This window comes from Glycine soja, chromosome 9 (assembly GCF_004193775.1).
Source record: "Glycine soja cultivar W05 chromosome 9, ASM419377v2, whole genome shotgun sequence".
NCBI classification, from domain to species: domain Eukaryota; kingdom Viridiplantae; phylum Streptophyta; class Magnoliopsida; order Fabales; family Fabaceae; genus Glycine; species Glycine soja.
Window position 1 is genome coordinate 12,602,031 of NC_041010.1, and position 72,089 is coordinate 12,674,119.

Consider the following 72,089-nt stretch of genomic DNA (forward strand, 5'->3'; position numbering starts at 1 on the left):
CAACTCAAACGATATGTATGTACAAAAAAAAAGTCAATCAAAACGAAACAAACGTTAGTCCCTCAAGTCATGTAAATGATAAAGGATGAAACATAAAAGAACATGAATCTGGGGATCCCACGGTCATGTAGCTCCGCATGCCACCGGTCTCTTGGGACACGGTAACAAAAAGTGGGGTGGTCGACAAAAGCAGAGCTTTTGCTCCTACGTATCCTCAATTTGTGATGAGGAACTCAGACCTACGTAGTTCTTGACAACTGTGAGACTAAAAATAGTCTCGGTGTTTTCTTCACCAAAATGCGAACATGCTTTAGTAAAGAGACAAAACTTCCAACTGATCAGAGCAACATATGCTTTTTGGATGAAAAACAATGTGTCTATCGGGGAAGGAGAGTATGCTGATGAAATTTTCTCATAACCGTAAATGAGATTTTGGATGTTAGCATTTCATTTCTAAACGACCATTTAGAGGAAACACTGGGTCCAACAAAGATAGGATAAAATCACTCAAAGTGTATCAATCTCACACAGGTAAGTGTTTTATCCTAATTCCGAACCATAGATATGTCATGACTTGATTTTGCAAATCATTTCCTATCAAATCAAAGATTACATGCGTGATCATGGATCAATAGGACTTATTTTGGGAATGGTTTTTAGGTGGGGAATTTGGCTTTGAGTGTTTTTGCCTTTTCCTTTTCTGTTTTTGTTCAGTGCGTGGCGAGAAAGTCGCTAGTGCACAGGATTTTGTCGGCAATCAAAGGGAGAGGACCACTTTAGGTCGTGGTTTCCTTTTTCTTGGTTACTTGGTGACAATTCTGTATTGTTCAGATATTGTCTGGTCCAAAGACCTTTCTACATATTTCTTTTTCTTTCGATCCTTGATCGAGAATTTTTCTTTCTTTTTTTTGCTTTCTCCCACTCTTTTATTGGGAATTTTCTTTCTTTTTTTTTGTGTCTCCTCCCTTTCTTGGTTTGGGAATTTTCTTTTCTTTTTGTGTCTTCTCCCTTTCTTTGATTGGGAATTTTCCTTCTCTTTGCGTTTTCTTCCGAGGGCAAGGATTGACATTCTCACCCTGGGTCAAGGTTTATGGTAAGTTGGGATTTTGGCTCAAGGCTTGTAGAACGGCTGGTCATGATATCTGTCAGGGTTTGGCCAGCGGTTCGGGGATAAAGGGGATGTCCTACATTATTTCCATGATACACATGCAACAATGATGATTAGGAAATTTTATGCAAAACTGGTCACGCATGCACCCATGTGGACACTCAAGCATCAAGTTTTTATGGTCATGTGACACTAGGGCTCAGGATTCGTTTTCCCTATTTTAAGTCAACCCAGTGTTTCCAAAATATGTTCTTCTATCAATTTGTGCATTCATCTGAGTCTATCTTGGGTGTTCGAAAAACTTTTCACAGCATTTACCCTTCAAATGTGTACACATTTTTTTCAAAAACTGGTTAAGATTAGTGAAATCTTTCAAAGAAAAGTTGGAAATCATCTCTTTTCACAAGCATGTTGTTTTTTTAGCTAGACAACTTTTTATTATTTTTTTTTCTTCTTATTCTTTTCTTGCTCGCTCTCTTTTTGCTCTCTTTTTTTTTCCATGAGGTATTTTGCTACCTAAACATACATATATATGTTTTGTGAGATATTTTTGCTATATACATGCATATCCTAGGTATCTTGCTACCTAAACATACATATATATATATATTTTGTGAAGTATTTTTGCTACATACATGCATATCCAAGGTATCTTTCTACCTAAACATACATATATATATTTTTTGTGAGGTATGACTACCTTCCGAGCTTGTGCTTGTTTTATTTAAATTCCTAGGATCATGAGCAACTAGGTGTGTCCTGCTATGACTTGAGAAACAAAAAGTGATCAAATAACAAGCAGAGATTTAAAAGGTACTAGGTTGCCTCCTAGTAGCGCTTCTTTAACGTCTTGAGCTGGACGCTTGATGGCTTGTCAGTCACGGACCTAGTACTTTGCTTACCTTTGGCTCTGGACTTGGTCGCCTATTGGTCGGTCATGGGTTGTAAGCAACGCTCTAACCTTTTTGTGGATGAGCTGAGGTGAACTCTAGAGGTGATGGCGGTGCGTCTGTTGCCCGCTGCCGGCCATCCTCAGGCTGCTGTGGTGTTTCGCCCTGCGCCTGCCTGGGGACGCAGTACTTCTTGATGAAAGCTCGATTAGTAGGGGGCCTGATGCCCTTGCTGGAGGTGACAGGCACTCCGTAGAACTGACAGAGACCCGTAATTAGAGCTTGACAACTCCAAGACCCTGTTGGACTTCTCCGGGTCCACTGGGTGTCTTGCAGGCACGATCCCTGCAAACAATAGATGAAATCAGAAATCAGTTGAGCGATGTGCATACTTACCTATGATGACGTGACCTTGCCGGGGGGAACGGGCACCCTGTAGGACTACAGAGGCCCGTAACCAGAGCTGGAAACCCCAGGGCCCTGTTGGACTTCTCCGGGTCCACTAGGTGTCTTTGTGGGTGCAATTCCTGCAAACAATAGATGATATCAGAAATCAGTTGAACCATATGTATACTTACCTATGTCACGATGGCATGACCTCGCTGGGGGAACGGGTACCCTGTAGGACTGACAAGGGCCCGTAACCAGAGCTGGAAACCCCAGGGCCCTGTTGGACTTCTTCGGGTCCACTGGGCGTCTTGTGGACGTGATCCCTGCAAACAATAGATGACATCAGAAATCAATTGAGCCATGTGCATACTTACCTATGTCATGACGGCACAGACCAACCGATACATCTGTAGGCAGAGATTGGCATTGTGGTCGCTGGGAAGAATGTTGCTAAATAGTGACGTCATCCATATCCATGTAAGAGTGGTCATGTTGGTTCGCATGATCCACACTCGTCTTTTTGCAGCGACACGGGTGAAATCTTGCCCCGGTATGCATAGTAGATGCGTGATAGCCTCCCTCTCTGGATGTGTTTGCACAGTTGGTCGCCCTCTAATATCAGGGGGTGGCCCAGGAACTGATAAAAGGAAATTATTGGCCCCTTAACCGGGAGCGCAAGTCTCGGTTAAGCATCTAAGGGCAAAGGACCTTATATTCTCTTAAGGTGTGGATATGGAGCACACTGAAAACGAGGATGCGTAGTCCTCTAAAGGCGAGGGCGTGCAGCCTTCTGCAGGCGAGGACATATAGTCCTCTAAAGGTGATAGGTACTAGTACCCAAGGGTCCACCTTTATGAGAAAGCAAGAGATCGACTCATCGAGAGGGCAGGTCATCCAAAAAGATTGGACACGAGATGCAGGAAATCTATGCAGTTAACATGATTTTTAGGGATGCAGACGCATGCAACCTTTGTTGTGAAATTTGGTAATGCTGACCGCACATGAAACAATGCAATGCAATGGAAAGTTGCACAATGTTCATGACATTCTTTCCCTATTTCGTGATTTTGATTTTGATTTAATTTTTTTGGAAAACACAGATTGACTGTCCTTTTGAAAAAGGTGATAATTCATGCAACCTTATCCTATCTTTTGCAAATCTCTCCGGGAACTCCCTCAGAGTGTATATTCTGTTTGATTTAGTCACTTGACCATTTTGGAGTGACGACAATGGAGCCGTTTGACGTTTAATCAATCTATTTGAAATTCCAGGGTTTGTATCCCCTTTTTTTCTTGTTTAAAAACATCGACAGGTGAGAACTTTTGATCTGCCCCTATGTTCACTTGAGGCTCATGCACGATGCCCCTCATTGCCCCAGTGTAAGGCTTTGAGGTACAATCGTTGTCTTTCGTCATGACCTTGTAGCAAGGAACCTATTGGGTGAGAACTTCTAATCTGCCCCTAGGTTCGTTTGAGGTTTATGCATGGTGCCTTTCATTGCCCCAGTGTAGGGCTTAGAGGTACCAATTGTTGTCTTGTTTTCACAACCTCGTAGTGAGGAAGAATGAAAGAAGCAGTTGATTCTTGCAAAAAGAATTTTCCATGGACGATAAATAGTTGAAGGATCTTTCAGTTGATGGATTTAAGTCAAATGACTCCTATGTAGAAGATGTTTTGATGTCTTGATGATGCTAAAGGATCAAGTGCTTCTAAGTTTTATTCAAGACAAGAATCCAAGAAAGTCAAGATATATGATCAAGTTTGATCTCTTAGAATCTTTAGGAAGAAGTTTCCAAATTGAAAACAAACAAAAGGTTTGACCAAAGAATTCTATCATTTCAAATTGAGATTTGCTCTCTGGTAATCGATTACCAGCAGCTGAAAATGTTTATAACAGTCACTAGAAATTTGAATTCAAAATTTATAACGTGTAATCGATTACACAAGTCTTGTAATTGATTACCAGAGGGGATTTTCAGAATATAATTCCCAGGAGTCACATCTATTCAAATGGTTTATGAACGGCCATCAAAGATTTATTTATATGTGACTTGGAAACACGAATTTAAAGAGAGTTTTCATTGCCCAAAAAGTTTTATCCTCTCAAAAGATTAAGAGTTTTTCTAAACTGAAATGTCTTTATCCTCTCAAAAGATTCCTTGGTCAACCACTTGCATATTCAATAAAGAATTTTGATTGATCTTCATTGTACAATCCATCTCTTTTAAGAGAGACCTCTTCTTCTCTTCTTCTTATTTCTGAAAAGGGATTAAGAGACCGTGGGTCTCTTGTTGTAGGGGATTCTTAAACACAAGGGAAGGGTTGTCCCTGTGTGCATTGTTAATCCGAAAAGAGAGAGTGAAAGTTTAATTGGGGAATAGTCTTTGTATCTTAATTTAACCCCCCCCTTCTGAGGCCATTTGTCCAACATCCTATTCTTGATAACTCAATTCTCTCTAAAAGGACAAACTTTCCAGGATGATAAAATGAGGTCACATGAACGTCTTGAAAACACAGTCAATCAAATGCTTTTTTTCTTTTTGAACACTTTTTTTATTTTTTTATTTTGAAACTTATTTGTTTTGAACTTTACTCATTGTTTTATGGCGCCCCCAACAACGTGCAAGATGAGTAATCTCTGATTGAACGGTCTTGGAAGTCCAAACTCAGGAGCACAGGTTGCTTGAGCAAACAGACCAATGGCTTGCACCCACATTCCAGTGAAAGTTGAATAAGTAAAGATGCATTTGTGAGAGGATGAGGGACAAAGATATCAACTTCATCCATTTCATTGTAACTGTGGTTTACAATAATGGTACAAACTTGAAAATCCTGATGAGTCATTAGAGACATCTAACAACAGCTTTCAAAATTGCCCCATGTGTGGCATCTCTTGTCAATGTCAGGATTTACACGTGATTCTCCTCAAATTTCAGCCAGCCCGCATCAATTAGACCTTGCACCTTACGCTTCAGGCCCCTACAATGCTCAATGGAATGCCACGGGGCTTCTCCATGACAAGCACACGTTATGGCTACCATTGAATTATCAAGTAGATATGGGAGCAAGTCAGCATAGGACACTGGAATTGGGGTGAATTCTAAGGCTTTCTCGCTGCAAAATTCATTTCTTGGTTGGTGCTCTTGGTTTGTGCTAAAGGTGATGTTCGTCATTGGAAGTGCGGTAGACAGACTTTGTGGTTGTTTTAGGGATGGCCTTTGTGGATAACTGGGTGGTGGGTAAGGAGAAGGTTTGTTATTGGCTGAGTAATGACATTGTTGGGTTTGTGGGAAACTTGGCTGTATAGGAATGGCAGTCACAGCATGGGCTTCTCCTTCATCCTCACCCTCTTCATTTGCCCCAGTTTTCTTGGCATTTATCAAAGTATGATGATCAGATTTGCCTCTTTTTAGACTCACTTTGATCCTTTCGTCGGTGAAGACCATATCATCAAAGCTTGAAGGTGTGTAGTCCACCATCTTTTCATAGTAGAATACTGGTAATGTGTCTACTATCATTATCATTTTTTCTCTGTCATTGAGGTGCCACTTGAACTGCCAGGTCTCTCCACCTTTGGGCGTATTCTTTGAAAGATCTGTGCCCCTTTTTGCACATGTTCTGTTGTTGCATCCTATCCGGAACCATATCAAAATTGTACTGATACTGCCTAATGAAGGCAACCATTAGGTCCTTCCAAGAGTGGACTCGAGAAGGTTCCAGGTTAGTGTACCAGGTAACAGCTACCCCTGTAAGATTTTCTTGGAAGGAATGTATCAGCAGTTCCTCATCTTTTGTGCATGCCCCCATCTTTCGATAATACATCTTTAGATGGTTCTTGGGGCAAGTAGTCCCTTTGTACTTGTCAAAGTCCAGCACCTTGAACTTGGGAGGGGTGATGATATTGGGTTCTAGGAACAACTCTTTTAGGTTAGCAAAGGCATAATCTTCACCTCCTTCAATGGCCCTGAGCCTTTCCTCCAACTTTTCCATTTCTGCCATAGCACGAGGGTTTTTACTTGTTGTGGAATGCAAGAGGTGTAGCTGGGGGTGATACTGAGGGCCTTCCGAAGTGTTTTCAAGGGGTATACCACCAACAGCTTGCCCTTCAGTGGCATATCCGAGCCAAGGCTCGAAGTCGGCTAGATTGTGATGGGGAATTTCATGTGTCTCCCCCACGGTTTAAGAGACATGTGCATGATCAGTTTGGGGTTGTTGGCTCTCAATGGGTATAGGAGTGGAGTTATTGACATTCTTATTGGGAGTGTACGCCACATTGGGTGGCGTATAGTTGAGAGGCAAGCCATATGGCGGGAAGGCGTGCTCATTTTGAATTTGCACATCATGGGGGCCGCTCGTACTTCCCAAATCTTTGCCTACCATATCTGAGGTTGGATGATTCATTTGGTTGATGCCGGATGGGGACGTCGGGTTCACCTTAGCAACAACGCTGGTAGCGGCAATTGCAACCTCATTGGCTTCCATTATCTTCTTCACGCTCATCATGGCCTCCATCATTGTGGCCATTTGCTCTTTCATGGCCTCCATGTTGGGCCTTCATCTGCTCTTGCACCCCCTCCGCTTTACCCATTACTCTAGCTCTAGCACGGGTTCGGTAAAGGCACCGTAAAGCATGTTTTTTTTATAACAATGATTAAGTTTTTTTTTCAAGGAAAGAATGTAATGAGTAATGCAACCAATGAAAAGTATGGATGTACGCGAATGATGCATAGTTGAAGTATTGCGAATTTTTACGCAGGACATGGGGTTGAATCAATTTAGATTTTCAACATGGTCCATGACATCTTTGTCAAGGTAAAGCTGGAAGTAACAAGGATATCAACAATCCTAAACGTGTTTGGCAGTAGACGAAGCAATGATGTAACACGATCAATCTTTTGCCCCAATTTTTGCAAGATGGTTATTTCCATGCTTCAACTTGACTCGATGAACCCTTTCGTAAAAGCGCGAGCTTGGTTCAACCCCATAACCCAGGGAATGACAATTTTGATCGCCAATACTTCAACAACATTTCATAGGGATGAAAGACTCGAGAATACGCATGCTATGCATGGAAAATGTAATTATGAGATTGAGATGCCCGAAGAGACATCCTTTCTTAATTAACCACGCATTAGGTACCATGCTCAATCATTTTGTTTTGTTGTTTGTGTTTTTTTATTTATTTTAGAAATGGGTTTATGATCCCAACATGGTCGGCTCATGGTACCTAACATATGCAACTAAGAATGCATCATGAATTTTCATGCTTCCCTTTTTTTTTGTTTTTTTTTTTTTGGTAGAGGAAAATACAAGGATCATGTATGAGAAAACATGTAGAACAAAAAGTATGTTGAACGCATATGCATGATGATGCAATGACTCATGCAAAATGGGAATGTGATAACGGACAAATGCAGGAACGATATGTTCATTATGATGCTGAAGAGATGTTTATGTGGTGCATGATATGAATGCATTTACGGACACGAGGGCCCGGAAAATCATCTCTCCTTACTGCGCATTTAAGAAGACGATATGGATCTTTCGACTTCCCACGACAAAAGATGAGACCCACATACAACGCATGTGTGACGGCATGATGCAGATGTGCAAAAGTGCAACAGGGGGATGCACAGAGTACGACAATATCCATAAATAATTACAAGCAAAGGCGTATATGACATTTAGGACTACATGCATGGCAGTGTTTAAAACGGCATGCAGTGTGTTTGCTCCGTGCCCCTATTTTAGGGACCTACAGGATAGTATCTAGGGGTCTCTAATAACTACTCCCCAACTATTCATAACTCACACGGCTGTTTTCTAGAGGTATCATCACTCAAGATAATAATATTGTGGCGGTATGGAATACCAGCGACAACACATTATAAAGAGAGAAAGCTCTAGACGAGGTTTCACTATTATCAAGCAAGTCGGAGACCTAGCATGATGATAGATTCACCTCCACTCCTCAAATTCCCATGAACCTGGGTATAGGGCCCCTTTTTTACTCAAACCCGTGGGTGCTTAGAATGCAGTGTAAAGAATGCGAAATAGACAACAGTTATTTACATTTTACACAGTTCAACAAAATGCACACACAAAGTTTCACAATTCCACAATTCTTTAAAATAGGCCTAACTCACAAAAAGGTCCCCAGTGGAGTCGCCAACTGTCGCAACGTGCCCTTCGAAGGGCGAGCGAAGGCGAGGCTCACGGGTGCGCTTTCCAAAGGAGGAAATATGCGCGGAGTCGCCACCAACGTTTATTTGTGGAAAACGTCAGGAAAACCGAAGGAAACCGGTCAAAATGAAAATTCTAAGTTCGGGAGTTGTATTTACGCTTGAGGAAGGTATTAGCACCTCTCACGTTTGTCTCAAAGGACAACAACCTATTTTTTAGAATTGTGGAAATTGTGTTACCTTAACTTTTATTTCTTTTTATTTTTTGAGGTTGACAAAAGTGGGACTTTTGCTCCTACGTACCCTCATCAAAGAGGAAATCAGACCTACGTAGTTCTTTCTTATGCGTGAATCAAGTGATTCTTTTTACTTGAAAAGTGATCATTTTAAGGCGTTGGACCTTAAAAATGATCCGTTTTACTTGGTAAGAAACTGAAATGATAAACTTTTCAAAACCCTATTTTTGTGGACGAGCTTGACTAGGCGAATTGATTTTAGCCTTAGTTTCACTTTAGTTATTAGTCAATTCAATTAAGAATGAGAAATCCCAAAGAGAAAACGTCCGATTGATTTTTTCGCTTTATTTAACTAAAAGGTATTTTTTTTATAATTATATTATTATTTTACCTCTTTTTTTATTTCCAACATGGTTACGGCATGACCGAACGGTCGGAATTCATTTTAACCAAAATTAATGGATGATACAATTCAAACGATCGGTGAAAATTTATTTTATTTTTAGATTAGGCGAGAAATGACTTAAATAAATGACTTAAGCACGTCAAAAGGGGGTATAAAAAGAGAATAAAAACGAGAATAAAAATACATGAAACAAAATGTGGACCACCACGGGTAGATAGAATGAATTAAAAAGCTCGGTTTGAAGTACTTACCCGTTGAAGACTGAAGAAAACGAAGAACGAACGATGAATGTTGAAGAACGGTCGAGAATCTTCGCGTAATTACTCACGGAAACGTTACGGAAGCGCCTCGGCTTGGATTTTCTTCACGGAAATAATTTTCCTCAGCAATTTCGAGAGAATGAGAAGTGCCAAGAAGGTTGAACCCTTTTCTTCTTCACTCCTCCCCTTATTTATAGCAAAGTAGGGGAGGAGCTTGCCACCCAGCTCGCCCAGGCGAGCAAGGTTGCTTCCTCCAGAAGCAACAGCCTTCAGGAGGAAGGATCTGGAAGGCCCAAGTGGGCCAGATTGCTATTTGTACCCCCCTTTTTACTAAATGCACCCCCTTCTACTTTTTTGGTAATTCTTTTTCCGTAACGTTATGAAACTTCACGAATTTCGTAACGATACTTATTTTCCTTACGCAAGGTTATGAATCTTCACGGATTACTCTTTTTTATCTTTCGAAGAAGTTACGAAAACTCACGGATTGCGAAAAACACCTCCTTTCGATTTCCGCCACATTACGGAATTTCACGGATCGCGCAAGCCTGCTTCCTTTTGATTTCTGGCATGTCTCGGGACTTCATTTATTGCGCAACAAAGGACGCCAAGTATCTCAAAACAGCTAACCAAAGGTTGCATGTCATCAAGTAATAATCCCCGGACGAAATTAGGGTATGACACCTATATGGCAACTCACAAACAAGGAAACAAAGAGACAAGCAATAACCAAAGACCAAAAAATGAAATGAAAGCTAAACCAATAGAGTTTTAGCAAGAAAAATTTTCAAGGATGATTCAACAATTAAAGAAATTAAAAGCACATAAAAGCAAGCTACGACTCTAAGAGAAACCTAGAATGGCTTTAGAGTAGAGTAAAAAAACTATATAAAAAAAAAGACTCAAGAAACCTCTAGTTTTGGCACTTGTCTTCACACTACTTTTCACTTGAAATTTCAGAACTAAGATTGGTCTAAAATAGGCATTAATTATAGAACAAATTTTGAGCCAAAACAACAAGCACACTTCTCTTTCACTTCTTCTTTTTTTTACTTTTTCTGGATACTGATTTTCCTGCCAACTTGTATGATTTTTCTTATTTTTTCATTTTATCCAAATCACTTTGTTCTTTTTTAAAAAATTTTAGTCCAGATGTCTAGAAAATTCAATAAAAATGTCAGCTCAAAATTCGTATGTTCAAGCTATTAGCACAAGCGATTTCGGACTTCGAATTTTTTTAGCATGGTATATTGATTACCTTAGGCTTACTTTCAACTTTCCTATGTATGTTAAACTCACTAGGCTTGTTTACCACAGTTTTAGGAGTTCAACATTCACTTAGGATCAAAATTTCAGCCAGCAATTCAATCACCAAAACTCAATTTCACAATAGACACAATAATAAGGAAACCTAAAAGTTCAAGAAAAGGTTCATAATCAAAGACTCTCTAAGAATTTTGCATGAACATGTTAAGGACTAATTAACATGCAAGATTCGAATCAAATCAAATAATAGGCTAAAATAATTCATACACTCGCGAACAAACGAGTTAGACAAAGAAACAAGAAAAATAAAATTCAGCACAACATAAGGAATCTTATGTGACAAGTTTCATGACTTCTATGACAAAACTACAATAGGTGAACATGTCACTCTAGATTTTTGAGTTTTTCTTCTACTTTAATGTTTTTGTAAGAATTTTATGGTTTGAGTTTCAGCCACAAAAAAATAGCAAGACAAAACTCAAAGGAACCTAAACTCAACACAATTCATGGATCTAGAACAAGAACAAGAAATTTTAACCATAGGAAATCAAATCTAGCTTCTATAGCAAGTTTAATTGGTGGAAATTCTAAAGAATCATGTTAACAACATTCAACACAAGACATGTGAGAAAATACATGGAGAAAAATGAAGAAACAACAATGGAGATTAATGGAGGTTTAAGGAGCACCTACTTGAAGCTCTTGTGCTCTGATATCACTTGATGGAAGCTTGCTTGAGAAGCTTCTATGGAGGCTGGATCTTTGAGCTTCACTAAGGTCCTTTAATGGTGATTTTCAGCCATGGAGATGCAGCGAAAGATAAAGGAGAAAAGGTGAGAGGAGGCACCATCCACTAGGGAATAAGCCATGAAAGGAGAAGCTTCACCACCAAGAGTGTGCCTTGGATAAGAAGCTTAGAGAGGAAGCTTCAATGGAGGAAGAGAATGAGGGAGAGAGAGAGAGAGAGAGAGAGAGAGAAAGTAGCATGGAAAGTTGAAGGAAGAAAGGGAGAGAAGTTGAGCTTTGAAGTATGTCTCACAAGACTCTCATTCATCAAAGTTGCAACAAGTGTTATACATGCTTTTATTTATAGCCTAGGTAGCTTCCTTGAGAAGCTTCCTTAGGAAGCTAGTGCTACACCTCTCTTGGTGCTTCTCTTCCTCTTGTACTAGGGCTGAGCTGACGGCTTTGTCAACTACTGAGAGATACAAGAGCAGGGGTGCTCTCATCCTGGGTCGACTCAAAACTGGAGGTGTGGCTATGGTCTTCTTGAAAGCCAAGAAGGCATGTTATAAGTCTCATCCCATGAGAAGGGCTCAGTCTTTTTGAGCAGTTTGTAAAATGGTTTCGTTTTTTCGGCGAGCTTTGGTAGGAACTTGAATAGGGATGTTAACCTACTATTGAGCTTCTGTACTTTTTGGACATTGATTGGGCTATGCATCTCTAGTATGGCAGTGCATTTATCGGGGTTGGCTTCAATCCCCCAGTGTGTGATCATGAAGCCCAGGAACTTGTTGCATCCTACCCCGAAAGTACATTTTTTAGAGTTGAGGTGCATGTTGTATTTGCGTAGTTCCCCGAAGACTTCTTCCAGGTCCGCCACACGTTAGGGTATGCTTTAAGACTTGACAACCATGTTGTCCACATATACCTTGACGTTTCATTCGATCTATTGTTTGAAGACTCAGTCCATTAGTCATTGGTATGTCGCACCTACATTTTTAGGTCGAATGACATGACCTTATAGTAAAAGTTGGCATCTTCAGTTATGAATGTCATTTTCTCCTCGTCTGGAGGAGGCATTCTAATTTGATTGTATCTTGAGTAGGTGTCCAAAAAGCTTAGCACCTGGAATCCAGAGGCTCTGTCAACTAACTTGTCGATGTTGGGGAGAGGGTACGCGTCTTAGGGACATGCCTTGTTCAGATCAGTGTAGTCGGTGCACATTCGCCATTTTATGTTGGCCTTTATTTACCATGATGACGTTGGCAAGCCAGGTGGAAAACTTGACCTCTTTGTTGAAGTTGGCATGGAGGAGCTTGTCAACTTCTTCTTTGACGGCTTTACGCCGCTTTTCTCTCATCTTCCTTTTCTTCTGTGATATAGATTTGGCCTGGAGGCAGATAGCTAGTTTGTGGCAAATTATGCCAAGATGGATCCCCAGTATGTCAAATGGCTGCTAGGAAAATAAATATGCATTTTTGCATAGCATGTTGGCGATGCGCTGGTGCTCATAACTAGTGAGGTCCCTACTGAGCCGTGTGCACTACCCCGGTCTAGGTCTGAGTTACAGCTGTACAAGCTCTTTGATGGGTTTTAGGCCTCTGTCAGAGGTGTTGTCTTGCGGATCTATGTCAAATTCACCACCCAGGCTGGCTTGGTAGACGGTTAGAGCTCGGATTAGAGACCCTTCATCCACTGTCATGACTTAAGTGCTTCCAGCCACTATGGGATGAGGCATGGTCGGCTCCCGGATGGGAGGATATGATGCTATCTTCAGGCTCTCTGCATAGCACTAGCATGCTTGCTTTTGGTTAGACTTGATGGTTATAATCTCCCTTATCAGTGTAGGGAATTTCATTGTCAGATGGGAAGTGGAGACAATGGCTCTAAGCTTGTTGAGTGTCTTTCTGCCGATTAAGGCAAAGTATGATGTGGCAGCGTCAACCAGTAGATATATGATGGTGAAACTCTTGGGGAGCTTGCCCTGACCGAAAATAGTTTTTAAGTCCATGTAGCCTCTGGTCTCGACTATCTCGCCTGCAAAGCCGAGGAGTCAACTAGCATGAGGGTGGACAGTGTCAGATGAAACCTTAAGTCTCTGGAAGGTTTTTCAGTACAAGATATTAGTGAAACTTCCCTAGTCGATGAGGACCCTAGACATTATGAAGTTCACTATGATGATGGAGACAACCACAGGGTCGTCTTGGTTGACGGGATTGATGCCTTTGAAGTCCCTTTTCAGTAAAAGTGATAGGAGGGAGACTTCACTCCAAGGGAGGGTCAACAAAGTTAATGCCGATGTCCCGAATAGCGTATAGGTGCCATTTTTGGGACTAGCTAGATTGTCCTCCATAGGAAAAGCCGTCAATGATGGTGTTGATTACACCTCTAATGTGCTGGGCGGGTTCCTGTTTTGGTGGGGGTGGTCAATCGCGCCATTGTGGCTATTGTCTTTGTCTGCCTTGATCTTCTACTCTTCTCCTGTCTGCTTCCTAACTCCTATGTTGTTCTTCTTGGTGTTCTCTAGGTCTTGCTCCTGCTTGGTGGTTGCCTAGTCTCTTGACAAATTGGGCTAGGTACTCAGCTTATATGAGTTCTTTGATCTTGTCCTTTAGGGCCCAGCAGTGTTCGGTGTTGTTACCAATACCGCGGTGATATCGACAGTATCTGATTGCGTCTGACCCTCGCATGGGAGGTTTCATCTGGGGTAGCCGGATGGGTACCTCCAGGTTGAATGCTTCCTCGAGGATCATGGTACGATTGACCGTTAGGGTGTGTAACGCTCATACCTGGGCCTTTTGGAGAGAGGCTAGCTCTTGTCTAGCTTGTGCCTCTTGTCCAACTTGTGCAAGTTGGCCTTGAAGTATTTTTTGCACTTGTCACACTTTTATCTGACTTGGCGGACTTCATTCCAGAATCTAGACATTTCTTTCATCTAGATGTAGCCCTTAGCTCGTTCATGCTACCAGGTGGTTTTTTGCACAGATTGTGTGCGAACTTGCTGGGGCGTAAGGCGAGGAGCATGGAATGAAACACTACCTCAGGATTGAGATTTTTGATCTGGACGGCCATGCACCCAAATCTGTCCATGAACTTTCTGAGGAACTTGTCGTCTGCTTGTCGTAGATTGGCCAAGGCGGCCAAGGTCATGCGGTGAGACCAGCTATTGGCCTACTACACACTGAATCATTTGACGAGGGTGTCGAAGGTGTCTATGGACCTAGGTGGGAGTTCATTGTACCAGGTCAATGCTGCTCCCTTGAGAGATGTAGGGAAGACAAGACATAGAATCGCGTCGTCGTTGGTATAGAGGTTCGAATGTGTTAGGAAGGCATCCAGGTGCTCATCTGGATTTGTTGTCCCATTATACCGCTCGAGGTTGAGTGGTTTCCACCCTAAGAGTATGTCTGCCTCCATAATGCGGTCGATAAAAAGATGTTGACAGATAGTCCGTGCTACTGGACAGTGCATGTAGGAGGGACTTAGGTTGTTTGCACTGTTGTTGATGCGTCGGGGGTGTGATTCGCCTTGGGTTCGTTCAGGCAAGGTGTGGGTGGATTGCTCATCGCTCTGGGAACGTCTGACACAAGCCTCTAGTTGGTCATGGTCAGCCTTTAGCCTTGTCAACTCTTCCTTTTGGCGTCGCTCCATCTCCGCAATATGGTTTTGGAGTTGTTGTAGATTGTTTGGGTCTGTCATAACTATCGGATGAGGAGGGGAGTCTGCGAAGGGAGTCTCATGCCTAAGGCCAAACCGAGTGCTAACCATGGAAGGATGTGAGAGGACTAATTGTTGACCAAGTGGCCTCAATAACTTAAGAGGGGGTGAATTAAGTTTCAAAATTTTCCTACTAACAAACTTAAACCCCTTTTTAAATGATAGACTTAGAATGTAGAAGAAGAAGAAGAAGAAGCAATCAATTTAACAATGTTCTTTTAAATGCCCAAGATAAAGTAAACTGCAATAAAATAAATGAGATAAGGGAAGAGAGAAATGTAAACTTGATTTATACTAGTTCGGCCATTTCCCGTGCCTACGTCTAGTCCTCAAGCAACCCACTTGAGATTTTCACTAACTTTGTAAAAAACCTTTTTACAACTTCTGAGCACCCAAGGAATCTCTTTCCCTTGTGTTCAGGAAACTCATAATTCAAGAGACAACCAATCTCTTGATTACAACCAACTTTCTAAGATGAATAGAAAGATTTCTCTCCTTTAGAGTGGATAATACAAATTGAAGTTTCTAAAGGAATTTCTCTCTTTTAGAGATAATAATACAATTTGAAGTTCTTGGATGAACTCTTAATAGATTTGCATGTATTTGCCCAAGAGTTGTTGAGAGAGCATTTGGCAATGAAGTTTTCTTAGAATATCTCTCTCTTGCTTTTTGAAGTCAGACACACATATATATAGGCTCTTCGTGCCTTTTCAAAATGGTTTGTGGAGATGTGTCTTTTCAAAAAGCTTTTTATGAAATTTTTCACTGGTAATCGATTACACAATTATATTTTGAAGGGTCATGACTTTTCAAATTGAATTTCAAAGAGTTTCGTTGTTGGTAATCGATTACAACTTTTAAATTCAAATTTCAAAACCCTTTTAAAAGCTTATTTTTCAAAATTGTCTTCTGGTAATTGATTACACTGCCTGGTAATCGATTACCAGAGCCTTGATCTCTTGGGAACACTTTGTTTTGAGACAAAAGCTTGATCTTGAATTAATCTTGAAGCAATGCTTTTCTGTTGAAGCAACCTTGTATTATTCTTGAAGCAATGCTTTTCTGTTGAAGCAACCTTGTATTATTCTTGAAGCAATGCTTAACCTTTGAATGTTTGTTGAAGTAATCTTGAAAGCAACCTTGTTTGATTATTTTTTGGCATCATCAAAATCATGTATTCATACATTCACATTCTCTCCCTTTTTTATGATGGCAATCATTATCAAGCAAAATCTTTTCGGCATCATCAAAACCTGCATGATTCACATTGATGAGAGGCCACTGGGTATGTTTTACCGTGGTCCCACAGTGGGTGCCAAATGTTTTTGCCAAAATTCAGAACTGTGACACATCAAGATGGATGTGGTTGAGTAGGGTCCCGAACTTCACACGTCAGCTTGGAGAGGTGCAAGATAGTCATACCTTGTAGATAATGTGGCGTTATAGATAATTTAATACCTCTCAATAGATAAGAGATTCAACTACATTTGAATATTAGTTAGGTTAGAGATAACCTGTTTGTTGGGGAGCCCGGCTGCTAAGGGCCAGGCATCCACGCTCTTGTAGCAAGGCTGATGTGGAGGATGGACACGTGTCTCTAAGTGCCACATAGGATTTGTGGGTCCTGGATAGTACACCATTAATTCATGGGCTTCCATGTAAGCTTAAGCTTGTAGGGGAGTTAGTCCTTAGCATGGTATTGAAACTTAAGCAATTTGGTGGTGGAGCTACAGTGGAGCAACGAGGATTAGACTTGTGACCACTTGGTGACAAAGGCTCTCAAGGATAAGACTTGATGTTGAGATCGATTGAGGTTAGTATGACACCACTTTTGGCATTGTAGGGTGTGAAGGTAACTGGGTGCCTTTGAGACTTCAAGCTTCTCTTGCACCACAAAGAACGGGCATGTGTTGTTGCCACTGCTTGAAATTGTTAGGCCTCCACCTTTGCCTTTGAACACTGACAGAATGTAGTACTTGACACCTATTCTCAGCTTGTGACTTGAGGTGTCAAGCGCTACTTCTGGTGCTGCTTCAGCAATGCCAATAAAGGGTTCTATGGTGAAGGCCAAAAAGAGAATGGAAAATGCTAAGGCTGAAACCTTCTTCATGTTTATATAACTTAAAAGAGAACATGAACTTTTTTTTATTATTAAAAATTGAAGATATTAGAAAATTTATAATAATTTGCATATTTTATTTAATTAATTAAATTAGATTTGGATAAATAAAAGGAAATATGATTTTTTTTGTCTTGGATTAATTATTCAATTTGTATAAAGATAATATTTTTTTGTGAGAGAATGATGACATAGGGAAGTGGGTTGTGGGTCACACTTAAAATCTTTGTATTAATACAAATTCTCTCTTTGATTGTAGTGAGGACACGGGTTCATGGAAGACATATATGATATATCAGTATATGCAATGTATTCTCCCACATCCTTATCTCTTAGTAATGTGCTAACTTTTTTACATATGTTCATCATGAAGGAACTATATAACCATTGTCCAAAACCAAAAGTCATTTTCAAATCACGCCAGACGGAAATAATTGTCGACAGTTTTTTTTTTCCTTCATACATTGTATACTTAATTTCATGCATCTATATATACTACTGTTTTAATTGGAGCTATATTTTCAAAGTATAGAACTGTAATCAGCGTCCAAAAGTCATTTTTGAAATCGTGTCAAACAGAGTCATAATTTTGTAGCTAATAAAAGAAATTTTAAATCATTATAGATGTGATTAATAGTGTTATAGGATTATTAAATTGTCTAAAATCTACCTCATAAATTTAGTTAATAGGGTCACGAGATTATGGAAATATTTAGAAATTAGCAAGTTGCTGCATACTCGATCTAAGTGCCATATTCGATTTCAGATTTGGTCCCTTGGTTCTAAAAGAGATCTAGGCAACTAGGACCATCTTAAACTTGTTATGCGGAACTAATTTGATGTAGATGCATAACAGATATATAGTTATATATTTTATTAAAGTTTTAAATTATTATCTTAATATGTATTATTAAAGTACTAATTTTAGGATTATACTGTTTAGTGTGAACTACATTTCGTGAAGACAGTACGAAGGCGTGTTTCTTTTTTCCCCATAAAAACGAACTTTATACTTTTTTTAACTTTTAATTTTTTATTGTTTTAAAAAAGGATAACAGTAGTCCGCTTATACATGTCACTTGAAGAGGATATTCATTGAAGTCAATTCTTCATTGTGTGTATTCTGTTTTAAACATGTCACTTACTTTTCTTTGATGTGCAATTCTAAATTGAAAATAGTTGGCAGTAAAATTTCATTATCACAACTGCAAAAATGTCATTTAATGATGGTTAAAAACGTCATTCAATAATGGTTCAAAATCGTTTTTGAAGTCAATGTCATTGAAAGTTAAGATTTTCAACGACGATTTCATTAAAAATCATCTTAGAAAAAGAAATCCTTCTAAAATGATTTTTAGTTAAGAACCGTCTTAAAATATATATATATATATATATATATATATATATTAAGATATTTTTTCAAACAATTGTCTTAGGATATCTTATTTTAAAAAAATGTATATAATAAAATAAAATTATAATAAAATAGTAGATAAGGTAATAACAAAATTTCTATATCAATTCTAACAACTACATGAAATAGATTTTTTTTTTTGTGTTAAGAAAATAAATAAATGATGCGCGTAATTTGAATATAACTAACTGTCACTACATGTAATTGAGTTCATTTATGCAAGAACTTAAATTATGACCTCGATTACAACTTACCTTGTAACTTTAATACTATAAAAAATTATAAACAAATAGGGTCAATACAATCACATTACACTTTCAAAGCAATCCTATAATAATTCTAAAAAATGTGATTGAATCACAATTGAAGTTGTAGTCAGATTTTTAAAAACCTTGGCTAAATATATGAATAATTATGGAAGCAATTAATTAAAAACATAACGTACTATGAAGCTGCCTCTACTATGTTAAGCACATGAAGCTGCCTCTACTATGTTTCCTTCGTTTCCTTCAAAGTGGATGATACATTATTACAACTCTGACAAGTGTTTATTTCCACAACCAGTTAGGAGAAATAGAAAAATACAATTTTTTCATGATAAATATCTATTTAGAAGAATTAATATTATGTACTTCATAATATAATATATGCACACAACATACAGTTATGTATATTATTGTTGGACAAGTGGTCTCAATAACTTAAGAGGGGAGGTGAATTAAGTCAAAAAATTTCTCGTTTAATTGACTTCTAAATCCCTTTTTAAATCTATATGTTAAGAATATTGAAAATGAAGATGAAAGTTATATCAACAGAATACTTCAAGTGTGCAAGATAAATAAAATATGCAAGATAAAGTAATCAAGATAGGGAAGAGAGGAATGAAAACTCAGTTTATCCTGGTTCGACCACTTCCTATGCCTACGTCCAGTCCTCAAACAACCCACTTGAGATTTCCACTAACTTTGTAAAAATCCTTTTTACAACTTCTGAACACTCGAGAGATCCTTTTCCCTTGTGTTCAGGAAACTCACAATTCAAGAGACAAACAACTTCTTGATCTCAATAAGTCTTTAAAGAAAATACAAATGTTTTTCTTTCTTTTAGAGAAGAAGATACAAGATGAAGTTCTTAGAATAATCCTTAATTGATTTGCAAGTGTTTGACCAATGATTTATTTTAGAGAGGATAAGACAATAAAGTTCTGAAAACTCTAAAAGATTCCGTAGATAAGTCACATATTTATAGGCCCTTGGTGGCTTTTCAAAAACTTATGAAGGGATGTGACTTTTCAGAGTAACTTTAAAAATTTCCTCACTCGTAATCGATTATGATGCAATCCTCCCTAGGAAGGGACCAATCACTAGAACCATGAGCGAAAGGCTCCAAGAGGATCGGGCTAGAGCTGCTGAAGAATGTCCTAGGGTTCTCATGAACCTCAGGATAGATTTCAGAGCCCATGGGCCAAGTTTGGGTCCAATTATCTTTGTACATATTAGACTAGGATGTCATTATATTTGGTCCTTGTATTTAGGGCTCCATAATGTAGGTAGGGTACCCTAGAAATATAGGATTTTTCAACCCTTGTATTTTAGGGCACCTAGACTAGTTTTTGTATTAGGGGTAGTTTTATAATTTCACATGCACTAAGTGAATATTTGATGTGTGTGTTGGGAAATTAACTTAATTGAATTGGTAGAATCCCAATCCAATTAAATTTTAGAGGGGGAGGTGAGCATTTGCTTATTACACCCCATTGTCACATCATATAGTCACACTTTGTGCATGTCCTTCATGCTTTACATGCCTCATGACACCTAAGCACACTTAGTGGAGAATCTTGGAATTGATCTTGGAGTAGTGGGCTGAACCATAACTAAAATTCACTAATCATAATTAGTGAAATTTTGGCTTCGCAAATTCAATGTTAAATTCAAGTGAAATTTGAATTGAAATTTAAATTTCCCTCTAATTTTGTGTGACACTTAGGCTATAAATAGAGGTCATGTGTGTGCATTTTTTGGAACTTTGATCATTTGAAAATTAAACTTCAGATTTCAGAGCTCTTTTAGAGCACAAAATTTCATGCTCTTCTCTTCCTCTCCATTCATTCATCTCCTTCTTCCTCCAAGCTCTTATCCATGGCCTCCTATGGTGGTGAGTTTCTTCTAGACTCATCTTCTCCTTGAAGTGGCGTTTCCTCACTCTCTTCCTTCTCCATTCTGCTGCCATTCATCTTCCAAGAAGCAAAGGAATCCATTGATGAAGAAGATCCTAGGCCTACCAGCTCCAATGGAGCTACATCATGTGGTATCAAGAGCATCTTCATCTAGGTGATGTTCTTTTGCTTCCTCTATCTTTTTGTTCGATGAATTCTCTTTAATTCCTTGTTCTTCATCTTATTCTCCATGTATATCCTCCATTGTCTTGTGGTTTGGTGATGTTTAGAGTAGACTCAAAAAAATAAACCGATTAAATCTTAGATCTACACTTGTTCTTGCATTTCTATGGTTCAAATTTTATAGATCTACTCTTGAATCATGTTTTTGTGTTGATTTTAGGTTCTATCATTTTTCAGTCATAATTTTCTTGTGTTGAACCTTTAGATCTAAATTTTCTTCCAAATATTGATTAGGAAAAAAAAACACAAAAATCTAAGTGTAAATCACTTAATCCATGTTGTCTTAGAGTCATGTTTAGCCATAATAATTATTACATTATGTTCTAAGTTTGTGTTGAATTTTGATTTTGTTGATTGAATTTTAGATACATTTGTTCATGTGTTCTTCTCATTCTTAGCCTATCTTTTGAATTTTGAGTCTAATTCATGCATGTTATTTAGTTCATAACATGTTCTAAATCAATTCCTAGAAGTAGTCTTGTAGTTGAACTCTTTTTTTTTCTTCTAAGTTTCCTTCATGATACCTATGATGAAGTTGAGTCGTGGTGCTGAGTTGTGGCTGGATTTATGAATCAAAATAAGTCTTAAGCTCTCTTGAATTGTGTTATTCAAGATAATTGAGCATAAGCAAACACAAATTGTAGCTATCCAAGCCTTAAGCAACATAAACACTACTCTTGATTTCTAGGTTGAAATTGCTGGTGCTGGCAGCTTGAACATACAAACTTGTATAAATTACTGGGAATTGGTCACTACGTTTTTTGAGCTGAAATTTTTATTGAATTTTCTAGACATTTGTATCAAAATTATGAAAAAGAACCAATAAATTTGGATTAAAGGAAAACATAAGAAAAATCACACAAGTTGGCAGAAAAATTAGTGTCCAGGAAAAAAAAAGTGAAAGGAAAGTGTGCTTGTTGTTTTGGCTCAAAATTTGTTCTATAATTGGTGCCTATTTTATACCAATCCTAGTTCTGAAATTTCAATTGAAAATTAGTATGAAAAAAAAATTGCCAAAACTAGAGGTTTCTTGAGTCTTTTTTTTTTAGTCTTTCTACTCTACTCTAGAGCCATTCTAGGTTTCTCTTTGAGTCCTAGCTTGCTTTTGTGTGCTTTTCATTGCTTTAATTGTTGAATAATCCTTGAAAATTTGTCTTGTTAAAACTCTATTGGTTTAGCTTTCATTTCATTTTTTTTAGTCTTTGGTTGTTGCTTGTCTCTTTGTTTCCTTGTTGGTGAGTTGCCATATAGGGAATTGGAAAGGAGGATTGGTGCCATCCCTTGAAGAATTTGAGTCAAGAAACAAGGGGAAAACCACCTTAAGAGCTATTGGACTAAGAAGCACTCCAAATTGAGTGAATCACCAAAGAGAGAACAACCACCAAAATTGAGGACCTTGTTGTAATTTTGTAATTGACAATTTACTTACTTTCATTGCTTTCAAATTTTGTAACAAAAAGGTCTTTTATTGGAAGTAAGTTGGGAGCCTCCAATAGGTCACCCTACTTCCATTTGTGTGTAATAATTTTAGGCAATTTTCCATTAGGATCGTGAGTGTTTTGTTGGGAACCTTAAATGTGGTCCTCCAAACACTCTTAGGATTCGCCTAGTTTACATTTCTTGCTTACTTTCATAGCTTGTTTCCTTTACCTTCCATTGTCAAACCACCTAGATAGCTTGCCTTTTACCAATTAGTTTTTACCTTATCTTTCACACCTCTTTTAGTGTTTATTTTTGCTAGTTGCAACCATAGTTTCTTTTACCTTTTGTTTTCAAACCCCTAACAAGAAAGAACCATAACTTAGCAACCAACATGAGTCTTCATTCTTCATCTAGTGTTAATGGTGAGGGTTCTACTCCTAAGGACCCCTTGTATAAGATATTAGATGAGTTGAGATCCCTTTAGTTGTGGAAAAAAAAACAAGAGAGAAAAGAAAAAGGTAAAAAAAGAGTGGAAGAAATAAGTCAAGATGAAAGAGAGAAGATAAGAGAGGAAGAAAGAAGAAAAATAATGAAAGAAATGAAAAGAGAAAAATATGTCTCCTATAGTAGTCATGACTCTTGCAAGAGTTTAAGTGAAGAACTTAGCGACTATTATAGAGGGTGCCATAGTTCACATAGTAAACATCACTCCCAAAGATGAGAAAAGGATAGAAGGCCTCAAGAGGTTAACATTAGCCTCCCATATTTCCATGGAAAAGATAATGTTGAGGCCTACTTAGACTGGGAAATGAAGGTTGAACAACTCTTTACTTGCCATCATATTAGCGAAGAGAGAAAAGTTCCATTGGCTACCCTTAGCTTTCAAGGGTATGCTCTCTATTGGTGGACTTCCCTTGTTAGGGAATGAAGGATTCATGGGGATCCTCCAGTAGAGTATTGGAATGATCTTAAGAGTGCCCTTAGGAAGAGGCACATTCCCTCCTACTATGAAAGAGAGCTTATGGACAAGCTCCAAAGGCTTAGACAAGGGAGTATGAGTGTTGGAGAATATAGACAACAAATGGAACTACTCTTTTTAAGAGCTGGACTTAGGGAGGAGGAAAGAACAAGAATAGCTAGGTTCCTTAGTGGGCTTAATATGGAAGTGAGGGACAAGGTTGAACTCCTTCCATATATGGACCTAGATGAGCTAGTCCAACTTTGTATAAGAGTAGAGCAATAATGTAAAAGAAAGCCTTCTTCAAAATCTTATGGCTCTCACTCTTATCCAAGGAAGGACCAAGCCCATGGAATTTTGGGGGCTGCACCTTCAAAACCCAAGGAAGATAAGGATAAGACCATACAGAAATACACCCCTAAGACTAGTTCCCAAGAAAGGACTAGCAACATTAAATGCTTCAAATGTCTTGGGAGAGGTCATATTTCCTCTCAATGCCCCACAAAGAAAACCATGATCATGAGGGGTCAAGACATTTATAGTAGTCAAGAGGAGATTACTTCTTGCCCTTCCTCTAGTGGAAGTGAAGATGAAGTATAGGGTGAAGAGTCTAGTGAGAAAGTCTACCCCTATGAAGAAGGTGACCTCTTAATGGTTAGAAGGCTCATTGGAGGTCAATCTTGTGATCTATCTCAATCCCAAAGAGAGAACATCTTTCATACAAGATGCAAAATTTTAGATAAAACTTGTTCTCTGATTGTGGATAGTGGATCTTGTTGCAAATGTTGTAGCACAATATTAGTTTCCAAGTTGAACCTCACTATCATTCCCCACCCAAAACCTTATAAACTTCAATGGCTCAATGAGCAAGGGGAAATGATAGTTAACCAGCAAGTGAAGGTACCTTTCTCCATTGGGACATATAAGGATGAAGTTAATTGTGATATAGTTCCCATGGAGGCAGGACATATTCTTTTAGGAAGGCTGTGACAATTTGATGGGAAGATCATTTACAATGGCCTAACTAATGAGATTACCCTCACCCATCTTGGCACTAAATTTGTGTTGCATCCTCAAACACCTTCATAGGTGGCCAAAGATCAACTAACTATGAAAGATAAGAGGGATGAGGAAGAAAAACTAGAAAAACAAAAGAAAAAGAAGGATATTAAGGCCTTGTCTTCAAAGGCCAAGGGGAAGGAAAAAGAGGAAAAGGATTCCTCCAAGATGATTGTTAAGAAGGAAAATCATTTTGCAACAAAAGGTGATATTAAAATAGCACTCCTTCTCAAACAATCTTTCTACCTTCTTCTATCAAGGGAAACATCCCTTAGCACTGCCACAATTCCTACATTTGAGACCTTACCCCCAAAGGTCCAAGAACTCTTACATGAATTTGGTGATATATTTCCCAAAGAGATACCCCCTGGGCTACCTCCTTTAAGGGGAATAGAACACCAAATAGATTTAGTCCCAGGAGCAAGCCTTCCTAATAGGCCAGCCTATAGGACTAACCCTCAGGAGACTAAGGAGATAGAGTCTCAGGTTAAAGAATTGTTGGAGAAGGGCTGGGTCTAAGAGAGCCTAAGCCCATGTGTTGTGCCAGTGGTGTTGGTGCCCAAAAAGGATGGTATGTGGAGAATGTGTACAGATTGCAGGGCCATCAACAACATCACTGTAAAGTATAGACACCCCATTCCTAGACTTGATGATTTGCATGATGAGTTGCATGGTGCCAATATCTTTTCAAAAATTGATCTTAAAAGTGGTTATCACCAAATCAGGATGAAAAAGGGTGATGAGTGGAAAACCGCATTCAAGACCAAGTTTGGTTTGTATGAATGGCTAGTGATGTCTTTTGGGCTCACTAATGCACCAAGCACATTTATGAGGCTTATGCATCATGTCTTAAGGGATTTCATAGGTAGATTTGTAGTTGCTTATTTTGATGATATTTTAGTGTACAGTAGGAGCCTAGATGATCACTTAGGACATCTCAGGCAAGTTCTTTCAGTCCTTAAGAAAAACACCCTCTATGCAAATATAGAGAAGTGTACTTTTTGTGTAGATAATATAGTTTTCTTAGGGTTTGTAGTTTGTAGAAATGGGGTCCAAGTGGACCCTGAGAAAATCAAGGTCATCCAAGAATGGCCCACCCCAAAAAGTGTGGGAGATATTAGGAGCTTACATGGGTTAGCAAGCTTTTATAGAAGGTTCATTCCTAATTTCTCTACAATTGCATCACCTCTCAATGAGCTGGTGAAGAAGAATTTGGAATTTACCTGGGGTGAAAAACAAGAGCAAGCCTTTGCTTTGCTCAAAGAAAAGCTTGCTAAGGCACCTGTTCTAGCTCTTCCTAACTTTTCTAAAACTTTTGAGCTAGAATGTGATGCCTCTATAGTGGGAGTTGGAGCTGTATTGTTACAAGGTGGGCACCCTATTGCTTATTTTAGTGAAAAACTTCATAGTGCCACCCTCAACTACCCCACCTATGATAAAGAGATTTATTCCTTAATAAGAGCCCTCCAAACTTGGGAACATTACCTTATTTCCAAGGAATTTGTCATTCATAGTGATCATCAATCACTTAAGTACATTAGAGGGCAAAACAAGTTAAACAAAAGGCATTCAAAATGGGTAGAGTACCTAGAGCAATTTCCATATGTTATCAAATAAAAAAAGGGAAAAACAAATGTGGTAGCTAATGCCCTCTCTAGTAGACACACATTGTTTTGCTCCCTAGGAGCTCAAATTTTAAGATTTGATAATATTAGGGACTTGTATGCTTTAGATGAACATTTCCCTCCCATTTATGAGAGTTGTGGGAAAAAGGCCCAAGATAGATTCTATATGGCTGAGGGGTATTTGTTCAAAGAGGGAAAGTTTTGCATACCCCAAGGATCCATTAGGAAATTACTTGTGAAAGAGAGCCATGAGGGTGGGCTCATGGGCCACTTTGGGATAGACATAACCCTTGTCTTACTCAAAGAAAAGTTTTATTGGCCCCATATGAAGAAAGATGTCCATAAGCATTGCACTAGGTGTGTGGATTGTTTACAAGCCAAGTCTAGGGTGATGCCTCATGGGCTATACACACCATTACCCATCCCCTATGCACCTTGGGTAGACATTAGTATGGACTTTGTCCTTAGGCTTCCTAGAACCCAAAGAGGTGTAGACTCTTTGTGGTGGTGGATAGGTTTAGCAAGATGGCACACTTTATACCATGCCTCAAGGTGGATGATGCTTCCTACATCTCAAAACTCTTTTTCAGGGAAGTTGTGAGACTCCATGGTTTGCCTAGGACCATTGTGTCAGATTGAGATGCTAAGTTCCATAGCCACTTCTAGAAAACCTTATGGGCTAAGCTAGGAACTAAACTTCTTTTCTCTACTACTTGCCATCCATAAACTGATGGGCAAACGAAGGTAGTGAACAGGTCTTTATCCACCCTTTTAAGGGCTATTCTGAAAGGCAACCATAAGTCTTGGGATGAGTATCTTCCTCATGTAGAATTTGCCTACAATAGGGGGGTTCATAGAACCACCAAGCAGTCCCCTTTTGAGGTTGTCTATGGGTTTAATCCCCTAACACTGTTAGACCTCATTCCCCTCCCACTAGACACTTCTTTTATACATAAAGAAGGGGAATCTAGGTCAGAGTTTGTAAAGAAGTTGCATGAGAGGGTTAAGAACCAAACAAAGGTGTATTCAACTAAAGGCAATAGAGGAAGAAAAAAGCTAGTTCTTAATAAGGGTGATTGGGTTTGGCTCCATCTTAGGAAGGATAGATTCCCTACTAAAAGGAAATCCAAGTTAGCCCTTGAGGGGAAGGACCTTTTTAGGTTTTGGAGAGGATCAATAACAATGCCTATAGGTTGGACCTCTCAGAAGAGTATGGAGTCAACACCACTTTTAACATTTATGATTTAATTCCTTTTGCAGGTGGAGCTGATATTGAGGAGGAGGAACTAACAGATTTGAGGTCAAATCCTCTTCAAGGGGGAGGGGATGATGCAATCCTCCCTAGGAAGGGACCAGCCACTAGAACCATGAGTAAAAAGCTCCAAGAGGATTGGGCTAGAGCTGCTGAAGAAGGCACTAGGGTTCTCATGAACCTCAGGGTAGATTTCTAAGCCCATGGGCCAAGGTTAGGTCCAATTATCTTTGTACATATTAGACTAGGATGTCATTATATTTGGTCCTTGTATTTAGGGCTCCATAATGTAGGTAGGGTACCCTAGAAATATAGGATTTTTCAACCCTTGTATTTTAGGGCACCTAACTAGTTTTTGTATTAGGGGTAGTTTTGTAATTTCACATGCACTAAGTGAATATTTGATGTGTGTGTTGGGAAATAAATTTAATTGAATTGGTAGAATCCCAATCCAATTAAATTTTAGAGGGGGTGGTGAGCATTTGCTTACTACACCCCATTGCCACATCATATAGTCACACTTTGTGCATGTCCTTCATGCTTTACATGTCTCATGACACCTAAGCACACTTAGTGAAGAATCTTGGAATTGATCTTGGATTAGTGGGGTGAACCATAACTAAAATTCACTAATCATAATTAGTGAAATTTTGTGTTGGACCTTGTGGCCTCAATAATCTTAAGAAGGATAAGCTTAGAATGCAGAAGAAGCAGCAGCAATCAATTTAATAATGTTCTTTAAACATGCAAGGCAAAATTGATTGCAATAACATAAATGAGATAAGGGAAGAGAGAATGCAAACACAGTTTTATACTGGTTCGGCAAATTTCGTGCCTACGTCCAGTACTCAAGCAACCCACTTGAGATTTCCACTTGTAGATGCAATTGCCTTTGATGTTTTGATGATGATCATGATGATGTGTTGCAATTGATGCAAATGGGCTTTTCAAGATTAAATTCAAGACAATACTTCAAGATTACAAGTCACAACATCAAGATGATCACTAGAATATTAGGAAGGGAATTCCTAATTGAATTAGCAAAGGTTTGGCCAAGTGATTTAAATTAAAAAAGTGTTTCTCAAAGGTTTTACTCTCTGGTAATCGATTACCAGAGGATGTAATCGATTACCAGTGGCCAAATACGTTTTATAACAGCTACAAAAATTTGAATTCGAAATTTTAGACTGGGTAATCGATTACACAATTTTGGTAATTGATTACCAGCAGTTAGTAAGCGTTTTAATTCAAATTTTAAAAGTTGTAATCGATTACACAATTACTGTAATCGATTACCAGACAGGATTTTCAGAAAAATAATTTCAAGAGTCACAACTTTTCAAAGGCTTTATTCATGACCACCAATGGTCTATATATATGTGACTTAAACACGAAATTGCTCAGAGATTTTCAGAACAACATGTGTTTATCCTCTCAAAGAGAAAATTCATTTTATCCTCTTAAGAATTCCTTGGCCAATTCAATTGCAATTCATTAAGGAATTATTTGAGTGCTCAATCTGTAAAATCCATCTCTTTCTAGAGAGATTTATTCTTCTTCTTCTTCTTATTCTCTAAGGGATTAAGAGACCGTGAGTCTCTTGTTGTAAAGGAATTCTAAACATAAAGGAAGGATTGTCCTTGTGTGTTTAGAACTTGTAAAAGGAATTTACAAGATAGTGGAACTCTCAAGCGGGTTGCTTGGGGACTGGACGTAGGCACAAGGGTGTGGCCGAACCAGTATAAAACTGAGTTTGCATTCTCTCTTCCCTTAATCTCCTTTATTTATTATTGCTTTATATTCATATTCAAATTGTTTTTATTTGAATTAATATTTAAGAAGATTGTCATTAAGGGAATTCATAACTTAAATAAAAAGTGGAATAGATTTCTAATTAGGGCAAGTAGTTTGGAATATCTTAATTCAACCCCCCCCCCCCCCCCTTCTTAAGATATCTGAGGCCACTTGTCTAACACCACTATCTTTGTAAAATCCTTTACAACTTCTGAACCATACAGGGACAACCCATCCCTTGTGCTCATGAATCCTTACAACTCAAGAGACCCTCAGTCCCTTAATCAATTTCAATGAGTAAGAAGAATGGAAGAAGAATTCTCTCTTCAAGAGAAGAATATTACAATGAAGATCCATGGATGAACTCTTAATGGATTTGCAAGTGTTTGCCCAAGAGTTATTGAGAGAGCATTTGACAATGAAGTTCTCTTAGAATCTCTCTCATTTTCTTTTAAGAGGATAAGACATTCTGGACCAACAAAACTCTCTCATAAAATTCGTGCCCAAGTCACCTATTTATAGGCCTTTGATGGCCATTCACAAATCCAATGAAAAGATATGACTGTTGGCAGATTTTCTGAAAACTCTCCACTGGTAATCGATTATAATGTTTGTGTAATCGATTACACAGTTATAATTTGAAGGGTTATGATTTTTGAATTTGAATTTCCAAAGTTCCGTTGCTGGTAATCGATTACAAACATATGGTAATCGATTACATGTTCAAAATTTAAATTCAAAATTCTTTTCAACAGCTCTTTTTCATTCTTCCCTTCTGGTAATCGATTACACTTCTTGGTAATCGATTACCAGAGCCTTGCATGACTTTGAAACCCTTTGTTTTGAGGCAAGGCTTGATCTTTAGTGAATCTTGAAACAAGACTTTGTTTGTTGAAGCATTCTTGAATTAATCTTGAAGCAAATGCTTATCCTTTGAAGCGGCCTTGTTTGATTCTTCTTTGGCATCTTCAAAATTCATGTATTCATACATTCACATTTTGGCTCCACAAATTCAATTTCAAATTCAAGTGAAATTTGAATTGGAATTCAAATTTCCCTCCAATTTTGTGTGACACTTAGGCTATAAATAGAGGTCATGTGTGTGCATTTTTTGGAACTTTGATCATTTGAAAATTAAAATTCAGATTTCAGAGATCTTTTAGAGCACAAAATTTCGTGTTCTTCTCTTCCTCTCCCTTCGTTCATCTCCTTCTTCCTCCAAGCTCTTATCCATGACCTCCTATGGTGGTGAGCTTCTTCTAGACTCATCTTCTCCTTGAAGTGGCGTCTCCTCTCTCTCTTCCTTCTCCATTCTACTGCTATTCATCTTCCAAGAAGCAAAGGAATCCATTGATGAAAAAGATCCTAGGCCTACAAGCTCCAATAGAGCTACATCAAATTACAACTCTTTGGTAATCGATTACACAGTTATGTAATGAGAAGCCATGACTTTTCAATTTGAATTTTTGTAGTTCCGTTACTGGTAATTGATTATAGACAAGTGGTAATCAAGTACAACTTTCAAATTTTAAATTTCAATTTTCAATTTTCAATTTTCAAATTTCAAATTTCAAATTTCAAACTTTCTAAAAAAGCTTTTTAAAATAATTTTGCTTCTGGTAATCGATTGCCAGTGGAAAAATTCCTTTTTCAGAAAATGTTAAAATATTTTAAAACTTTTTTATAATCAATTTAAAAACTATGTTGTGAGGCCAAACCTTTGCAATCACTAAGAGACTCTTTTAACAAAGATAGACTAAGACTTAGCTTTATTCTTGATCTTTGTTTTCTTGGTCTTGATTTGGACTTGAAATAAAACTTGTGTTGCTTTTGTCTTGGCATCATCAAAACCTTCATACGCATATACTCACATTCTCCCTCTTTTTGATGATGACAACCAACTGAAATCATTTACTGAAAAATACTTCTTTTGTGAGACGATCACTCCCCCTTAATTTTGCAATCATTGCTTAGTAGAAAATAGTTTACAAAAACATATACCTTGTACCTTACATGATTCTCTCCCCCTTTGGCAACATCAAAAAGACAAAAGCACTGAAATAGAAACAATCATTCACATAATAACCAATCATTCACAGAGGAATCAACCAAGTGCTAAACATACCAAACACAACAAGTCCAAAACAGTATTTATAAATGACCAAAGCATTCATAGAAAAACAACCAAAGAAGAAATAAACAGCAAGTCCAAAACAGAAATATAAAGAACCAAATCCGAAATAAACTCAATGTAGAAAGTTTGAAATATCAAGGAAATTAAAGACAGATAATGCTAGAAATCAGGACAAATATGTGATTATAAGCAATCAATATACAATTAATCAATCAAAAACATTTATGAGTATGAACAATCACAAAAAACAACCATCAAATGCAATTATTATAAACATTCAAAGTAATCAATCATCATAAACAAGCAAAACAACCATTAAAAATAGTCATTATAAACAATCAAAACATTATAATGAAACAAAGTGGCTAGGAATCTAAGTTAATTGGGTCTATGAGTCCTAATTCTCTTCTAATAGCAAAGAAACTTTCTTTGGAATGTGGTTTTCTAAAGATATCAACTAACTGATTCTCTGTGTCAACAAATTCTAACACACAATCCCCTTTTTGAACATGATCCCTCAAAAAATGATGCCTTATTTTAATATGCTTTGTTCTAGAGTGCAAAATAGGATTTTTAGATAGATTGATTACACTCATGTTATCACACTGAATGGGAATATGATTAAGCATTAAGCCATAATCAGAAAGTTGGTGTTTCATTCAGAGTATTTGTGCACAACAACTTCCAGCAGAAATATATTCCACCTCTATAATGGATAAGGCAACACTATTTTGCTTTTTACTATGCCATGATACTAGAGCAGAACCAATGAAATGACTAATGCCACTGGTACTTTTTCTATCAGTTTTGCATCCAGCAAAATCAGAGTCAGAGTATCCTACTAAGTTATAAGAGGAATTATTAAGATACCATAACCCTAGATTTATAGTGCCAAACAAACATCTCATTATTCTTTTAACGGCACTAAGGTGAGATTCTTTGGGATTTGCTTGATATCTTGTACACATACAAACACTAAACATTATATCGGGTCTACTTGCTGATAAATAAAAAAGACATCCGATCATACCTTTATATTTCTTTGTCTATTGACTGACAGGTTTCATCTTTATCCTGATAGCAAGCAGTGCTCATTGGAGTGGCCATGTGTTTTGCATTTTCCATCCCAAACTTGTTAATTAATTCTTTGCAATATTTTGACTGACTAATAAATATTCCATTCTTTGTTTGCTTTATTTGTAGTCCAAGGAAGAAATTTAACTCACCCATCATGGACATTGCGAATTCATTTTGCATATCTTGAGAGAATTCTTTGCATAGAGAATCATTAGTTGACCCAAAGATTATATCGTCAACATATATTTGTACTAAGAGAATATCATGCAATTTTCTTTTGATAAAGAGTGTGGTATCAACCTTTCCTCTTATAAAGCCATTTTCTAAAAGAAATTTGCTCCATCGTTCATACTAAGCCCTAGGGGCTTGTTTCAAACCATATAGAGCCTTTTTCAATTTAAAGACATGATTGGGCTTTTCTGAGTTTTCAAAACCAGGAGGTTGATCAACATAAACTTCTTCTTGGATGAAACCATTTAAAAAAGCACTTTTAACATCCATTTGATAAATCTTAAAATCCATTATGGATGCAAAGGCTAATAACATTCTAATGGCTTCTAATTTGGCTACTGGAGCATATGTTTCTTCATAATCTATTCTTTCTTCTTGATTATACCCTTTAGCCACTAATCTAGCCTTGTTTCTAATAACTTTTCCATGTTCATCCAATTTGTTTCTAAATACCCATTTAGTTCCTATAATTGGATGATCATTAGGTTTATCAACTAATTCCCAGACTTGATTTCTTTCAAATTGATTTAACTCTTCTTGCATAGCAATGATCCAATGTTCATCAATTATGGCTTCTTTTAAGTTTTTAGGTTCAATTAAAGAAACAAAAACCATATTATTGCATGCATCTTTGAGAGAGTGTCTAATTGTTACCCCTTTTGATATGTCACCGATGATATTATCAAGAGGATGATATCTTGAAGTTCTCCACTCTTTTGGAAGATTTGTATTTGTACTTTTTTTAGTTTCATCAATTTGAGAGTCTTCATTATTTCTATTTCCTTTGCCTTTGTGCCCTTCCTTATGAATGTGCATATCTTCTAAAGAATTTGTAATATCATCAAGTGTTTCCTTTCTTGACCTTACAGGGTTAGTCTCACAAAAACAATATGAATAGATTCTTCAATAACCATAGTTCTTTTGTTATAAATTTTAAAAGCTTTACTATTTGATGAATAGCCAAGGAATATGCCTTCATCTGATTTTGCATCAAACTTACCTAAGTTGTCTTTCCCATTGTTTAAGACAAAACACTTGCATCCAAAAACATGACGATTAGAAATGTTTGGTTTTCTTCCTTTGTACAATTCATATGGTGTTTTCTTTAAGATAGGTTTGATTAAAGCTCTATTCATTGTATAGCATGCAGTATTAACAACTCCAACCTATAAATACTTAGGAAGATTTGTATCATTTAGCAAAGTTCTAGCCATTTCTTCTAAAGACCTATTTTTCCTCTCAACAACTCCATTTTGTTGAGGGGTTCTAGGTGCAGATAAATTATGTTCAATACCATTTTCATCACAAAATAATTCAAAATCTTTATTTTCAAATTCTCCTCCATGATCACTCCTAATGGATACAATGTTAAGATTTTTCTTGTTTTGAATGAGTTTACCAAGTTTCTTAAAAGCATGAAAAGCATCACTTTTGTGAATAAGAAATAATGTCCATGTGAATCTTGAATAATCATCAACTATAACAAAGACATAGTAATTTCTACCAAAACTCATGGTTCTAAAAGGACCAAAGAGATCTATATGCAAAAGTTGCAAGGGTTGAGTGGTAGAAACAATAAAGAGACCTTTAATTTTTTTCCTTTTTGACATGCATCTCATAATCTATCCTTTTCAAATATGAGTTTTGGTAACCCGATTACTAAATCTTTAGAAATTAATTTATTTAAATGATCCATATTTATATGAGCAATTCTCTTGTGCCATAACCATGAATCATTATCTTTGCTTAAAAAGCATTGAACATGATTTGATGTTTTATCTAAATTTATCATATTATTACTTCTATATCCTATATGTTTTATATTCTTGTCATGTTTATTTTCAATAAAAAACATTGTGAGAATCAAATGATACTAGAAAGCCTTTATCAAGGGAAGAAGCAGAAAAAGCCCAATTTGAAGGGTATTCAAAGCCCAATCTACAAAGGATTTTATTCAAGGGAAGAAGAAAAAAAAACCCTTGAATTAAATACCACTGACATTAATAAAATCAAGAAGGCCCTTGAGCCAGAAACCACAACCATAGTCATAAATGCTGACCAAACCAAAACCTCCCCCAAAACCTACAAAGAATCAGTCAGCCCAAATGTCCCCGGACCAACAAACAGCTTGAACCTAGACAATTTTAAGAAAATACAAAAATTATTGTTTAGGGTACATAGCAACCAAACCCAGGTTCCTGGCCTATATATAGGTGTGCATGCCTATTTTAACCAGAAATTTGTATGCACCAACAAAACTCCATTCTATGAAGATAAAATAAATTGTCCATGCAAAATAAAATTTCTTTTTAGAAAAGCTAGACTAGACCTAGACCAATTCAAGTCCTTCGAATATGAAGACTTGACAATCTCCACAAAAAGTCTTCTGGACTATGGATGTCTAGAATCAATCCTGATCCCTCCCTTGGACAGATTTGAAGCATTTAACCCCTCCATAAATGAAGCTATAAACTTAATACAGGCAGAAATGATGGATTATATTTCCATCAAAATTATAACCTGCCTGAGCAACTTTTCTGCCTAAAATTATCCTTGTCATGTTATGAAACTCCTACCAAAGGATCACAGGGACTTTCCCTATCTGTTCAATGACGAATACGAGACTTGGGATGTACAGGGCAACATACAGTACCAATACAGCCTCATGAGGGCACAAATATAAGGGTACCAATGGTTTTTCTCAGACTCAGACAAACGAGACTTTGACCTGATAAGGGAAACCCATGATGCAAAGCTTTTTCAGGCAGCTTGCAATGGGAAGTTTTTTATACCCTTCCCGGTTGAACACAACAATAAATTGGTTCAATTCTTCCAAAAGGAGAAAAAGGATAAAGAGATTTATGAGGCCAGTGGTTGTCATGGACAACAAACTCCTCCATTTCCATCCATTGATCTTTCCATGGAAGACTCATCAGACATTTTCTACTCAGAAAACGTCTAGGATGAAGAAGAAAATGTTACTGTTACAAAGTCATCAAAGAGTTAATCAGAAGGAAAACACATCCTGTCAAAATACAGCTGTGAACTGAAGCAGGAATCTTTACTTTTGCCGAGACTCTGACATTAAGTCTTGTCATAAATAGTTATTGTAAAAGTGGGCCCTGTGACAAAGTAAAGGAATAGTAATTTTTACTATTCTTGACTGAAGGGACCTTTTGTCTTTTTCCTTCATCTTTCTCTATAAAAGGAGCCTCAGGGCTCAGTTGTAACACACACATACACTAGAAAGAGAGTGAGAGAAAGAGAAGAAAAATGTTTGTAATAGTTTGTTGTGAGTAATAATATCCAGTGTTCTTTGGATCTCCCCCCTCTTTCTCCTTTGTTCTTTCTTCTGTTTGTAAGTATGATATCTACCATGGTCGGCTAAGTTTTTCGAAGGCACCCTCAAGGGGCCTTAGTTATCTTCATTTAGAAAATGCAAATATGATTTAGAACCCAAACATTTACTTTATTACTTTCTTTCTTCAAGAAAACATGGGATTTGTAAGCCTGCAAAGGTGTGCCCTTGATATCTGTTTTCAAAAACAATGGAAGTCCTTTATGGTTAGGCTAGTGCTTGGAGGAAAATAAGATCTTCATAAGACCCAAAGAGTGTGGGCTATTAGTGATATTTAGTAATCGGCTTAATATCCAGAAAACCTAAAAGGTTCTTCTATTATTTAAAAAAAAAGTCTGGGATCATCATATTCTATATTTTTCTCAAATGAAATAACTGACTGTGTCCACTTGAGGAGTGCCCTCTATCCATCTAAATTGATATTTCCTTCTGTTTACCGCTTACTCTAATAATTGTGTATTTCTTTAATTGTCTTTTATTTCTAATATAATATAATATAATCTAACTAGGAGGCTCTGCCACCTTTCCTTATCTATATTATATTATTTACTTGTTTATTTCTAGCTTGTTTTATTATTTTCTTGTTATTTTTTACTCGACTGGGTATCTCTCTCAAACACAATTAGAAGATATTAGATTTTATTGTTGTTTTATCTTCTTCCTAATCTCATCTAAAAGTGTGAGAAATTTTTAGTCATCGAAAATTGTTTAATTCAATTTTAGGATTTTAGGTAACACAAATTATTTAATTTATTTATAATAAAATTACATACATATATCTGTCAGTCACATCAGATTATTGTCTAACAGAGTTAACAACAAGGATCAACAAAAAATGTTTTATTTTTACAAAGATCAAATTAATACGAAAAATTTTATGGAGACAAAATTAATACTTCTTAAATTTTACACTAATTTAAATTTTGAAAGAATGAAATTTTTTATTTAAATTTTGAATGGGTAAGAAGTACATTATGTCTTGCTGTTAAGTTCTCATAAGATTATTTTGTCATTGAAGTATAATGTTTAATTATCAAATTAACATTAAGTTTTAAATTTTAGAGACTAATATTATTTTATGATAATCTATTAATTTTTTTATCAAGTTTAATATTACTTAAAAATTTAATTATTGACCAAAATAATTCAAAAATTAAAATTTATATTTGATTGAACAATTAACTAAAAAGAATGACTTAATTTGATAAAAACTTATACAACACATATTATAAAATAAAAAACATGCAATTGTATAAATTTTAAGAATAGAATGTTGGATTAGTTAAATTTTTATTCTATCAACTTTTTCAAATTCTAATTTTTAGTTCCTAAAAATTTTACTACAACTTGTAATCTTTAATTAATTTCTTTTCAGCAACTTTAGTCTCTCTAAATTTTTTTGCCCATTTTTAATCTCTTGTTTATTTATATTGCTCAAAATTAATACTTGTTTGGCCCATTTTCAACCCTTTGGAACAAATTTTGAGCAATGAAAATAAATAAGGGACTAAAAAGAGCAAAAATATTTAGAGGGACAAAAATGATTATAAAAAATTAATAAAGGTCTAAAAGAATCGACAAGGTTCAGCACAATTAATAGATAAATGAGTTTCTTAAACATGATTTCCAATTATGGATTACCTTCCTTCCAAAAAAATAAAGGATTAAAAATGAAAATTTAAAAAAGATGAAAGACTTAAAACTTAATTAATCCTAAAAAAGATGAAATAAGAGCGTTGATTGTCGAAGCTTATTTCACAAAAAAGATAGATCAACATTAAGATAATGAAAATATATTACAATACCAAAAGTGTTTAAGATAATAATAAACTATTTTCTTAAAAAAAAACTTAGATATTTGGTGTTCTACCTAACTCTTATTTCATTAATTTATTTGTCATGGATCTTTTATCTCTTTATTTTTGTTTCAATTCCTCTATTTATTATTTCCAATAGAAAAAATATCACAATTGACAAACAAAAAAAATCATAACTTTTAACGGCCAAAACCTATCTTAAGTGATAGATAAGACCAAATTAAAAAATAAACACAAAATTAAAAGATCGAGCCGAAATTAAAATTAAAAAGCTAAAGTATTAATTTTACCTATATTTTACACTGTGTCCTATAATAATCGTTGTGTAAGAACAAATTTGTCTAAAAATAATTGTCATTTCAGTTTTTCAATATAATATTAATTAATTTTTTCACTTATATCCCTTATAATATTAATGACATGAGTAACAAAAATTAAAGATAAATCAATGATGGAAGGATTAATTTTGTAAAATTGATATTTTCTTTCATCCATTTATTGATCCATATAAAATAATGAAGAACGACAATTATAATGGAACAGAGGGAGTAATATTTTCATCTTTGATCATAAAAGAAAATTTAGAAGATTGGATCAAGAAAATTTTAATATGTCACACACACGCACACGCACACACACACACGCGTGCACGCACGCACACACACACACACACACACACTAACTATTGACAATTTTTTTTAAGATTGACTTTAAACTGTGAATATGATATTTTGCATTGTTTGGTGTTTCAAATTAGTAGTGTAGATTTATATTTATTTAATGACTTATTTTTGTAAATGTTGGGTGTTTATATTTGTAATATTGTTTATGTATGACTTAATTTGAATGAATCAATGTTATGTTTGCTTGCTTTTAATACTATCTTTTTGTTTTATATATAAGAAATAAAATGCAATATTCTTTTGGTCCTACACGATGCAATCAACTTTGGTGCCAAAGGGTGTGTATGAAGAATTAGAGAGGCTACAATGTCATTTTGTTTGGAATGATAACCAATATGGGAAAGGTTGGCATATAATCTCTTCAGAGAAGTTCTACAGGGCGAAAGTGGATGGGGTTAGGATTCAAAAATCTTCATCTCTTCAATAAAGCTTTCTTGATGAAAATGGGTTGGGAGCTTATCTCAAAACCCTCTAAGTCCTGGGTTCATGTTCTTCAACATAAATATCATTGTGGGGATGGCGTTATCCTGCGAGTTATTTGCTCTAATAATGATTCCCAAACTTGGAAAGGAAGAACGCTGGTTTGGAAGGACGTTCTAAAGGCTATTAAGTGGGTACTAGGAAACAAAAATTCATTGCATTTTTGGATGGTGTGTGGTTGCCTTTGGGGACCAGATTGGGTTCTCTGGTGCCCTTTTTACCACTTCTGTAAGAGATAAAAAAATGGTCAACTGTGTTAACCAACAAGGAAGGTGGGATATGGACAAGATCTCTTGTTTTTTTTTCCTCCATCCACTTTATATGAAATCCTTGCTTATCTTGTGCCTCATATGCTGAGGTAAAGATAGGCCTATTTGGAGTTTGACTCCTGATGGTCTTTCTCGTTCAAGTTGTCTTATAATGTTTTATCCAATTCTTCTCAAATTAATGGGTTTAGCCATAAGTTTGTATGGGATTGAAAAGAGCCTTATCGGGTAAGGTGCTTTATTTGCATGGTGTTATGGGATGGGTTGAAGATGAATGTTAAAAGAGAAGAGTGTGGGTTGGTAGACCATCTAGGTGTGAATAATATTTTTTTCATTAAAAAATAGGGGAAAATAGACTATTTTCTGCATTGTCTGGGTCTTAACCAATGACATGCAATTTATTGAATGCACATGAGCCATTGGAACATTTAAGATTCTTTGATATTTATTCATTTTCTAGTATGTTATATGTGTTTGGAATTTTCTATTCCAATAATTAATGTGGGCTAATATTATAAGATTATTTTATGTGATCAAATTAAGTGAGCCCATTAGACAACTAAATCAGATGATATGGACTTAAATGAAAAGATGTCAGCGTTGGCCCATTAGGGGATAATGGGAACCTTATTAGGTTAACAAGCTATAAGAAGGTTATGGTCCCCAATATACCGAGCTATCATGCATAGTTTCTCTTCTCCCCATCTGAAAAGTCATGAAGGTCCTAATAAAAAGGTTCCGGTTCAGGAAGAACCATGAAACCACCGGTTACACTGTTAGTAAGATATTTTTTGTCTCTACAACATCCTGTAACAGTTCCTAAGAAGAGTACATAGATCATAAATCACCTACGGATTCAGATTCCACTATGTTTGTTTAATCAATCATTATAGATCCAGGTATTCCTAAAACTCTTCTTGATAATTGTTGCAACCTACCCTTCGGCGGGAGGACGAGGCGAGATAAAAATGCGCCTTCCAAAAAGGAAACACATGGAAGTCGCCACCAACGTTTATTTGAGGAAAACGTTAGAAAAACCAAAAAGAGGTCTGCAAATTTTGAAAATAAGGGTTTGGGAGTTGTTTACGTGCGGGGAAGGTATTAGCACCCCACGCATCTGTCACAAGGGACGACAGCCTTTAACCGAGTGTGCAAATTCATGACTTCAATATTTATTTATTTTCCCTTTTTATGTTTTTACTTTTTGGGGTTGACAAGAGCGTTGCCCTTGCTCCTACGTATCGTCAAGTGCTATGGGGAACTCAAACCTACATAGTTCTTTAAGTCTTAAAGTTTGTGTGTTACATTGATTTTATGTTTTTTGAAAGATTGATTTTAATTATGAACAAAAGTCGTTTAAGGCTTTGGACCTTGAAACGATGTTTTAAACTTTGAAAAACAGGGATAGTCGTTAAGGCGTTGGACCTTGAAATGACCTCAAGTGATGTTTGATGAAAAGTGAAGATAATCATTAAGGCGTTGGACCTTGAACGATCTCAAGCAATATTTGATGAAATGAAGAAGTTTATGAGTTGGTTTTATTTTGGTTTTGCTTATTAACCTTCCATCCTTTTTTAAAGATAACTTGTGACACTAATGATCGGTTAAAACTTACTTTACAAGAAGAAAATGGGATTACTAATGATAGAAGAAGGAGATGAAGATGCATAAAACAAAAGAGGACCCCTAAGGGTGCATAGATAGCATTCAAATCCTTAAAACAAAAACTAAACGGATGACAAACGAAGAACGATGTAGAAGTCGATTATGGTCGCAATTCGGTAGCGCCTCGACCTCATTTTTCTCTTCTTTCTTCTTCTTCTCTCTGATTTCTCTCAATTTCTCTCAATGCTGGACCTTGGAACCCTTTACTCACACCTATTTATGGCAAAAGATGGCATTAGGGGTCATGGCAGCTCACCCAGGCGAGTTGTTGCTTCAATCTGAAGTAACGTTGCTCGCCCAGGCGAGCTGGTTACTTCACCTATAAGCTATTTAGGGGCCCGGGTGAGCTAGAGGCTAGCCTGGGTGAGCCAGGGTTCAGAAAAAAGCTTAGAATGACCCTTTTGCCCTCCCACCATCTGTTTTGCACTATAACTGGCGTTCAACACCGTAAGTTGACTAGCAAGGATCAAAAGATCAACAAACAATAGTCCCCGGATGAAATTAGGGTATGACAATAATCTAACGTAATGTGTTTCTAGTGGTTATATTGGTATTTTATAAGGATCTTCTAAAATTTCAACAAGTGGTATCAGAGCCACCATTGGTGTTAGATTATTAGGATTTAAAGTTATTTGATTCTAAGTATACCTAGATTGCTTTGGTTACATGAACCCAATTTTTTTTGGAAGATATTTCCATATTAGATATTTGATTTAAATTTGAGTGTATTTTGTTTTTTGGCATCATTATTTGGTTTTGTGAACAACTTCTTTTCATGGCTATTGTTCATATCGCTTCTAATGTATATAATTGAGGAAGTCTTTTGTGCATGCAGTTTTTGTTTCTTTTATTTGTTTTTTTGGTTAAAAAAGGGGGGAAGTTATATAAGTGAGTACATAATGAAAATGTCTAACTTGACATCAAAATTGAAAGCACTTAAGCTAGAGCTTGGTGAAGACGTGCTTGTGCATTTAGTTTTGATCTCACTTCTTGCACACTTTGGGCAATTCAAAGTGAACTATAACACTCAGAAGGACAAATGGTCCATTAATGAGCTTATATCTCATTGTGTGCAAGAGGAACAGAGGTTGCAAAAGGATAGATCTGAAAGTGCTCATTTAATCTTGACCTCTTAGAATAAAGAAAAGAAAGCTAAGGGTGCTCTTAGCAAAAGAAACAAAAGAAAGATGAAGAATTTACTTGATACTTCTACAAGAAGTCTGGACACATGAAGAAAGAGTGCCCAAGGTACGCTGCATGGCATGTAAAGAAAGGTAAATCTCTTGTTCTTATTTGTTTTGAAGTTAATTTAGCAATCACAGATCATTCCCATTTATTTGCATGTCTAGTAATTTTTTCAATTAAATTGATTGACACAATATATTGTCAAAGTGATCCCTTTTGTGAAAATTGATTAGATTAAAATTACATAGATTTTGTATGAAATTATTTATGCGAATTGTGTTCTTCCCAAAGGAAGATGCAATTTGGCCAAATAATATTGTACCTATGATCATAAATGTGTGACAATTATAAGGTGTTTTCATGTGAATAATAGTCAGTCCAAAGAAAGACTATTATTTGACAGAATTTATTGTCAATTTTTGATCCTTGTGTTGAGAGTATCAATTACAAATTAATTTCTTTATCCAATGAATAGGAATTAATGTTGTGTTAGGTATCTTGTGATGGGTTTGTTATGCAAAATATTTGCACGTTCTGTTACATATATTTTTATATAACTTAATTATATGTGAAAGTTGTGTAATTTTAAGACCTCTCATTTATTGTCTTGTATTTTTTGGTTAAATTGATTGAAACAACATGTTGCCAAAGTAATCTATATGGTGTAAGTTGATTTGATTGAATTTAGATAGATGTCACATGGAATTATTCATGCAAATTGTGTTCGGCCCAAAGGAAGACACAATTTGGCAAAATAATTACATGCTTGCAATGGTAAACATGTGGCGATTATAAATAGTGTGATTTTCCATGTGAATAATGAAATATTTAAAGACAATCATTATTTGACCGAAGTAATCATCATATAAGTTTTCCATGTGAGCAATGGAGTGTCCAAAGATAGCCTTTGTTTGACAGGACTTGTCACCAATGTTTGATCAATGCGTTGAGAGTATCACTTGTAGTTAGTCTTTTTCAATCCAAAGATTGAGGATTAATGGTGTTCTAGGTATCTTGTTTGGGTCTTGAAATTTACCATAAAGATTATTTTTGCACCGTATGTTTATTTTCTCTTCTTTAATTGTTGTTGTTGCTACCACTATGATTTAAAATACTCATATTATTTGAATCCCAAATCTGCATATATAAAATTTAGAGTTTGAAAGGAGTCCGTTGAGAGTTGAGGATATTGCATAATTTTTTTCTAGAGAAGAAACAAGAGAACAAGATAAGGAATTTCCTTGTTGCTTTTGTAGGATGAGGCATATAAAAAATAGGAAGTCCCACTTACACTATTTAGTGTGTGAAGAATGGTAAACTTCTCATTTTTGTTTGTTTTAAAGTTAATTTAGTTTTGTACAGAAAGACGTTAGTGGGTAGATTTTGGTTCTACTAATTACATAAGCATGTCTATACGATGCTACCTATGGAGTCATCCGCCAAGTGATAATGAAAGATTCATCTATGTGGGCAATGGCATAAAGTTGCAGTTGAAGCTATGGGAACTTTTATGTTGCTTTAAAAGACTTAATTTCATATGAATTTGGTTGAGACAAATATCGAGTTGTTTATTAAACCAAATTTTATTTCTAATTTGGACAAATTCAGTTATTCTTGTTCAATTAGAAATGATAAAGTTAGTCTCTCTTGTGATTCAAATGTTACAAGTTATGAGTTCTTTTATGGATATTTGAGTGTTCATATTGAAAACAATTTTGGGTGGTACAAAACGTAAAATTAAATAAGAATGTTGTCACTTTATGATATAAGCGCTTAAGTCATATCTCTTAATAGAGAATTTGGATGCTTCTGTTATAGGAAATTTTGGATCCTTTATATTGGTTGGACCTTATAGTCTACATTGAGTATATAAAGGGGAAAAACAAACAAAAAGGAATTCAAGTGCTAAAAGAACTAAGGATGTTTTAGAATTAATACATATATATTTGTGTTCTATTCCTTATGGATTCATGGAATGAACCAATGTATTTTCTTATGTTCATAGATGATTCCTCTTTATTTAAATTATGATAAGTTTTGGCCTCTAGACATTTAGTCTTTCAAAGCTAAAGTTAAACTTCAACTAAGAAAAAGAGAAAAATAAGGTTGTCAAATGTGATCGTGGCGAATACTATGGTAGATATGACATAAGGTACAATGTTTGGAGTCCCCCATGTGTTTTTCTTCAATAATTGTGAAATTGTTTTACAACATGAAATGTTAGGCAAACCTAGTATGAACAAAGTTGTAGAATGATGAAACTAGAATTGTACAGATATGATAAGAAGTTTAATTCTTCTCTACCAAAGTCGCTTTGGGGAAAGAAATTAAACGGTGTAATTTATATTTTTTTAAGGTACTAATTAAAGTAGTCACTAAGAACCCCTACTAGGTGTGAGCTAGGGAAATCCCAACATTAGGCATTTGCACATTTGAGGATGTCCAACTGAAGCAATGCCTTATAGGGTTGCATGAAGGTAAGTTGGACTTAAAGATAATTAGTTACAATTATTTTTTGTTACATTTAAAGCTCTCGCATGTATAAGTTTTACAATCCCACCTTAAGATCATGTTTGAGACGGGAATGCAAGACTCCTTGAGGAAATTGAGTTTGGAGGGGAAGAAAACATAAAGAGTGCTGTCTCTAAAGAATAACTTGTTATTAACAATAAATAAGCCTTTGTACTTACCATTGTTCAAGAAACAAATATGGTAATTAAATAATGATATTACTCCTAACATTATTAAAAGACAAGACAACACTAAGATTCCCTCTCAAGCACCACCTAAAGTTCAAACTCAATAACCTCAAGAAGTGTCATTAAGAAGATCCACTAGAGAAAGGAAAAATGTAATTTGATATGATTATGCCATATTTCTTTAAGAACATGAATATGACATTAGGTTGGCTGAGAATGTCTAATTGACTTTATTCAAGTCATGTTTTGCTCTAACTCTCAAGTGGATTAATGTCATAAATGATGTAATAAAACCAATGGTTGAACATGACATTTGGGATATCGTTAAATTGCTTGAAAGTGTGAAGCCTATAAGTTGTAGATAAATATCTATAGTCGAAAGGGATTCAAAGAGTAAAATTGAGATATATAAAGTTTTTCTTGTTGTCAAAATTTTTATAAGAAGGAAGACATTGATCACAAAGAGACTTTCTCTCTAATTTCTTAGAAAGACTTTCTTAGGACTATAATGACACTGTAGATCATTTTGATAATTTTTTTTTTTTTGCATAGATGAATGTAAAGATTACGTTTCTAAATGGAAACATTGATGAAACAATTTATACAGTGGAACTAGAAAGCCTTGTTTAAGATGATCGAAAGTCTATGGTATGCAAACTAAAGAAATCTATTTATGCTTTTAAATAAGTCTCTCATCTATGGTATTACAAAATTCATCAAGATTACTTATGGTGTTGAGGAAAATTTGGTTGATGATTGCAGATACTAAAAGTTCAGTGGGAGTAAATTTATAATTTTGGTATTGTATGTTGATGACATCCTACTAGCATCATATGGTTTATTGTTGCAAAATGATTATATTGCAATTTATCATGTATTCTTAATTTTATTTTTTATTGTCCTGAAATAATTTTTAGTGGGAGTTCTAAGGTGATATATGAGTAATCTTGGTATGTAACACTAGAAAGTAGTAAAACATATTATGCGTTAATTGAAGAAAACAAGAAACTACTTGTTTTCATATCGAACGTCTTGAAGTTTAGATATCATTGGGTATTCTTACTTCGATTTTTACAGAATGTCTTAATAGCAATCACTCCACACAAGGATCCACATTGAACCATGTTGGTGAAGTTAATATTTTGCTATGAGACATCATACTAGAATTTATGATTGCCAAATTATGGTAACTGGTTTGCCTGTTGTTGCCAACATTAAGTAGCCATCAGGTGTTTATTGGGACAATATCTTAGCAGTCTTATTAAGAATTCAACCAATTAAAAGTTTTTTGACATAAAATATTTGGTTGTTAAATAAAAAATTCAAAAAATATAGATTTGTATAAAACATATAGAGACTCATTCTATGTTAGTTGATCCACTTACTAAAGGTCTGACACTTAAAGTTTTCTCATGAGCACACTGCTCATATGGATGTAATTCCTGATAGTATCTTAGTTTAGTGGGAGTCTTGCTTATGTTCTATATCTTATGGTTTACAAACATTTTGTTGTTTGGATTTTCTGCAGAAATAAAGTTGAAGTTTATCATTTCATTATAAGCTTATTTTGTTTGCAATATTTATAGTGTGTTTGGATTGATCTTTATAATGAATAAAGTTTGGACCAATTGGAAATAGGCATGACTGATATCACATTGCATGTAATTTCCATGCTGCTTATCCATATTGACCTATGTCATTGAGTGTATTGATGTGGTGGTCATTGAGGTCTTGTTACATTTGTTGTAGTGACAAAAGCCGCAATGATTCCATTATTGATAGATGAGATGGACCAGGTTGTTAAGGTGGAAATCTAAAGGTAAATAGCGTACGAATGCACGCTTAAGAATTTTTTATATAATCGTTACAATATGTAACTCAAGTGGGAGATTGTTGGAATTTTCTATTCCAATAATTAATGTGGGCTAATATTATAAGACAATTATATTAGCTATTTATCATTAGTGGGTTTTATTTTATGTGATCAAATTAAGTGAGCCCGTTAGACAACTAAATCAGATGATATGGACTTAAATAAACAGATGTCGGTGTTGGCCCATTAGGGGATAATGGGAACCTTATTAGGTTAACACGCTATAAGAAGGCTATGGTCCCCAATATACCGAGTCATCACACATAGTTTCTCTTCTCCCCATTTGAAGAGCTACGAAGGTCCTATTAAGGAATAAAGAGGTTCTAGTTCAGGAAGAACCATGAACCCACCAGTTACGCTGTTAGTCAGTTATCCGTTCTCTCTACAGCATTCCGTAACAGATCCTAAGAAAAGTACATAGATTAGAAATCACCTACGGATTCAGATTCCGCTACGTTTGTTTGATCAATCATTATGGATCCAGGTATTCCTAAAACTCTTCTTGATAATCTAACCTAACGTGTTCCTGGTGGTTATATTGGTATTTTATAAGTATCCCCTAAAATTCCAACAATATGCTTATACGTTTCTGTTTACTTTTGAAATTTATGCAGTTTTGATTTATTTTATGCATGAATATATTCTAGAAAAGTTTATTCTATGCATATATATGTGTGAAATCAAATGCCTAATATTTTGTTCCAATTATGCAATTGTATATGAGAATTTTATTCATCATTGTATTATATCTTGATCTTGAAATGCATAATATGATTTATTCTCATATGATTAAGTTTTATGTCTAAGTGATCTTTATAATTTTCATTAATTGTGGATTAGTCACAACTTCTATAATTTGATTAAAATTATTTATATTAAATTTTTTAAAGATCATCTAAGGAATTAGGCATAATATTGTGATTAATTGTACTTTATATAATGAATTTTATCTCATAGGAATTTTTATTATATTTGAATAATTAATTAGGATAAAATGTCATTATTTTTCATGGTTTACCTACACGGATCATGAGGTGATGTATAATTTGATAGTTTTATCATAAAGTAAATATTTGTGATAGAAAATAAAATTATTTTCATGTCGAACCCGTAAAGCATGAATTTGAGTATGTGATTTGATTATCCTATAATAAAGTCTAATTGTATCTTAGTGAATTAAAAATTTAGCCCATAGACAATTTTTATGTCACAAGATTCAATTTTCTAGTATGCTTACATTGGTAAAACATACAATTAAGATTAATATGTCTCAAATTTTGACATAAGCCTTGGATTTTTACAGCTTCTCAAACTATTAGTTTTTCTGATATTCAATGTGATGTTCCCGAACACAAAGGAGATAACTATAAGATATGGAAGGAGAGAATTCTTCTGCAACTGGGGTGGATGGACATAGACTATGCTATAAGGAAAGATGAATCACATGCAATCACTGATAAAAGTAGCCCAGATGTTGTTGCACTATATGAGCAGTGGGAGCGATCCAACCAACTCAACGTGATGTTCATTAAGATCGAAATCTCGGTTGGGATATGTGGTTCTATCAACTAGCATGAAAAGGTCCAAGACTTGCTTAAGGCTATTGATGCTCCTGATGCAATCCTACCCTCCAAGGGCATTCGATGGAAGACTCCAAGAAGATTGGGCTAGAGATTCAAGAGAAGACCCTAGGGTTCTCATGAGCCTTAGGGTAGATTTCGGGCCCATGGGCTAAGTATGAGCCCATTTATCTTTGTACATATTAGATTAAAGTTTTATTATTTTTGTGTCTTGTATTTAGGACTCTATAATGTAGGTAGGGTATCCTAGAAATGTAGGATTTTTCAGCCCTTGTATTTTAGGACACATAGACTAGTTATTGTATTAGGGGTAGTTTTGTAATTTCACATGCATTAAGTGAATATTTGATGTGTGTGTTGGGAAATAAATTTAATTGAATTGGGAGAAGCCCAATCCAATTAAATTTTAGAGGGGGATTGGGCTTCTCCCAATTTAATTGGATTGGACTTCTCCCAATTCAGTTAAATTTATTTCCCAACACACACATCAAATATTCACTTAATGCATGTGAAATTACAAAACTACCCCTAATACAAAAACTAGTCTAGGTGCCCTAAAATACAAGGGCTGAAAAATCCTACATTTCTAGGGTACCCTACCTACATTATGGAGCCCTAAATACAAGGACCAAAAATAATGAAATCTTAATCTAATATGTACAAAGTTAAGTGGACCCAACCTTGACCCATGGGCTCAAAAATCTACCCTGAGGTTCATGAGAACCCTAGGGCCTTCTTCAGCAGCTCTAGCCTAATCCTCTTGGAGCCTCTTGCTCATGGCTCTAGTAACTGGTCCCTTTCAAGGGAGGATTGCATCATCCCCTCCCCCTTGAAGAGGATTTGACCTCAAATTTGTTGGTTCCTCCTCCTCAATATCAGCTCCACCTGCAAAAGGAATTAAATCAGAAATATTAAAAGTGGTGCTGACTCCATACTCTTCTGGGAGGTCCAACCTATAGGCATTGTTATTGATCCTCTCCAAGACCTGAAAAGGTCCATCCTCTCTAGGGCTAAGCTTGGATTTCCTTTTAGTAGGGAATCTATCCTTCTTAAGATGGAGCCAAACCCAGTCCCCCTCATTAAGAACTAGCTCCTTTCTTTCTCTATTGCCTTTAGTTGAATACACCTTTGTTTGGTTCTCTATTTGGTTCTTAACCCTCTCATGCAACTTCTGTACAAACTCTGACCTAGATTCCCCTTCTTTATGTATAAAAGAAGTATCAAGTGGGAGAGGAATGAGGTCTAAGGGTGTTACGGGATTGGACCCATAGACAACCTCAAAAGGGGATTGCTTGGTGGTTTTATGAACCCCCTGTTGTAGGCAAATTCTACATGAGGAAGATACTCATCCCAACACTTATGGTTGCCTTTCATAAGAGCCCTTAAAAGGGTGGATAAAGACCTATTCACTACCTATGTTTGCCCATCAGTTTGTTAATGGCAAGTGGTAGAGAAAAGAAGCTTAGTTCCTATCTTAGCCCATAAGGTTTTCCAGAAGTGGCTAAGGAACTTAGCATCTCTATTTGACACAATGGTCCTAGGCAAACCATGGAGTCTCACAACTTCCCTGAAAATGAGTTTTGAGATGTGGGAAGCATCATCCACCTTGTGGCATGGTATAAAGTGTGCCATATTGCTAAACCTATCTACCACCACAAAGATAGAGTCTACACCTCTTTGGGTTCTAGGAAGCCCAAGGACAAAGTCCATACTAATGTCTACCCAAGGTGCAGATGGGATGGGTAAGGGTGTGTATAGCTCATGAGGCATCACCCTAGACTTGGCTTGTAAACAAGCCACACACCTAGTGCAATGCTTATGGACATCTTTCTTCATATGGGGCCAATAAAACTTTTCTTTGAGTACGACAAGGGTCTTGTCTATCCCAAAGTGGCCCATGAGCCCACCCTCATGGCTCTCTTTCACAAGTAATTTCCTGATGGATCCTTGGGGTATGCAAAGCTTTCCCTCTTCGAACAAATACCCCTCAGCCAAATAGAATCCATCTTGGGCTTTTTTCCCACAACTCTCGTAAATGGGAGAGAAATGTTCATCTAAAGCATACAAGTCCCTAATGTTATCAAATCCTAAAATTTGAGCTCCTTGGGAGCAAAACAATGTGTGTCTCCTAGAGAGGGCATCAGCTACCGCATTTGTTTTTCCCTTTTTATATTTGATAACATATGGAAATTGCTCCAGGTACTCTACCCATTTTGCATGCCTTTTGTTTAACTTGCTTTGCCCTCTAATGTACTTAAGTGATTGATGATCACTATGAATGACAAATTCCTTGGAAACAAGGTAATGTTCCCAAGTTTGCAGGGCTCTTATTAAGGCATAAAGCTCTTTATCATGGGTGGGGTAGTTAAGGGTGGCACCATGAAGTTTTTCACTAAAATAAGCAATAGGGTGTCCACCTTGTAACAATACAGCTCCAACTCCCACTCTAGAGGCATCACATTCTAGCTCAAAAGTTTTAGAAAAGTCATGAAGAGCTAGAATAGGTGCCTTAGTAAGCTTTTCTTTGAGCAAAGCAAAGGCTTGCTCTTGTTTTTCACCCCAGGTAAATGCTACATTCTTCTTCACCAGCTCATTGAGAGGTGATGCAATTGTAGAGAAATTAGGAACGAACCTTCTATATAAGCTTGCTAACCCATGGAAGCTCCTAATATTTCCCACACTTTTTGGGGTGGGCCATTCTTGGATGGCCTTGATTTTCTCAGGATCCACTTGGACCCCATTTCTACCAACTACAAACCCTAAGAAAACTATATTATCTACACAAAAGGTACACTTCTCTATATTTGCATAGAGAGTGTTTTTCCTAAGGACTGAAAGAACTTGCCTGAGATGTCCTAAGTGATCATCTAGGCTCCTACTGTACACTAAAATATCATCAAAATAAACAACTACAAATCTACCTATGAAATCCCTTAAGACATGATGCATAAGCCTCATAGAGGTGCTTGGTGCATTAGTGAGCCCAAAAGGCATCAATAGCCATTCATGCAAACCAAACTTGGTCTTAAAAGCGGTTTTCCACTCACCACCCTCTTTCATCCTGATTTGGTAATAACCACTTTTAAGATCAATTTTTGAAAAGATGTTGACACCATGCAACTCATCAAGCAAATCATCAAATCTAGGAATGAGGTGCATATACTTTACAGTAATGTTCTTGATGGCCCTGCAATTTGTACACATTCTCCATGTACCATCCTTTTTGGGCACCAACAACACTGGCATAGCACAAGGGCTTAGGCTCTCTTAGACCCAACCCTTCTCCAACAATTATTTAACCCAAGACTCTATCTCCTTAGTCTCTTGAGGGTTAGTCCTGTAGGCTGGCCTATTAGGAAGGCTTGCTCCTGGGACTAAATCTATTTGGTGTTCTATTCCCCTTAAAGGAGGTAGTCTAGGGGGTATCTCTTTGGGAAATATATCACCAAATTCATGTAAGATTTCTTGGACATTTGGGGTTAAGGTCTCAAATGTAGGAATTGTGGCAGTGCTAAAGGATGTTTCCCTTGATAGGAGAAGGTAGAAAGATTGTTTAAGAATGAGTGCTATTTTAATATCACCTTTTGTTGCAAAATTATTTTCCTTCTTAACAACCTTCTTGGAGGAATCCTTTTCCTCTATTTCCTACCCCTTGGCCTTTGAAAACAAGGCCTTACTATCCTTCTTTTTCTTTTGTTTTTCTTGTTTTTCTTCCTCATCCCTCTTATCTTTCATAATTAGTTGATCTTTGGCCACCTGCGAAGGTGTTTGAGGATGCAACACAAATTTATTGCCAAGATGGGTGAGGGTAATCTCATTAGTTAGGCCATTGTAAATGATCTTCCTATCAAATTGCCATGGCCTTCCTAAAAGAATATGTCCTGCCTCCATGGGAACTATATAACAATTAACTTCATCCTTATATGTCCCAATGGAGAAAGGTACCTTCACTTGTTTTTTAACTATCATTTCCCCTTGCTCATTGAGCCATTGAAGTTTATAAGGTTTTGGGTGGGGAATGATAGTGAGGTTCAACTTGGAAACTAATCTTGTGCTACAACAATTGCAACAAGATTCACTATCCACAATGAGAGAACAAGTTTTATCTAAAACTTTACATCTTGTATGAAAGATGTTCTCTCTTTGGGATTGAGATAGATCGTAAGATTGACCTCCAAGAAGCCTTATAACCATTAAAAGGTCACCTTCTTCATGGGGGTAGACTTCCTCACTAGACTCTTCACCCCTTACTTCGTCTTCACTTTCACTAGAGGAAGGGCAAGAAGTAGTCTCCGCTTGACTACTATAAATGTCTTGACCCTTCATAATCATGGTTTTCTTTGTGGGGCATTGAGAGGCAATGTGACCTCTCCCAAGACATTTGAAGCATTTAATGTTCCTAGTCCTTTCTTGGGAACTAGTCTTTGGGGTGGATTTCTCTATGGTCTTACCCTTATCTTCCTTGGTTTTTAAAGGTGCAACCCCCAAAATTCCTTGGGCTTGGTCCTTCCTTGGATAAGAGTGAAAGCCATAAGATTTAGAAGAAGGCTTTCTTTTAAGTTGTTGCTCCACTCTTATACAAAGTTGGACTAGCTCATCTAGGTCCCTATATGGAAGGAGTTCAACCTTGTCCCTCACTTCCATATTAAGCCCACTAAGGAACCTAGCTATGCTTGTTCTTTCCTCCTCCCTAAGTCCAGCTCTTAAAAAGAGTAGTTCCATTTGTTGTCTATATTCTTCAACACTCATACTCCCTTGTCTAAGCCTTTGGAGTTAGTCCATAAGCTCCCTTTCATAGTAAGAGGGAATGTGCCTCTTCCTAAGGGCACTCTTAAGATCATTCCAATACTCTACTGGAGGATCCCCATGAATCCTTCGTTCCCTAACAAGGAAAGTCCACCAATAGAGGGCATACCCTTGAAAGCTAAGGGTAGCCAATTGAATTTTTCTCTCTTCGCTAATATGATGGCAAGCAAAGAGTTGTTCAACCTTCATTTCCCAACCTAAGTAGGCCTCAACATTATCTTTTCCATGGAAATATGGAAGGCTAATGTTAACCTCTTGAGGCCTTCTATCCTTTTCTCTTCTTTGGGAGTGATGTTTAGTATGTGAACTATGGTGCCCTCTATAATAGTCTCTAAGTTCTTCACTTAAACTCTTGCAAGAGTCATGACTACTATAGGAAGCATGTTTTTCTCTTTTCATTTCTTTCATTATTTTTCTTCTTTCTTCCTCTTTTATTTTCTCTCTTTCATCTTGACTTATTTCTTCCACTCTTTTTTTTCCTTTTTTCTTTTCTGTCTTGTTTTTCTTTCCACAACTTAAGGGATCTCAACTTATCTAACATCTTATACAAGGGGTCCTTAGGAGTAGAACCCTCACCATTAACACTTGATGAAGAATAAAGACTCATGTTGGTTCCTAAGTTATGGTTCTTTCTTGTTGGGGGTTTGAAAACAAAAGGTAAAAGAAACTATGGTTGAAACTAGCCAAAATAAACACTAAAAGAGGCGTGAAAGATACGATAAAAACTAATTGGTAAAAGGCAAGCTATCTAGGCAGTTTGACAATGGAAGGTAAAGGAAATAAGCTATGAAAGTAAGCAAGAAATGTAAACTAGGCGAATCCTAAGAGTGTTTGGATAACCACATTTAAGGTTCCCAACAAAACACTCACAATCCTAAGGGAAAATTGCCTAAAATTATTACACACAAATGGAAGTAGGGTGACCTATTGGAGGCTCCCAACTTACTTCCAATGAAAGGCCTTTTTGTTACAAAATTTGAAAACAATGAAAGTAAGTAAATTGTCAATTACAAAATTACAAAAAGGTCCTTAATTTTGGTGGTTGTTCTCTCTTTGGTGATTCACTCAATTTGGAGTGCTTCTTAGTCCAATAGCTCATAAGGTGGTTTTCCCCTTGCTTCTTGACTCAAATTCTTCAAGGGATGGCACCAATCCTCCTTTCCAATTCCCTACATGGCAACTCACAAACAAGGAAACAAAGAGACAAGCAATAACCAAAGACCAAAAAAAATAAAATGAAAGCTAAACTAATAGAGTTTTAACAAGACAAATTTTCAAGGATTATTCAACAATTAAAGTAATGAAAAGCACATAAAAGCAAGCTAGAACTCAAAGAGAAACTTAGAATGGCTCTAGAGTAGAGTAAAAAAAACAAAAAAAACTCAAGAAACCTCTAGTTTTGGAACTTGTTTTCACACTAATTTTCAATTGAAATTTTAGAACTAAGATTGGTATAAAATAGGCACCAATTATAGAACAAATTTCGAGCCAAAACAACAAGCACACTTCCCTTTCACTTTTTTCTCCTGGATACTGATTTTTCTGCCAACTTGTGTGATTTTTCTTATTTTTTCCTTTTATCCAAATCACTTGGTTCTTTTTTATAATTTTTTCCAGATGTCTATAAAGTTCATTTCAGTAAACATTTTAGCTCAAAATTCGTAGTGACCAATTCTCAGTAATTTATACAAGTTTGTATGTTCAAGTTGCCAGCACCAGCGATTTCAACCTAGAAATCAAGAATAGTGTTTATGTTGCTTAAGGCTTGGATAGTTACAATTTGTGTTTGCTTATGCTCAATTATCTTGAATAACACAATTCAAGAGAGCTTAAGACTTATTTTGATTCACAAATCCTGCCACAACTAAGCACCACAACTCAACTTCATCATAGGCATCATGTAGGAAACATAGAAAACAAAAAAAAAAGTTCAACAACAAGATTACTTTTAGGAATTGATTTAGAACATGTTATGAACTAAATAACATGCATGAATTAGACTCAAAATTCAAAAGATAGGCTAAGAATGACAAGAATACATGAACAAATGTATCTAAATTCAATCAACAAAATAAAAATTCAACACAAACTTAGAACATAATGTGACAATTACTATGACTAAACATTACTCTAAGACAACATGGATTAAGTGATTTACACTTAGATTTTTGTGTTTTTTTTTCTAATCAATATTTTGGAAGAAAATTTATATCTAATGGTTCAGCACAAGAATATTATGACTGAAAAATTATAGAACCTAAAATCAACACAAAAACTTGATTCAAGAGTAGATCTATAAAATTTGAACTATAGAAATGCAAGAACAAGTGTAGATCTAAGATTTAATCGGTTTAATTTTTTTGAATCTACTATAAACAGAACCAAACCACAAGACAATGGAGGATATACATGGAGAATAAGATGAATAACAAGGAATTAAAGTGAATTGACCGAACAAAAAGATAGAGGAAGCAAAAGAACATCACCTAGATAAAGATGCTCTGATACCACATGATGTAGCTCCATTAGAGCTTGTAGGCCTTGGATCTTCTTCATCAATGGAGTCCTTTTCTTCTTGAATTTTAATGGCAGCGAAATGGAGAAGAAGAAGAGTTGAGAGGAGACGCCACTTCTGTAGAAGCAAGCTTCATGATGATGAATCAAGTTGATTCAAGTAGTTTTGATGATGACAAAGATGATGACAAAAATCCCAAGAGAATGATTTCAAGATTGAGTCAACAAGTTCAAGATCAAGTTTAATTTCAAGTTTCATGAGAAGAAATCAAGAAGATTCAAGAATCAAGAGAAGTTTGATTTCAAGATTCAAGAGAAGATGAATTCAAGATTCAAGAGAAGAAATCAAGAAGACTTCACAAGGGAAGTATTGAAGAGATTTTTCAAAAAACAAACATAGCACAATTTTGTTTTTCAAAAGAGTTTTTCTCAAAATTTTCTAAGTTACCAGAGTTTTTACTCTTTGGTAATCAATTACCAGTTTCCTGTAATTGATTACCAGTGGCAAAGTTTGATTTCAAAAGCTTTTAACTGAATTTGCGACGTTCCAATTTTTTTTAAATGGTGTAATCGATTACAATATATTGGTAATCGATTACCAGTGTATCTGAACATTGAAATCCAAATTCAATTGTGAAGAGTCACATCTTTTCATAAAATATTTTGTGTAATCGGTTACATGGTTTTGGTAATCGATTACCAGTGACAAGTTTTGAATAAAAAGTTAAGAGATATAACTCTTCCAATGGTTTTCAGGTTTTTCTCAAGGTTATAACTCTTCCAATGGTTTTCTTGACCAGACATCAAGAGTCTATAAAAGCAAGACCTTGACTTGCATTTCAACAACGACTTACAACTTTTTCATATATTCTTTTGCAACCTTTGAATCTCTTTGAACATCTTCTTGAACTTCTTCTTCTTCTTCCTTTGCCAAAAGCTTTCTGAGTTTTCTGGTTTCCAAACTTTGTTCTTTCACAGAAAACAAAAAGCGTGTTATTCATCTTTTTCACTCTCTTCTCCCTTTGCCAAAAAGAATTCACCAAGGACTAACCGCCTGAATTCTTTTTGTGTCTCTCTTCTTCTTTTTCCAAAAGAACGAAAGACTAACCACCTGAATTCTTTTGTGTCTCCCTTCTCCCTTTTCAAAGAATTCAAAATGACACAGTCTGAGAATTCTTTTGATTCTTCCCTTTCCCTTAAACAAAAGATTTCAAAGTACTAACCGCCTGAGGTATCTTTTGTTTCCCCTTCACAAAGTTTCAAAGGACTAACCGCGTGAGAACTTTGTCTTAACACATTGGAGGGTACATCCTTTGTGGTACAAGTAGAGGGTACATCTACTTGGGTTGTTGTAATTGAGAATAAGAGAAGGTACATCTCTTGTGGATCAGTTCAAGTGAAGGGTACATCCACTTGGTTGTTCAAAGAGAACAAGGGAGGGTACATCCCTTGTGGATCTTTGCTTGTAGAGGATTTTACAAGGTTGAAAGAAATCTCAAGGACCGCAGGTCGCTTAGGGACTGGATGTAGGCACAGGTTGTTGCCGAACCAATATAAATTCTTGTGTTTGTCTTCTTCTTCCCTACACTCTTTAATTTCCGTTGTGCACTTTAATTATCGCTTTTACTTTTGGTTAAGTTTCTATTTCTGTTCTTTACTTTCTTAACATTATAGTAAAAGCTTAATTGAATCTAGTAACATTAAGAAGGATAGATTTTTAATTAGTAAAGGTTCATTGATAATTAATTCAACCCCCCTTCTTAATTATTCCGAGGCCACTTGATCCAACAACTTCAAGGAGAAGATGAGTAAAGAAGAAGCTCACCACCATAGGAAGCCATGGATAAGAGCTTGGAGGTAGGAGAAGAAAATTGGAGGGAGGAGAGAGGGAGCACAAAATTTGTGCCTCAAAAGAGGTCTTAACTTTGAAGTGTAATTCCCAAATGATCAAAGTTGAAAAAATGCACACACATAGCCTAAGTGTCACACAAAATTGGAGGGAAATTTGAATTTCTATTCAAATTTCACTTGAATTTGAAATTGAATTTGTGGAGCCAAATTTTGGAGCCAAAAATTCACTAATTATGATTAGTGAATTTCAGTTATGGTTCAGCCCACTAATCCTAGATCAAGTCCAAGATTTTCCACTAAGTGTGCTTAGGTGTCATGAGGCATGTAAAGCATGAAGGACATGCACAAAGTGTGATTATATGATGTGGCAATGGGGTGTAGTAAGCAAATGCTCACCTCCCCCTCTAAAATTTAATTCGATTAGGCTTATCCCAATTCAATTAAATTTATTTCCCAACACACACATCAAATATTCACTTAATGCATGTGAAATTACAAAACTACCCCTAATACAAAAACTAGTCTAGGTGCCCTAAAATACAAGGGCTGAAAAATTCTACATTTCTAGGGTACCCTACCTACATTATGGAGCCCTAAATACAAGGACCAAAAATAATGAAAGCCTAATCTAATATGTACAAAGATAAGTGAACCTAACCTTGGCCCATGGACTCAAAAATCTATCCTGAGGTTCATGAGAACCCTAAGGCCTTCTTCAGCAGCTCTAGCCTGATCCTCTTGGAGTCTCTTGCTCATGGCTCTGGTAACTAGTCCCTTCCTAGGGAGGATTGCACCAGGTCCAACCACCTTAAGAGCTATTGAAATAAGAAGCACTCCAAATTGAGTGAATCACTAAAGAGAGAACAACCACCAAAATAGAGGACCATTTTGTAATTTTGTAAATTTCAATTTACTTAACTTCATTGCTTTCAAGTTTTGTAACAAAAAGGCATTTCATTGGAAATGTGTTGGCAGCCTCCCATAGGTTACCAAACTTCCATTTGTGTGTAATAATTTTAGGAAATTTTCCCTTAGGATAGTGAGTGTTTTGTTGGAAACCTTAAATGTGGTCATTCATGCATTCTTAGGATCCGCCTAGTTTACATTTCTTGAACTTTAATTTCTTGCTTACTTTCATAGCTTTTTTTCTTTACTAGTCACACCTAGTTTATCTTGTAGTTACATAATACTTTCTTCTTGCTTATCATGCTTATCTTGAGTTCTTTTGAACCCTAGTTTTTACCTTTTACAAACCCGCAACAAGAAAGAACCACAACTTAGGAACCAACATGAGTCATCATTCATCTAGTGTTAACGGTGAGGATACTAGTCATAAGGATCCTCTATCTAGAATCTTAGTTGAGTTGAGTTCCCTCATGTTATGGAAAGAAAAACTAGAAAGAAAAGAAAAAGGAAAAGAGAGGGTAGAAATAAATCAAGATGAGAGAGAACAAATAAGAGTGGAAGAAAGAAGAAAAATAATGAAAGAAATGAAAAGAGAAAAACATGTCTCCTATAGTAGTCATGACTCTTGTAAGAGTTTAAGTGAAGAACTTAGCGACTATTATAAAGGACGCCATAGTTCACATACTAAACATCATTCCCAAAGAAGAGAAAAGGATAGAAGGCCTCAAGAGGTTAACATTAGCGTCTCATATTTCCATGGAAACGATAATGTTCAGGCTTACTTAGATTGGGAAATGAAGGTTGAACAACTCTTTGCTTGCCATCATATTAGCGAAGAGAGAAAAGTTCCATTGGCTACCCTTAGCTTTCAAGGGTATGCCCTCTATTGGTGGACTGCCCTTGTTAGGGAATGAAGGATTCGTGGGGACCCTCCAATAGAGTATTGGAATGATCTTAAGAGTGCCCTTAGGAAAAGACACATTCCCTCCTACTATGAAAGGGAGCTTATGGACAAGCTCCAAAGGCTTAGACAAGGGAGTATAGGTGTTAAATGTGACACCCTCTACCCTTACAATTATAACTAACTAATTAAATAAATCATACAAAATTTAATTAAAAGATTATAAACACATAATAATAAAAGAAGGAAAAAAACATGCAAAATTAATTAATAATTTTTCTTTTTAAACACATTTAATTTAAATCAATTCAAAAGGATAAAGGTTCACATCCACTTAGTGAAAACATAATAGAATTTATTTTTTTAATAAAAGGTAAGAATATCCCGGCTCAAAACAAGGCCGTTCACTCTAAATAAATAATAGAAAGAAACTAAAGTAGAAAAGTATAACACAATTATATCATTCAGTCAATCATAACATGTGAAAATCATAATATGCGAAGTAAAATCCTATGCCCCAATGTCACACTTATCAGAGCATATCCCTATCACAGACTAAGTCTCTCCATCTCTAGCATGTGACTCATCATATGAAGCCTCACCTGAAACAAAGTGGCAATCAGCTCAAACACAAACACACACCGGGAGTGAGTTATCACATTCGTATATAATAAAACATTAGAGCATGTGAAACATTTAATACTTAAAGCTGAATGTATATAAATAACATTACTACACAAAATCGCACACATTATTCACACCCATTCAAGTTTATACCCTCCATAAAATAACATCAACCACAATTGTTAACTCAATGAAATTCAAACACAAGCGTTATGCAACAATTATACTAAGACTCAAGCCTATATGCAATGTGGTACCATGTCAGTGAAAAACAACACTGGGGCGCTTAGGAGTACATGACAAAGCACACCACACAATGGGTATACTCGGTCACTCTCACTAAGTAACATCATAAGGTGACCAGTCAGGGTTACTCTGTTTTGCGAGAATGCCCCAACCACATGGGATCAACATGGGCTTAAAGGAGCACTCAAACCGAGTATCTTTACCCCCAAGGCCTAGATTCCAAAGAATCCGTTTGGGCCTCACCTTCCTGATTCAGGTCCAACCCCTAAAATATTTTCTTTTTTGCACGCAGACATTGTTTATGAGTTATATAATACACACGACCTCACACTTATATTTCAAACATATTTAACACATTACGCTATAGTTTAACCCTTCAGGATCCTAACTAGGAATCCTACAATTTCCTTTAACACTGCGCATAAAAGTTCTCTCAAGGTAAACACTGGTCGGGTTACTATATAACTCATAACTCACATGACAAGTAATATCACTACAAATATCAATCACACACTCATTCACAACCATATTTCATGTCTAGAGTTTAACATTTCACACTTTAACTAATTCCAAAATATACTCAACAATTAAATAACAATATATCATAACAATAATAACATACAATATTTAACTTCAAGGCTTATAAACAAATAACTATAAAATACACGTAAAATATATATATATTAACGTAAACGTAAACGTACATATTATATATATATATATATATATATATATATATATATATATATAAAGTATAAAGTATTAAATATATATTAATATAAAATAATCACAATAATATCAAATATATCATTAAGTAAATACAAATTATATATAACAATAAAATATATATTCTTATTGATTTCTATGAACAACATGTATACCTATATTCTAAATATATTTCAACTAAGTTATCAACATCAAGAAAATGCCTAATTACAATGTGAATACAACTTTAGTTAATTTCTTTAAATGATTTTAGCCAGTTCAATTATCCAACAATCCCTACGCATATGAATTTCATGACAATCCCTACACATATGAATTTCATGACAAGAAATCACCCACATGAAATAAAATATAAAGTTTGTAAAACAAAATAGTATCAATATATATGTACACGCATACTCTGCGGTGTAAAAAAATTATTATCTGGACACAATATACATTAGTACAGGAACAAGATTGAAAGGCCAACATATCTGGTATAAACAAATCACCACCACACAATTTTTATGCTAATTATAAAGAATTCTAATTCCTAAGGTACACACCTAACACAGGAACACATCAATCCTACAACAAACTCGCAACAGAACACATCAATTCTACAACAAACTCGCAACAGAACACCAATTGGTTCATCAAACACACTCAATCCGCGATTAAACATGAAAACATAATTAAATTCATAAACACCCCAAAATAACCCAAAAATTGATCCTCTAGGGATCCCTACACATGTTCATTCTAATCCCCAAGCGTGAGTAACTCATCCCTTACCTCGAGGTAGTCGCTTAAATGTTCTCTGTTAGCAATGGTGGCGTCTCTGGTGCTCTCTAGAGCTCCTCCTCTGGTTGCTCTGTTAGGATTCTTGTGCGTCAGAAAAGAAAAAGGGGCAGAAGTGTTTTGTAAAAGCTGCTCTAGGTTAACATTTGGTTTATGTAGTGGAGATTTATGACCTAATTATATTTTTATTTATTTATTTATTAACTTATTACTATATTATTTATTTATTAACAATTACGGCTGTTACATTAAACAATATAGACAACAAATGAAACTACTCCTTTTAAGAGCTGGACTTAGGGAGGAGGAAAGAACAAGCATGGTTGGGTTCCTTAGTGGGCTTAATATGGAAGTGAGGGACAAGGTTGAACTCCTTCCATATAGGGACCTAGATGAGCTAGTCCAACTTTGTATAAGAGTGGAGCAACAACTTAAAAGAAAGTCTTCTTTAAAATCTTATGGCTTTCACTCTTATCCAAGGAAGGACCAAGCCCAAGGAATTTTGGGGGCTACACCTTAAAAACCCAAGGAAGATAAGGGTAAGACCATAGAGAAATCCACCCCTAAGACTAGTTCCCAAGAAAGGACTAGCAACATTAAATGCTTCAAATGTCTTGGGAGAGGTCACATTGCCTCTCAATGCCCCACAAAGAAAACCATGATTATGAAGGTCAAGACATTTATAGTAGTCAAGAGGAGACTACTTCTTCCTCTTCCTCTAGTGGAAGTGAAGATGAAGTAAGGGGTGAAAAGTCTAGTGAGGAAGTCTACCCACATCAAGAAGGTGACCTCCCAATGGTTATAAGGCTCCTTGGAGGTCAATCTTGTGATCTATCTCAATCCCAAAGAGAGAACATCTTTCATACAAGATGCAAAATTTTAGATTAAAGTTGTTCTCTCATTATGGATAGTGAATCTTGTTGCAATTGTTGTAGCACAAGATTTGTTTCCAAGTTGAACCTCACTATCATTCCCCACCCAAAACCTTATAAACTTCAATGGCTCAATGAGTAAGTGGATATGATAGTTAGCCAACAAGTGAAGGTACCTTTCTCCATTGAGACATATAAGGATGAAGTTAATTGTGATATAGTTCCCATGGAGGCAGGGCATATTCTTTTAGGAAGGCCATGGCAATTTGATAGGAAGATCATTTACAATGGCCTAACTAATGAGATTACCCTCACCCATCTTGGCACTAAATTTGTTTTGCATCCTCAAATACCTTCACAGGTGGTCAAAGATCAACTAACTATGAAAGATAAGAGGGATGAGGAAGAAAAACTAGAAAAACAAAATAAAAGAGAAGGATAGTAAGGCCTTGTCTTCAAAGGCCAAAGGGAAGGAAAAAGAGGAAAAGGATTCCTCCAAGAAGATTGTTAAGAAGGAAAATCATTTTGCAACAAAAGGTGATATCAAAAGAGCATTCCTTCTTAAACAATATCTCTACCTTCTCCTATCAAGGGAAACATCCCTTAGCACCGCCATACCTCTTGAGCTTGAGGTTATTCTGCAAGTAAAGAAGTTGTTGGATGAGGGTTTGGTTCATAAGAGCTTAACTCCTTGTGCTTTGTTGGTGCCCAAAATAGGTATTATGAGGCACCGAATCCCTATGATAGGTGGTATGATGAATGTGTTGAATGGTGCAACCCTCTTTTGTAAAATCACCCATGCATCCAACATCTTCATGATTCACATACATAGGGACTCATTAGGTAGGTTTATTCTTATTTTTAGTTTCAATACAAACTTAGGTGCTCATATGAGACACCTTAGGTTTGTCATACTTTTTGGTAGGAATAATCAACATGAAAATACAGAAAAAGGTATGTTTTATTGCATTACTTTCCTTAATTTTTTAAATAGTGATCAAGGGCTTCCCACGGACCCTAAGAGAATAAAGGTCAATCCCGAGTGGCCCACTCCACCAAATATAAGGAAAATTTAGGGCTTCCATGACTTAACAAACTTTTACAAAAGGTTTGTCACATATTTTTCTATACTTGTAGCACCACTCATTGAGTTGGTGAAGAACCATGTTCCCTCATGGGAAGATGCCCTGGAAATGGGTTTTCAGACCTTACTGTACTCCAATGTACCAAACACCACTGTCACAACCTACCCTTTGGCAGGGGTGCAAAAAGGCCAAAATGGATAGGCCAAAGCATTTGTCTCCAAGGGACGACAAGGGTGTTGCCCTTGCTCCTACGTATCCTCAGGTGTGATGAGGAATTTAGACCTACGTAGTTCTTTAAAAGCAAGAAAGTTACGCATAGGGTTGATTTTAAACTTTTGAAAGGTTCATTTTAACCGATAAAAGCAAAAAAGGTCGTTAAGGCGTTGGACCTTTGAACGGATTCAAGCGATTTTTATGGGTAAAAGCTTGGTTATATGTTGATTTTAGCTTTGATTTCGCTTATTTACTTTCAAACTCATTAAAAGATGACTCGAGAAGTAAATGATCGTTCAAACTTACTTTACAAAAGAAAAGTGATTATCAATGATAGGAGAAGGAGATGAAGATGCACAAAACAATAAAGAGGACCCCTAAGAGTCCATAAATCATGTTCAAATCCTTAAAGACAAACACTAACCAGATGAAGAATGAAGAGCGATGTAGAAATCAATTACAGTCGTGATTCAGTGGTGATTTAACTTCTTTTTCTCTTCTTCCTTCTTCTTTTCTCTTCTTTTTCTCCAATCTTTCACCTCTGGACCTCAGAACCTCTCTCTCATCCCTTCTTCACACTTATTTATAGCAAAACAGGGCATTTGGAGTAATGACAACTTGCCCAGGCGAGCTGTTACTTCATTTTGAAGCAACCTTGCTCGCCCATGTGAGCTGGTTACTTCCCCATGAATTTATTTGGTGGCCCAGACGAGCCAGAGGCTAGCCTGGCCAAGCCAGGGCTTAGAAAAAGCCTTAAAATGACCCTTTTGCCCTCCCCTTTGGGTATTTTCTCATCCTTGATCAAAACATTGAATGATCGTCTGTTTCACACTGTAGCTGGCATTTAACACCGCAAGTCAACTAGCAAGGATCAAAAGATCAACAAACGATAGTCTCCGGACGAAATTAGGGTATGACAGTTGTCCTTCTTTACTTATCTTTTATTGGAAATAAAAGAGAAGTAAAGATAAGGACAATAATTTCGTTCGAGCAATCCTACTATTCGACGAGGCAATTGGCCAACCAAGGAAGTGAAACCGAGAAAACATGAGAACATTGAAGTTTTGTAGAGCGAAAGATATTTGAAGTTCTTCTTTTTCTTTTTCTTCTCTTTTTTTTATATACATATTTTTTTCAAAGCATAGAAACAGAGGACGTCAAGTCCTACAAAGCACAAAGACAAGGACATTGAGTCTTATAAAAGACAAAAGACGTTGAAGTCTTTGAAATGTAAATGAAGACATTGTTGTCTTGCCAAAAGACATTGAAGTCTTTAGAAATGTAAATGAAGACATTATTGTCTTTTGAAAGTGTAAATGACTGAAGACATTGAAGTCTTTTGAAAAGTAAATGAAGACATTGTCATCTTTTGAAAGCATAAATGACTAAAGACATTGAAGCCTTTTGAAATGTAAATGAAAACATTGTCATCTTGACAAAAGACATTGAAGTCTTTAGAATGTGAAGAAGACTGTGATAGTCTTGACAAAAGGCATTGGAGTCTTTGAAAAGTAAAGGTGTAGATGACCTTGATTGTCTCTACAAGACAAAAAAACTATGATAGTCTTTGAAAAAGTAAAGGAGCAGATGGCCTTGATTGTCTCTGCAAGACAAAAGACTATGATAGTATTTGAAAAGTAAAGGCGGATGACATTGATAGTCTCCGCAAGACAAAAGACTCTGATAGTCTTTGAAAATTAAAGGAGCAGATGACCTTGATTGTCTCTGTAAGACAAAAGACTATGATAGTCTTTGAAAAGTAAAGGCGGATGACATTGATAGTCTCCGCAAGACAAAAGACTCTAATAGTCTTCGAAAAGTAAAGGAGCAGATGGCCTTGATTGTCTCTACAAGACAAAAGACTCTGATAGTCTTTGAAAACTAAAGAAGCAGATGACCTTGATTGTCTCTGCAAGACACCAGACTATGATAGTCTTTGTAAGGTAAAGGAGTAGATGACCTTGATTGTCTCTGCAAGACAACAGACTATGATAGTCTTTGAAAAGTAAAGGCGGATGACATTGATAGTCTCTGCAAGACAAAAGACTCTGATAGTCTTTGAAATATAAAGAATACTTTAATAGTCTTGAAGGCATAAAGATGGAGAACTTTGAGCCCTATGAAAGATAAAGATAGAGGACTTTGAGTCCTATGAAAAGTAAAGGCAAGGACTTTGAGTCCTATGAAAGATAAATGTGAGGACTTTGAGTCCTACGAAACAAGCCAATAGGTACTGGTACCAAAGGGCTTAACCTTATGAGAAAGCAAGAGGTTGACTCTTTGAGAGGGCCTCTCATCCTAAACTTGAAAGATTAGATTTGGGAAAGTGGTATATAAAGATAAATCTATGCACTTATAGCCTAATATGAACATGATTTGGGATGTAGATGCATGTAACCTTCATCTTGAAATGCTAGTAATGCAAAAGGTCTTGAATCATGAAAATTGTGTGAAATTCTGATACCAGGGGACAGATGTCGTACAGGATGTCACGACATCACGCTTCAGAACATGCAGTTTATGTGTGTCCGTATGAACAGATTAAACAAGTAAATAACACAAGAGAATTGTTTACCCAGTTCGGTGCAACCTCACCTACATCTGGGGGCTACCAAGCCAGGGAGGAAATCCACTCTCAATAGTGTTAGTTCAAGGTCTAACAACCCCTGTTTACAACCTTCTCACCTAACCACTACCCGTGCGATCTCTACCTAAGACCCAATCTTAGATATGAGAACCTCTGCTCACTCCCTCTCACTCACACTCTCGTGTTTACAATTAATTCAAAGACACATCAGAGATCAACTCTGTACAAAAGAGATCAACTCTACACACTAGAGATCAACTCTAGACACAAGAGATCAACTCTACACACATAGGTCCAACACTTGATGCTAGGGTACCATCAAGGTGGCTCACAAAAGACTCAAGTCCCAAAAACTCACAAACTAACTCTTCAATCCCGGACTTGGTACAGAACTCGTGCAGCCTCCATGATTATATAGCCGTGTACGATTCTGGGCTGCAAGTTCTTGATGCTGGAGGAGATCTATCTTCTTCTGAAAAATCTGCAGTTAAAGAACTAAAAGATAACTTTTGATCTTTTAGTTTGAATCTTTAATCTTTAATCTTTAATCCCTGAACGAACTCTTCTACTTTGAAATTCGAACTTTAATGATCTTTTAATTCGTTCCTAAAGATAGATCTTCTAATCTCTTGCTAACTGCACAATAATCTGTTAAAGATATAACAGATTTATATGTCCAGTATTATCGGGCCAGATGTCAGGACATCGTATCCGACATCTTGGATCCTGCAGCTTCAATGCTTCACTTGACTTTTATCTTGCATTGTACAGCACTTCCAGTATTCTCGAGCAGGATGTCAGGACATTGTATCCGACATCGTGGATCCTTCAACTTCAATTCATCACTTGACACTTTATCTTGCCTTGTGCATTATGCAGCCCGATCTTATTCCTTGACATAACGTTGGACATCATGTGCAGCAACTCCAGCTTTCCTTCATTGTCTAAGTGCTTATGTTTTAACAAAATCTTAGCCAACCTTTTTAAACTCAGTAGTGCTAAGCACTAACAATCTCCCCCTTTGGCAAATTTTGTCTAAAACATACTTAGACACTTCCTGAGCAGGTACGAGCAGTTATGCATGTGGGATCAGCAACTTCCATTTTCAGAGTAATCAAGCACAGCGGAAATTCTTCAAGTTGCTAATCTACAAGTCTTCTCCAGGATGTCAAGACATCTCGCGTGACATCAGCTTTCTGCTTCTGCTCCCCCTGTCTCCATGCTTACTGCTTCATCTTCTATCAGCTACTAGTCTTTTCCAGGATGTCGAGACATCTCATGTGACATCCGCTATCTGCTCCCCCTGTCTTCATGCTCCTACTGCAGCATCTTCTAGTAGCTTACATCAATCATCAGTCATCATCAGCAGCAGCAGTCTCCCCCTCAACGTCATACAGCTCCCCCTCAAAATCATGAATCATGCATACATCGTTTCCTACTGCCATACATCATACATAGTATCCTACTACTCAGAATCATGCATAATAGCAAGCATAATACTATTACTCCCCCTTTTTAGACATAAATTTGGCAAAAGTAGGATGCATGAAATTAATGTGCAAATAGTACAGACCAATAACAATGAATTGTTCAAAGGAACATGCCCCTATATCTAATAAAAGTAAAAACAAAATTAAAGGTCTGATGATCATGGGGTGGCTTCAGAATCATCATCGGATTCTGTCTCTTCTGCTGCATCTTCCTCTTCCGCAGCAGCTTCTTCTTCTTCTTCAGCTGCTTCTCCTTCTTCCTCAGCTGCTTCTTCATCATCAATGCCACTCTCTGAGAGCCTTTTGATCAGCAGTTCTAGCTCCATCTTCTTCTCTGTGGTGGCTTTGATGGTTGCTTCCAGCACCTTGCATGTGTCCTTGAGTTCAGCAATCAGAGCATCCTTGGACACAGCACCTGAAGCAGCAGCTTTCCCTGATGTCGAGACAGATGTCGAGACAATGTCTGGGACATGTGTCCCTTCAAACAGTTTGTAATGCAGGGATAGAGGAGATTCTCTCTTCATCACAGAGTCAGTGTAGTTTAACATATTGGGATGCTGACTCAACATAATGCCACACAATACAGTAGGGAAGGCAATGGGTAATTTGATAGCAAAAGATTCTGAATGCTTAACAGTTTGATCAAAGATATAGTTTCCAAAATTAAATTTGGATTTGGTTCCAACAGCATACAGAAATTTACCCAAACCTGTGGCAACAGTGGAAGTATGATTGGTGGGAACCCAGTTTGCAGCTCCAATCCTGTGCAGAATGGCATACTTCACACTTAGCTTTCCTGCTGAAAGCTTCCCTTTCTTTGGCCAATGCTGGACTCGTTTGGCAGTGATTTCCTTGGCAATTTGATGCTCAGAAACATCAATATCTATCACTCCATCAGTAGGTCTGCCCAGATATTTGTTAATCACAGCAGGGGAGAATTTAACACACTTTCCTCTGACAAACACCTTTTGATACTCATCACTTTTTCTGTTAGATATGTCAGAGGGAATGTTGACAATGAATTCCCTGACTAAGCCTTCATAGCAATCTCCCAACTTGCTGACAGTCTTCAGCAGTCCAGCAGCCTTGATGAGGTCCATGATCTCCTTGCAATCCAAGGCATCTCTTCCCAGTTCTCTCTCAACCGCAAGTCTGCGTTGATACACATATTTCCACTTTTCAACATTGCCAATGGAGTGGAAAGAGATGTTGTCCAATGGTGCATCAGGGACATTTCCAGGCACCTTTTTCCCTGAAGTCTTGGCCTTCTTAGATGTCGAGACATCTAGTTCGACATCCTTATCAGAATCGGATGACGAAATTTCTTTCCTCTTCTTGGAGGGGATAGCAACCTTGCTTCTTCTGGATGTGGCAGGAGTGATTGGAGTACTCTTCTTCTGGGCCATTGTTTTGATTCGTCCAGACCTCTTAATGGGGGTCTTCCCTTTTCTGCTTTGTAACCTTTCTGCAATGCCAGGTGCCAACCGGTTGGCAATGGGTTCTTCATCAGATTCGACTTCTTCTAAGTCAATGAGATCACCTGGAGCAGGTTCTGGTGCCCGTGGTGCAGGAGTCTCCTCTGCGGCTTGATCATCTTCCTCAGTTGATCCCTCTTCACTGGGTGAAGGGAGTGCTTCAGCATTTGGAGCGGAAGATGTTGGAACATCTTTCTTGACATCAGGCACAGAAACATTTGGGTTGGACGATGTTGGGACATCTTCATCAGCTTCAGGCACAGAGGCGTCTTTCAAAATGCTACTCACAATGCTGCGTATTTTCTTGTCCATCTCCGTGTCTACTTCCCTAGGACTCGTTGCAGGGCTAGGGTTTTCAGCAATCTTCACTCCCTGTGGTCTTCTGGGAACCAGTTTCTCAGGGACAGAGGCTTGACCAGGAATAATTTGGATGGGTTGGATGTTGAATTCAGGTTGTTCCTGGTGTGGAGATGACGGGACAGATGGTGAACCAGAAGCTGCAGTTTCTTTTGGTGAGGTAGCCATGGAAAAACAGAGCGTTTGGAATGATTTCGTAAATCTCAGAGAATTATTGGAAAATGCTGGTGAAAACACGAATGCCAAGCAGATATAAATTTGAATGAAGAATGTAGAGGGGCGTGTGAGGCAACGGTCGAATTTGCTTTGTGGTGAACGTGCTATTAATGTTAAGTGATTCGTTTGGGCACGTTCAGATTGCTGTAGTTGCTATAATTCTTCTAGCAAACAAATGCCCAGCTTGCCCCTCAGTTTTTCAAACTGATTTGCATCCAAAGCCTTTGTGAAAATATCTGCTATTTGTTCCTCAGTGTCAACATGCTTCAGTGTGATCACTTTATCATCAACAAGATCTCTGATATAGTGATGTCTAATGTCAATGTGCTTGGTTCTGCTGTGTTGAACAGGATTTTTAGAAATATTAATAGCACTCATGTTGTCACAGTACAATGTCATGACATCTTGTTCGACATTGTACTCCTTCAGCATCTGCTTCATCCAAACTAGCTGTGAACAGCTGCTTCCTGCTGCAATATACTCGGCTTCTGCTGTAGATAGGGACACACAGTTCTGCTTCTTGCTGAACCATGAAATAAGGTTGTTTCCCAAATAGAAGCATCCACCAGAAGTGCTTTTTCTGTCATCTGCACTTCCAGCCCAATCAGCATCACAATACCCAACCAGCATTGGATTTGAACAATGACAGTACATAATCCCATAGTCACTAGTGCCATTTACATATTTCAGAATTCTCTTTACTTGAGTCAAGTGACTTATCTTCGGATTGGCTTGATATCTTGCACAAACACCTACTGCATAGGTGATGTCGGGTCTGCTAGCTGTTAAATATAGTAAGCTCCCTATCATGCTTCTGTACAGACTTTGATCAACACTGGTGCCTGCTTCATCCTTTGACAGCTTCAAGTGAGTAGGTGCAGGTGTCCTTTTATGACTGGCATTCTCCATCCCAAACTTCTTGACAATGTTCTTTGCATACCTGCTTTGTGAGAGGAATATGGAGTCCTCCATCTGCTTCACTTGAAGTCCCAGAAAATAAGTCAGCTCTCCAACAAGACTCATCTCAAATTCAGATTGCATCTGTTGAACAAAATGTCGAAGCATCTCATTCGACATCCCTCCAAACACAATGTCATCAACATATATCTGTGCAATCATCAAGTTTTCAGCATCTTGTTTGACAAAGAGGGTCTTGTCAATTCCTCCCTTCCTATACCCTTGCTGAGTAAGGAACTCTGTTAGCCTTTCATACCAAGCTCTTGGAGCTTGCTTCAATCCATAGAGAGCCTTCTTGAGCCTGTATACATGATCTGGATGAGTCGGGTCTGCAAATCCCTTTGGCTGCTCCACATAGACTTCTTCATTCAGGTATCCATTCAGAAATGCGCTCTTCACATCCATCTGGTACAGCTTGAATTTGAGGATACAAGCTACACCAAGTAATAATCTGATGGACTCAAGTCTAGCAACTGGGGCAAAAGTCTCATCAAAGTCTACACCTTCAATCTGAGTGTAGCCTTGAGCAACCAGTCTGGCCTTGTTTCTGGTTATGACACCTTCTTCATTGGTTTTGTTCTTGAAGATCCACTTGGTGCCAATCACATTAGTTCCCTCAGGCCTAGGAACTAGCTCCCAGACTTCATTCCTTTTGAATTGCTCCAATTCTTCTTGCATAGCATTGATCCAGAACTCATCTGTCAGTGCCTCTTTCACATTCTTGGGCTCAATTTTGGAGACAAAACATGAGTTTGAGACGATCTCAACCTCCCTTGATCTTGTAGTGACCCCTCTGTTTGGATCTCCTATAATCAGCTCCTTGGGGTGCATCTTCTGGATTCTAGTGGAGGATCTCTTGTCGGGTTGGTTGATGTTTGATTCATCTGTAGCAGAATCAGAGTTTTCTGCATTTTCTCCACTTTTAGCTGCATCTGCTACATTGTCTCCCGATGTTCTGACATCTTCTTCGACATCCTTCTTTCTTGCTGGAGACAGATCATCAACAACCACATTGATGGATTCCATCACTGTTCTGGTTCTGGAATTGAATACTCTATATGCTCTGCTGTTTGTAGAGTATCCCAGGAATATTCCTGCATCACTCTTGGGATCCATCTTTCTTCTTTGCTCTCTATCTGCCAAGATGTAACATGGACTTCCAAAGATGTGGAAGTGCTTGACAGATGGCTTCCTCCCTTTCCAGATTTCATA